This window comes from Anastrepha obliqua, chromosome 3 (assembly GCF_027943255.1).
Source record: "Anastrepha obliqua isolate idAnaObli1 chromosome 3, idAnaObli1_1.0, whole genome shotgun sequence".
Classification (NCBI taxonomy): Eukaryota; Metazoa; Arthropoda; class Insecta; order Diptera; family Tephritidae; genus Anastrepha; species Anastrepha obliqua.
In genome coordinates, this window is record NC_072894.1 from 87,411,084 (window position 1) to 87,462,625 (window position 51,542).

At 39.0% G+C, this 51,542-nt stretch overlaps 2 protein-coding genes across 2 annotated transcripts; one reads left to right on the forward strand and one right to left on the reverse strand.

Moving 5' to 3' along the window:
• Positions 1-6,347: 6,347 nt before the first annotated feature.
• On the reverse strand, positions 6,348-11,530 carry LOC129241586 (uncharacterized). The gene is made up of 4 exons (XM_054877999.1): positions 11,292-11,530; positions 8,762-8,926; positions 8,328-8,703; positions 6,348-8,271 (listed from the first exon to the last, which is right to left on the reverse strand). The coding sequence occupies exons 1-4, from the start codon at positions 11,421-11,423 to the stop codon at positions 6,959-6,961; spliced, it is 1,986 nt and encodes a 661-aa protein (XP_054733974.1). The 5' UTR covers positions 11,424-11,530; the 3' UTR covers positions 6,348-6,958.
• A 4,765-nt stretch (positions 11,531-16,295) lies between these two features.
• On the forward strand, positions 16,296-42,381 carry LOC129241359 (importin subunit alpha-7). Its single transcript, XM_054877625.1, has 7 exons — positions 16,296-16,556; positions 16,624-16,923; positions 17,024-17,244; positions 22,210-22,473; positions 22,526-22,865; positions 32,767-32,926; positions 41,925-42,381. Exons 1-7 carry the CDS (start codon positions 16,380-16,382, stop codon positions 42,107-42,109), a joined length of 1,647 nt encoding a protein of 548 aa, XP_054733600.1. The 5' UTR covers positions 16,296-16,379; the 3' UTR covers positions 42,110-42,381.
• Positions 42,382-51,542: the final 9,161 nt, after the last annotated feature.

A 51,542-nucleotide genomic window follows, 5' to 3' on the forward strand; every position in this document is an offset into this window, starting at 1 on the left:
CCGCTTCCGAAGTTTCGCGAACCGACTAGTAACAATATCGAACGAGAGGCCAAAACGAAAACATGAATTAGCCTTGATGACAGCAGATAGTGAGACAGAGCAGTCTTTCTGGGTCTATCGCTAGATGAGATAGTCGAACACAGTAAGCTGCTGCTACAACAGAACTCGACCGTTTTACACAGTGGTACCACAACGGACCTTCATGGTCTAAGGGAGTTGGCTACTCTAAGCCGACTGCCACAGAAACCTAGCCTAACCTACCATAACAGTATGCATAAGTAAAGTCAGTTGCAGTCTTTAGGGAGAGTTCTGTTATTAGGAGAACCCGCCGCAACCAGCTTGGCAGCGAGCCATCGACGAACCAACAGAGTGACAGCGTACACAAGCTCCCTCCTTGAGTTGATCTCTGGTACCCCACACGCTACAACGAAGGCAAGCAACAGGGGCAGCTGAACTTCCCACGGGTGATTGATAGCCATTAAAACAATCGGACCTTGCCGTCAAATAACAAATCGGAGCCAAAAGTTTGTTCCTTAACTGATTTCATTAGGCACCTGGGAAAGGAAATCTACGTCCTTATGGAATATGCCTATACACACCGCAATGTCCACGATTATAAGGAAAATAGTCAGCAAAATAAAATTTGCACCCACGGAGGTAACCATGCCGTTGAAGGAAGAAAAGCATATGCCTAAAGTGATTCGCAGCCCTTTGCAGATACCCAAAACAACAAGAGTAGCTGAAAAAAGCTTCTTCGGAGATCTGCAACCAGTAAAGAATCTATAGCACACGAAGGAGCAACATCGCCTAACCCAGGAAAATAAGGTCAATATCGCCACAGAAATCGACATCTTCTGCGACTACAGAAAAATGGCAGACGCTTCAAAGGAAAACGAAGCCAATAAAGACTATGAAAACCCAGGGATCGCTTCGATCTAGATCTGATGCGATTATACTCCAAAAAAAGAAGGAATGCATAGCTTACGTGTAAGCGTAAAATTGAAAGATCTCAGTGAGAGGGTCAAAACAATCTGCACAACCCAAAAAGATGGGCTCGTTATATATATGTATATAATTGGCGCGTATACCCTATTTGGGTGTTTTGCCCAGCTCCCCCTCCTATTTGTGGTGTGCGTCTTGAAGTTGTTACACATGGAGAGACCTATGGCAGATATTTTTTTATGAAGAGCTTTTTCATGGCAGAAATACACTCGGAGGTTTGCCGTTGCGTGCAGAGGGGCGACCGCTATTAGAAAAAACTTTTTCTTCATTTTGGTTTTTCACCGAGATTTCAACCTATGTTCTCTCTAAATTCCGAATGCTAGGCACGCACCAAGCCTCGGCTACGGTGGGTTCCTAATAGAGTTAAAAAAGGGAAAAAGCTGACTCTAACGATTACCTGTTACTCAAAGCTGGCAATCATCCGGACCAATCCTCAGCATACAGACCCCTGTGTATGCTGGACATGGTGGGTAAAGTGCTTAAGCGCATAATTTGTGACCGGCTACAAAGCTATTTGGAATGCCCAACCGGCCTATCTGACAAACAATTTGGCTTCAGACGGACTAGATCAACTGTGGACGCTATTAGAACGGTGACAAATATGGCGCGCGAGACCATTAGAGGAGGACACACACTTGAAGTTCTTTGCAATTATAATGCTAGACACAAAAAAGCGTTCAATTTGGCGAGGTGGTCAAACATATTGCTATCCCTAATAAATCTCCAAGTCCCTGGATATCTAATGCGCATAATACGAAGCTACATTAGGGATAGACTCTTGGAGTATGATACGGATGACAGTCTAAAGACATACAAAGTCACTGGTGGCGTCCCTCAGGGATCAGTCCTGGATCCTCAGTGAGGAATGCCTTGTACGACGGAGTACTTACCTTAAAATTGCCAGAGAAAGCAACACTGGTAGGCTATGCCGGTGACATTACCCTCGTGGGCACAGGCAAGGAGCTAAACCATGCAGGAGAAGTGTAGTGATGCAGCAGCTAGAGCTCAACTATGGCTCGCTGTAGCGGGGCCGAAGTTGGCAGTACAAAAAATAGAAGCAGTACTCGTAACTGCGCGAAGAAAAAAATAGTTCATGAAATTTTGGATAAGTGGCCATGAAATACTGTCGTAAGAGACTGTGCTTTAAGCAACACTTAGCAAATATGGGTTCCAAAGCAGCGGCAGTCAACGGTGCTCTTACAAGAGTTCTTCCAAATATAGGCGGACCGCAAAGCGCCAGACGGCACCTCTGGCAAGGGTGGTGGATTCAGTCATCTTATATGCTATTCCTATATGGGCAGGAGCTAAGCCATCGAATGTTAGACCCCTATCTCAGGTGTAGTGTTTGATGCACTAATAGTCGCGTGCGCATACAGGACCATATCCGACGACGCAATTTGCGTCATGGCTGGAAAGCTCCCAATAGATATACATACTTATGCAGGAAACGGGACAACTTTATGACAGACAAGGAGTAAAGCCGAGAACTGAAACGAAAGCTGCAGAACGTCTGCATTCGTTAGAAAAGTGGCAAAGCAGAGCGGACTCGTTTGTTAACGAACGTTAGACCTTTAGACCTATAACCGAAATCAGCCCATGGGTGACCAGAAGAGACGGAACGTGGACTACTATTTAACTATATTGATCGTCCGCGGATGTTTCTTGCAGTACCCCCATCGTTTTCACATGGAGAATACTCCGTTCTGCCCAAGCTTAATCAGTGCAATAGAAAGCGCGGAACACTTGTTCTTCTTCCGCTATCGTTTCAATGAAGAACGCCGAACGCTTGAGTTATTCTTGGGTGAACAACTGAGCCCAGACAGCTTAATCAACAACATGTGTGCATCAAATTAGTATTGTAATGCAATTAAAAGCTTTGCAAAACGCTCCTGGAACGCGCGGAGTGGCAGCGCAAAACGCAGAGAAAAAATCAACCATCGATGGGAGGTGGACTGTCTACGAACTGACGACAAATAACAGACGCTCGAGTCAAGTACTCACGACGGCATAAGTCGATAGAATATGCAGCAGATGCAGAAGAAACCTCGCGCATGTGAGAAGGACCTGGGAGCATGCAACACATCTAACTGAAGTATTCTATTGCTGCGTCTGCCATAAACGGCTCCATCCGAACTCGAACTCGGTTAAGTGCAACAGGTGGAGCCGCTTAAGACCTGTTCAGGCCTTAAGACTCATAGGTAGTGGTCCACACGGTATGTGGCCTCGAGTTGCTCCCGCCAGCAGGCGTCCGATGCCTCCACGGCTCCTACTCCCCCTGATAGGCCGGCACCACCAACCGCCACCAGAAGCCATACCTCCACGGTAAGGAGCCTATCGGAGCAACATAACTCCCCCGACTTAACCCATCCCCTTCCCTCGTGCTCCAACTCCAGTGCGGGGACAAACCAGCAGCTCTTGGTCCCCCGCACAGTCTGTTCCGTTTGTCAGACCGTAATACCTCGGTATCTGGCATCAGTCAAATGCAATTCTTGCAATGGCTGGTGCCATTTTCGAAGATGTTCCAGCCACCAGTGATTGGACAACTGACTATTGCCCCCTGCTGCAGAGCTCTGCATCCTCAACCGCCCCCCGTGGCGCGGCCGCCCACCATCATCAGGCCACAAAAACTACAGCGGATTGCACAGCAGGCCCAACGTAAGCAACCTCACGCGTCCCTCACCACCTGAGTTACAACGACCTTATCTACAAGCTTCAAGCTCCTACAATTCAACTGCAACGGACTCACGAGCAAGGTCGACGAGATAGTTGACTTTATGAGCCGACATAGTATCAAAATAGCAGCGGTCCAGGAAACCAAGCTGCACGCTAGGCCCCCTATGATCACCAGGGATGGCTATAATGTGCACAGACACGATCGCGAGCGAGACAATGGTGGTGGCCTAGCGTTTATTGCCCACCACGGAGTGCAGTATCGTCTCATTAATGAAGGGATCGACCGCAGGGACAGCACCTTAGAATGTCAAGGCATAGCTGTCCGGACAGGCGATTCCGAGCTCGAAATATTGATTCTTTATATACCCCCTGTCACCTGCTGCCCAGCAGGACATCACCCCGTTATAGGTGCGCTCATCGGAGGTGAAAACTGATTGGTTGTAGGTGACTTTAACGCGCATCACGATCTTTGCCATTCGAGCCAGCCAAACGATCGTAGGGGACAGCAATTGGCAGAGAAAATAGACGATTCGACATTCAGCACTGTGAACGACGTCGCCCCCACCAAGGTAGTGGGCAATTGCAGGAGCTCGCCTGATCTAACAATAGCTAACGCAGGTCTGATAAATAGCATGACGTGGCGACCTATGTTATCGCTTGTCTATTATCGTCTCGATTGAGAGACCTGCCGACTTTGTTTCCGCGAACCACCGGTCCTATTTTAACTTTAAAAAATCTAATTGGGCCGGGTTCACGGAATTCACCGAAGACACCTTCGCCGCTCTTCCCATCCCCACCGATGTGCGCGCAGGCGAACGCGCATTCCGCAAGCTGCTCACAGCTGCTGCTGCCCGCTTCCCAGCCGAAGCAGCCAGCTTGGCAAACGAGCGCGACCACCTACGCCAGATCGATCCCGGGGATCCCCGCATAAGGGATCTCCATTTGGAGATCCGGCAGCTGGTAGATCAACACAAGCGGACTAAATAGGTTGAGCACTTGAAGACCTGTAAGCTCACTTCTGGGGTAAGTAAGCTCTGGTCCACCGCTAGGTCCCTGTCGAACCCCACGAAGCACAACGACAAGATGGCTATCACCTTCAACGGTTGCACTTCGTCGGACCGGAAGAGATGCGCGAACTACTTTAGCCGACTTTTTATATTGCATCCTCCGGCCGACAGATCCAAGCGTCATGCTACCAAAAGCTTCACAAACTGACGAAAGACAGTGCGCCACTTACTTTCTCCGGTGATGAGGTTCATCATCGCCATCAACAAAACAAAAGCATCAGAAGCCATTGGCCCTGACGGACTAAACGCTCTGATGCTGAAGCACCTGGAACCATTGGGAGGAGAATTTCTCACAAGGGTATTCAATCTGTCCTTGGTCCCTGACAAGTAGAAAGCAGGGAGAGTGGTCCCACTACTACAACCTGGGAAACCCGCCAACCAAGGGGAATCTTATCGTCCGTGAGCATATCATCACCCCTGCACTCACCACCATAAACGCCCAGATAAACCGCGGACTTAACCAAAACCGTCCCTGCGAGAGGACACGCCAATTCCGACGGTAAACAACCCCAAAATTTTGGGTGTAACCTTCGACAGTTTGCTCTCCTTCTCAGCGCACACAACCGCAATTGCCACTAAAGTCCAAACCCGCAACAAGGTCCTCAAATCGCTTGCCGGCAGCACTTGGGGAAAAGAAAAATAACTGTTGTTATCGACATTTAAGGCAATTGGCCGGCCGGTTCTTAACTATGCTGCGCCTGTCTGGTCGCCTTGAACCAGTGACACGCAATGGATAAAGCTGCAGACATGCCAAAATACTGCCATTCGGACAGCGACGGGTTGCCTCCTGATCTCCCCTGTTCAACACCTTCACAACGAGGCACAAGTGCTCCCAGTAATGGAGCATAACAAACTGCTTAGCAAGCAGTTCCTGCTGGGATGTTACCGCAGGTTTCACCTCTGCAGACACCTGCTTGAGCCTGAACCACCTCCCAGGCACGTCAAGAGACATCTCTTAAACTACGCCGACGAAATCCAGGACAAAACTGACAGTAATCTACTGGACCCGACAGTGTTTAGACAGTCAATAAACGACATTCATCGGGAGACCGTCACCACCTTCTTAAGCTCCCGACCACCGGGCACTGAATGCCGTAATCGTAGTCTAACCACCACCTTTAGCAGATGAAGAGATCCAGCTTCCTCGTGAGATACGTGTAACACTGGCACAATTACGTTCCGGATATTGTAGCAGGTTAAACTCCTACTTATCCAGAATCGACCCCGACAATTGTTTGGAACAAGAAGGTGGAGGGCTTGGGGTGCAGAAATGTGGCTATAAACGGTGTGGACCACTACCTATACGTCTTAAAGCCTGAACAGCTCTGAACACAATTTCCATATTATGTATTATTACATTACTGCAGGGCGATGGATCATCACTACTCCATTGAAAATTCGAATATAAAAACACACGCATTGCCCCTAAATAGCACCATTCTAATTTCGCTTCAGCAGCGGTTTCAAACTGACTGACATTTCTCTCACAAATCTGCCACACAGCGATTTCCATCTACAGTGCTCCTCTGTTGTAAAAGTGGAAACCACGACTGGTTGCCATGCTCGATCCTTTAAGTATTTGTTCCAAAAAATCGAAGAACAAAATTATACCATCACCTGGTTTTTTTTTATTTTTTAACTGCAGATCAACTAAAACTAAAGATATGCGAACGCTCAAAATTGGCAAATAGAGCGAAAATTAAACCAAATGGGAGTTACCCATATTTTTGCTTCGCGCTAAGTTGAAAATGCTTTAAACATATCACATGTCATATAAAATCGTACATTTAGCTGTCAAAGCGAATCTGTAACCCTACACGAAACAAAAGTTTTATCTGCCACGGCCTTTAGACGTTATAAGCTAAACTTGTGCGGCGGTAATGAAAAGCTAACCCAAATTAGCAGTGCCGGCATTTAGCTACTAACTGTGTTTTCGTTATTTATTGTCAAAACTTCTTCGCAAACACCACCAAATTTCATTTCGACATTCTATTCGCTTGCTTTAGTTATGGTATCCAATGAATTAGTTCCCTCACAACGCCATCCCAGCTTTTTTGGTTACATGATTTGAAGTGTTTTTTTAACTTGTAATTCCAATTTTGAACTTTTATTTACAGCTATGTTAACGAATAAAACTATTTTCTTAAATAAAATATACTTGTTTAAATAAGTTTAATTATTTTGTTGTTGCCAAATCATTAGGGTTTTTCTTAGTCTCAAAAACTTAACTCTTCGATGCAATACCACATGGAGGTGTTTGAATTTCCTATAATATGCTCTTTTTGGACAAGATTATAAAGCATTATCAATAAATCTTCCAGTTTTTTTATTTGATTTCTATACGCTGAAACTAATTCGGTCCATTTCGAAAGCATGTTTAGTACTCTAATGTCTTTTGATAGCACCAAATGTTGAAAACACGCATTCAATATAAGATCGAACCAATAAATAATTTGCATTTCTAGTTTTATATAGCACGTATCAGAACAAGATGGTTCAGTAGATAAGGGTTCAGTTAATAGTTCATAAAAATAGTTCAAAATATGTAATAACCCAAATGAACTTAAATCATTTTGAAATTGCTCGATTAATGCCATTTTTCTAAATGGTTTAAAAATTGTTTTATGGCCACAAATTGTCAAATTATTTGATGCATAATCTTTGGGGTTTAACTTTTTGGAACAACTTTTTATAAGCATTGAAAAAAAGGCCTTGGCAAATATTGATTCAGGTGCAGTTGAAAAGCGACTTGTGATACTCATAATTTTTGATGAATAATTTATTTTTGACAAGAGAAAGTGTAATTTCTCGGAAATCTCTTGTTCAGTAGCTCCACAATTTTCGTATTGACGCACGTAGAACTCAAAAAGTGTTTTATTTATCAGCTGTGCTTCCAAAGGTGTTTCAACTATAGCAATACTATCATCCAAGAATGATTTTTCCTGATCAGCTTTTATGAAAACTTGATTCTGCTCTCCTAAGCAATTATATTTACGAAACTTTTTCTTAAATTTTGAATTATTATAAAAATCTTTGTTCGCTAAATGGTCTTGAAAATTTACATTTTCTTTTTGGAACTCAAAAGAAGTTTCTGGAAATGAACAAAGTGATTGAAGGTAGTCCTCTTCATTTATAAGATCTCCTTCAATTCCTATATGGTTTTCACTATCATAAGTTCCTAGTAGATCTACTAAAAGTTCCTGCGACATGCGGTATGTTACTACAGATAAGTTTTGCCCCATAGCTATTATAATGTTTTCATCGATGCTCCAAATTCGTGACCAATCAAAGTATACTTTGAAAAATTGTTGCGCTTTAACGACTTTAAATTGTGTGTTGTAAAGTAGTAGTGAGGCGCCTTCTTGATTACTGTTCGCTCCATAAATTGCCACGCAATTTTTAGCTATTCCTAGAATAGATAATGGTGTATCCACTTTAAGAGTGGACATAATAGACACAAAATTTCCAGGCGATTTTTCCGATTCCAAGTTTTCATCTAGGTTTAACAAAAACAGCCTTTGGTCTGACCCTGTAAAGTTATTATTAATTTAAACAGATATTTAAGTTGCGTTTTAAAGTACTTACATATCGTTAACAGCATAAAATTATTATCGCCTTCAACTATTGCATATCCAGATAAGTTTACGGTCATCTCTTTACGTCTAATTTTTACAATTTTTTGTTGGCTACCAACTTTTAATGGCAATAATACAAGATTCCTTTCTTTGCTATCTTCGGCTTTTGCAAAATATGTTAGAACTTGCGTGCCATTAACCTGACATTTTACATTAATGTCTTCAACATCAGCACACTTCAAATGAGTGGTGTCCATAAAATTAGCTACCAAAGATGACTCTCTTCGTGTAGAAATTGCTTCAGAAAGTTGATCCCAGGCGCCATCAGTATAAAGAATCAAAGCTCCATTTCCACTAGGGATAATTCCAAGTACGGATTTCTGTAACTGCATTCAAATGATGTGTTAACATTATTCGTTCACACAAAACTAGCGTTTTACCAACCTTTATTTTTTTTATAGTATTTATGTCAGTGACAGAGGCATCCCAACAGCGAATAAAACGATTACCGAAAACTCCTACATACTTATTACTTATATTGTCAAAAATGACATTAGTCGACAGTTTTTCTTGAGTTGACCAACTACAAATTTGCTGTTGTGAGGAAATCTAATAAAAGAAAAAACGTATTGTAAGTATAGCTGAATTTTATAATCTAAGACTAGCAACCCGAAGGGCTAAATTACTGAAAGACTTTTTTTTGGGAAACTCCATTGTTTTTTTTTAGGTACGAAACACCGAAGTGAATAGAAAAGTTTATCTAATAGCTATCGCTATAGCTCCTCAGCGACGGATACAGCATAAAACTGCAGGACCCTCCAATTGTTGATAAACATCAATACACACACCACAAATTGGAGGAAGATCTCGGCAAAATAGTTAATAAAAGGATGTAAGCGTCTTAAATATATACCTATTGTCAGAGAAGTAGCGCACTTATACTAATAAAATACAATATGGATAAGCTTGCTTATCTTGAATATCTATAAAATATGATGGAGCCACATTCATTCGTGGTCATGCCATTAAACAGGGTATTCATTCATGATAACGACTACAACGACAGAAAAATTGATTTTCCAAAGAAAAAATTGAGTACTTTATTGTCCAAGAATGACATTAAGATTAAGGTTATTAAAATTATTAAAATTTTTATTAAAATTTTGTTTAATGCCAAGGAGTACAGGAAGCGTTAAACTCTATTAATTTACTTGTATTTTTGAATTATGTCACTTTTCTTGAAAACCATCGATATGTAAAATATATATATATTTTTAATTAGTTCATTATTACTGTTGAATCCGTCGAAGCACAACGACAAGGAGGCTATCAGTTTCAACGGTTGCACTCCGTCAGACCCGAAGAGATGCGCGAGCTACTTTAGCCGGGGATTCATATTGCATCCTCACGGGCGACAGATCCAAGCGTCGTGCCACCCAACCTCTGCACAAACTACCGAACATCAGATCGCCACTTACTTCCCCCAATGATGAGGTTCAGGGGGCCATCAACAAAACATAACCATCAAAAGCCATTGGGCCTAATGGACTTAACATGTGAATGCTGAAAAACCAGGGTCCATTGGGAGTAGGATACCTCACCAGGGTTTTTAACCTGTCTATGGCTACTCTCATAATTCTTGACAAGTGGAACTCAGGGAGAGTGGTCCCACTAATGAAACGTGGTAAACCCGCCAACCAAGGGGAATCTTATCGGCCGATAACCCAGTAATGAGGACTCTTGAAACCCTCCTACTCCCACTCTACACGAAACATCTGAACTTAGCCACACATCAGCATGGCTTCCGTAGAGTACCAACACAGCACTCACCGAAATAAACTCCCATATAAACCGCGAGATTTATCAAAACCGCCCATGCGAGAGGATTGTCCTAGTAGCGTTGAACCCCAAGAAGACTTTCGACACAGTCAGCCACTCACGCTACTAGATGACATTATACAGTAGATACTCCCGCCAGGACTGAAGAGATGGTCCGACTACTCATCTGCCTTTCTCGTTTTTTCACTGTGAGGAATCTACAACCTTCCTCCCACGAAGTCCAGGAAGGTCCAAATTGAGGATACACAAATACCGATTGTTAACAACCCCAAAATTTTGGGAGTAACCTTTTACCTCCTTCTCTACGCACACAACCGCAGTTGCTACTAAAGTCCAAAATCGCAACAAGATCCTCAAATCGCTAGCCGGCAGTACTTGGGGCAAAGACAAAGAAATGTTGTTGACGACATTTAAAGCAATTGATAGGCTGGTTTTAAAATTTACACAGCGACGGAGATAACCAATTTCCTTGCGGAAGCCCGACCGACACACCCATCGTCTCTTTCCCCAGCTTAAGGACTCTCTGCGAGAGGAAATTCCGAATCCACTCCACATAACTTCTGCTTGCCAGCATATCACACAGATTGGCTACTCTCGAACAATTGTAAGCGTTTTCTACAACCAAAGTAAACAGTAAGATAGTGATTGCTACTTTTATAGCAAGCAATTTCATGTAGCATTTGGTTTACGCACTTAATACCAGATTTGTTGGTTTGGTAAGCACAGATGTTCTCAGGAAGAACTGCCAGCTCGACCAGCACTCCAGTAACTTATTTTTTTCAATCATCAAATTTATTAATTTTAGAGAGTTTCTTCTGGCACGATTCTGGAATTTGAGTAAACCCTAAAATCAGACTTAATGGGTATTTCCTTACCGGACAGGTATGTAGCAACTCCGCTGATCACCCACCGTTTCTATGTCAATGCGAGGAATGAAGGGTCTAATACTCATTTTTTTAGTTCTTTATTTTGAAGAAACTTGGTCGAAGCACGTGCATTGCAAAAGCTTACATTGAACAGCGATACCCCAATCGCATCAATAATACCAACACCAATAATATGAAGATGGCTGAGGTGTTGGTACAAGTTAGTCCAGTTAGTTCAACTACAATACACGCTAATCCAAATAAATTACCTTTACGACTATAACTATATTCCGGCTTAATGTGACAATTACACTTCCTTTCTCGCGATCTGGTGATGTGCCCAGGAAATCCTTGGAATCGTTGATCCTTGATAAATTGAAATATGATAAAAACTTCGCCATCTCCCAAAACTGAGCTAAAGCCGAACAATATGAAAAAAAAACCACGTTAAAAATTTACCACCGGTCTAACATATTAGGCATATGTCTAGAAACATTCAAAACAAATCACCAAAAACGATATCTTAATATCATCTCTACCACAAGTTATAATACGTTCACATATAAGTAGATGATCTACTTTTTCGCGCTTAACATAAAAACCGTGATTAAAAAGTGCGATTTCCCATACAAAATTTCTCTCCCAAAATTTGAGATTATTAAATAATCCTAGATAATAACGATACTTTTCGACATACAACCCTATGTTTTCTGTGTTATCGATAATTATTATTACGAATGTGAGGAGAAACATCAAAATAAAAACTAAATGAAATGGATGCCAGCAAAGAAAACACTAAACATAATTCTAATAAAATTTTTGTTAAATATTATTTATGGATTCATTTTAAAGAAAAAAGCGTGTGTCCATAAGCGTTTCGCCTTCTTATTACTTATTATAAAATGTTATATTAAATATCCCATGCGTATTGCTGCCATAATTGTTTGCAACTTCAATAAACGTCGCATACGGATTTCCTCCAACTGTTTATTATTAGCAGCCAATTAATTGCGCAATTAAATTAGCTATTCCTTCTCCGTGTCCTTTCTTCATATCGTTAATAATAATTAAAAGAACCAAATACACCGAAATATTTTACCAACATAATTTCTATGAAGAAAAACCTATCAAAGTAGTATTGACAGCTGATTGTAAATTTTGCAGGTAATCTGCCATATGTGAATGGATTAAAAGAAATTCAAAGACATAATTAATTATATAATTCTCTTTCCGACAGTAAATATAATATTAAGAGACAATATCACGAGGGGAGACAATGGTTGATATCATGCACCACGTTCTCAGAAACAAAATAATATTTTGGGTATGGGAATAAGTTCCCGGCCTCGTAGGAGGTGTCGCTGCCGATACTATTTTTGTGTAATATACTGGTGATTTGAAGGTGAATATGTGAGGTCTCGATCGCAGTAGTTGACATTCGTTTGAAGTCCCGAAAAAACAGCATTTGCCGGAAGTCATGCCTCATTATTACCTTTTAAAGTAAAGTGCAGCTGACACGTGTCGTATATTGATCATTATTTACGATAATTACGCACCATTAAATACAACTTCTAAAGAGTGGTTTCCGAAATGGCAACTTATACGTGAGTGGTAAAGAACACGAAGGGACACCGAAAAATTTCGAAGATACTCAACTACTACAATTATTGGATGACAACGCATGTCGAACCCTTGATGATATGTCTGAAGAGTTGGATGTTGACAGATCAACCCTCGGTAAACGTTTGCTCGCGATGGGAATGGTCTAGAAAGCAGGTAACTGGGTGCCACATCAATTGAAGGAGAGGGATACCGAGAGACGTTTGGTGTCATCTCACACGCTTCTTAAACAGCAGAAAAAAAAAGGTTTTCTGCATCGCATCGACACTGGCGATGAAAAATGGATCTATTACACGGTGCTACAGTGAATCAGAACTTTTGAAGTGACCTGATGAGCACTGTAGATCTAGCCGAAAACGACGCGGAACCGTGTTCAAAAAATTTTTAACACCCTCAAATTTTTTACTTATCGTCAAAACCCTGATTTTTGGTGTGTTCCGACACTTAAAAATTCGTAACTCGTCTGCATTTTATCCGATTTCCAATCTTGAAATAGTTTTGTTGAGGTAAATGTTAGTCCTTCTGACGTATGTCTTCTATTTTTCACGCTAAGCTAAAATAACCACTGAAAACAAAACTTAAATTGTAGTCAATTTTTGCGAGTTTAACGAGATGTTGTCGATAATATTGAAATGAAAGATTTATTAGAAGATTTATTAATAGAAAGTTTTATAGCTGTGTCTGTTCCGAATGTAAAAAGGCATTTAATTTTCAAAATTGACTAAAATTTGTTTTACAAAAAAATCAGTAAACTGAAAGTTTTCTTCACTACTTTCATATTTGCAAATTTAATGCGGTTCTCCGTTATTATTCGCGAAATACGTGTACGTACAATTTAGTATATTATTCATATCTGTGTCCATTCCGAATCTAGCAATATACAAGTTTGTGGTCAACATCGTCAGCTTTGAAAGGTTGTTCAAAGAATGTTATATCCTTGTCTCGTACAAATGTCGCTTTGAATCCATTTTCCACAAGATTCCACGGCTTTAATCTGGGCCCGAGAATTTCTGTTTGAATTGATGATAGTCCTAAGTCTCGTACAAGATCACGATAATCTTTATTTGATACTAAATGACGTTCTTTTAAAGTTGCTCCAATTGGAATATAAGGTCTATCTACTCTATCTGCATTTAAATTTACGTCACTGGATTCAGATGAATCTTCTGTCTTCTTTGTTGAAATTTGCTCGTCTTGAATTTTTCGTAAGACTTGTTTGGAGATAGTTATAATATTCGCATACGGTCACGAGTTTTGTAGTGATGACCTGTGATGTTAGTCTGACAAGAGTAGCAATATTTCTGCTTGTGGATTTTCTGACAATGCCAAACCAATTCAAACAAGGTAACGACGCATGAGCAAGGTAACGACGATTGAGCAAGATAACGACGAATGAGCAAGATAACGACGATTGAGTAAGATAACGACACATTTTTTCGTGCGTGCAGCCGGCTAAATCGAATTATAAGACGTTATCACGTCAAAAAAATCGTAACTTTAACAGTTTTTAATGTATGAAGATGAAAAATAGCTTATTTCGAGCACATTTTATTAGAGTTTAAAAATATGTATGTACTTGTGGGGCCTGTTGGAGAATAGTGGAAAAAATTGCATCACATTGAAAAAAAAACACGTGGAAAAATTGCACAAATCAGAGCTTGTTATTGAAAATTTCTTTTGAACGTGAATCGTTCAATCTTAGAGTTATATACAATCATAACGCACATACGCTCCCCTTCTCAAGACCATATTGAAATCAAAAATCGGTAGAAAAATGTGTTAGTTATGTATTCTTACTTCATCAAAAACACATAAATCGGGTTTTTAACAATAAATAAAAAATTTGAGGGTGTTTTGAATTTTCTAAACACAGTATTGTTTTGTACTGGTCTGGACCTAAAACGTGCACTATATCACTTGAAGAGTTCTTTTGATTTTTTTTATTTTGTAGCACCGTGTTATGATAACCCTAAGCGTCGAAAATGTTAGAGCCTGCCAGGTGAACCAGGTAAACCGACAGCGAAAAAAATATTATGCTTCAAAAGTTATGTTAGGCATCTGGTGGAATCAGAAGGGTGTAATCTATTATGAGCCCCTTAAACCATCTGAAACCATCACTGGCGTTGTTTCCGCCTGCACCTAATGGGTTTGAATCGGGCTCTCAAAGAAAAGCGGCTGGGATGGGACGGTAGGCATGACAAACTGATTTTGCTGCATGACAACGCCAGGCCACACGGTCCAGAAATATTTAATGGGAGTGAATTGGGAAATATTGCCCCACCCACCGTATTCCCATGTGTTCCAATCAAGTGTTCGTTATTTAAATTCTATGTTACAGTTTTTCCCCCCATTTCGCATATAAGTGTCTACAATTACAGTTCATCAAACACTCTCAATATTGCTGAAGTGAGTTTTCTAACACCGCCGTAATGGCTTATCTCCAGCAATTCCTTAACTTTCATCCTCTCTATCCCACTTACTTCTTGCAACAAAGTCCTTAAGAAACTGAAGGTTCTTAATTCTGCTTCCATATGATTGCTTCAGACTTTGGCGGAATCCGTGGATTGTGGTTTAGGGTTACCTTTTTGGACTTTACACCTGGCCCTTACCCGGCTTTCAGAGGTTTCTCCATATTCTGACACGACAGAACCCGTTTACCCAAATGCAACATAAATCCGTGCAGTAGCATGAAATCTATGCCAATTATTATTTCATCCCCGATTTCAGCCAATAACTACTTCGCAAACTAACTACAAACTACCGATATGTAAAGTAAATAGCCGGCCGGTTGGAACTAGGGATACGCAGTGGACAAAGCATGCCAAAATGCCAAAACACTGCTATTCGGACAGCGACGGGATGCCTGCTGATGTCCCCCCTACGACACCTACATAACGAGGCACAGATGCTCCCTGTGAAGGAGTTCAACAAACTGCTCAACAAACTGTTTTTTCTGGGGTGCTACCGCAAAGTTCACTCGTGTAGGCACCTCCTTGAACCTAACCAGAATTGGCCTCCGACATACTAAACATATGTCCAGCATGTGAAGGTACCCTGCACGATACTAACCACCTTTTCACATGCCCCACCAAACCCACTCATCTAGCACCCAACCTGACGAAACGGCAAGTTTTCTGGGCCTACCGTTAGATGAGGGTGGGCACCATTATATTCTGGAAGCGTGGCCGAAGGCCGTCTACGCAGAAAGGAGTTTCACGAATGATGAGCATTATTTTTTTGAAGTGCGATTAAATTGACCCGCTATAAAAAGAGTTCTATGTAAAAATTCAATAAGTTTACAAATACCCTTCTAATCAAAGTCTTTGTAAAATTCAGGAGTAATTATACTGAATACACGCCTCAAACTTTAAAAAACAAATAACGTTTATGAGAATATACTAATTCTTTACCATAATAAGAGGATTGGCCATCATAAATGCAAGGCAACCTAGTCTTTGTTCACCGGAAGATTTTCGGTAACAGGAAATAACGAAAATAAAAAATTTTGACAAGTTAAAAGAATTGGTTGTTAGAAGAAATTCACAACGAAATGGCTAACCCAAAGTTTTGGATAAAAAATCGAATCGCACACAGTTTACTTACGAACAGACCTACTATCGAGGAAATATTAGAATAATCGATAGTTTTATGAAATTCTATAAATCAGTGCCCTGCAGTTATTTAGATTGGGTTTGTCTAATATTTTACATAAACTTTTTTGAGGTGAGGCTGTTATTATGTCAACTACACATAGGCAACGGTATAAAAATGTGGCTTTGGACTCATCTGAAATGCGTCGAAGACGCGAAGAAGAAGGCGTCCAAATTCGTAAGCAAAAACGTGAACAACAATTAATAAAAAGGCGAAATGTTCTGTGTGAAATACCCCAAACTGGGTTGGATGATGGAGTTCAAGTAATTATATATAAAAATATTGAAAAAAGGGAGTGTTGGAATCTTTATATTTAAATTTTTTTTAAAGGAAATCGAAATGCGAAACGGCATTCGTGAGCATAGTTTACAAGGAGAAACCAATCAAAAGAATCTAGCAAATGCGAGGCCTCCATTTGAGCCGACACAACCTGTTGTGGACGCCATAATAAGAAAGGAAATGATGGATCTATTGTATAGCGAGAATGAAGCTGAACAGTTGGAAGCTACGCAAAACTTCCGTAAGCTTTTATCCCGTGATCCAAACCCACCGATAGAAGAAGTAATACAAAAGGGAATAGTGCCGCGTTTTGTATTCTTCCTCAAGAATAATTCTAACGCATCATTGCAAGTAATTGTTGTTTTTATCTAATCCAGTGTTAAACAATCAAAAGTTTTAGAATTTCATCGTTGTTTACATACAAGTATGTAACTAATTTTTTATGTTTTAGTTCGAGGCTGCTTGGACATTAACCAATATTGCCTCTGGAACATCGCAGCAAACTGAAATTGTGATTGAAGCGGGTGCTGTTCCTGTTTTCATTGAACTATTGTCGAATCAAAATGGCGATGTTCAGGAACAAGCTGTTTGGGCTTTAGGAAACATAGCTGGAGACTCGCCCAGCTGTCGTGACTACCTACTCAATTCAGGAATACTTCAACCATTACTACAGTAAGTTTAATAATTGTACAAATATTTTGAATCATACAGTTTTGGTTCAGTAAATTACAGAAAATTATAAACAATTGTGAAACACACGGTTTACGTTCGGTGCACTAAGTACACCTATGGCGAAATAATAATTTTTTTTAATTGCTTAAGTAGCGTTTCGTCAAATACGTCAATTTTTAAAGAGAAAACTTGTATAGAAAAAATTAAAACTATTATTTATAACTAGGTTGTTGTTAGTTTTAGAAAAAAAAACACCTCTGAAATTTGATTTGTCCTGCAATAACATGGCAGGATATAAGAAGTGAAGTGATAAGTAGCCGTTTTAACCGGATGCGTTGGTGTGTGACTGCTTAACCTGAAACACCAAAATGTTGGAAACAGTTTTTTTTTCTAATCGCGGTCGCCTCTTGCCAGGCAAACATCCGTGTGTATTTCTGGCACGCAAAAGTTCCTCATAAAAATAAAAGCCGTTTGGGAAAAAGAGGAGGAGTTCGGCTAAAGCCCCTAAAAGGGGGTAAGTGCCAATTATATTATATATATAGAGTGAACCAAAAATAAACTGGTACACTTGTTCTGATTTCATTCCTTAGTAACTTGAGAACGGTTCAATCAATATTTCAAAGGTAAAAACCAATATAAAGTATTCAATTTAGTATTTTATTATAAAAACCGAAAATAATATATTTAATTTATTTGGAAGTTGCCAGGAAACAAAATACTGTATTAATTTTACAGTTCAAATATAAAGTGGGACAGCAATGACACTACGAAAATTAAGGAAAATTTATGAATTAATGCAGTGCAGTATACCCTTGCACTGAAGACTGCTTGAAGAGGGCGTTGCATTGAGTCTACTATAGTTTGGGTGACATCTCTTTGAATATTTTCCTGTATCTCTGCAATGGCTGATTTTAGGGAATTTTTATCACTAATTTGCCTAACTTCTGGTCTCACCCCAATGAATGTTACTGAGGTTCATAAGTTTTTTCTCATTGATAGTTTCTTAAGCCTTAATCTAATATAAATTAATAAGTGCGTTAATAAATTTGATAGGATTCTTCATCTTATTTTTGAATTTTTTATAATATAAGTTCTAGCATTGCAGAACGTTTTTCTCCAATATCGTCTATTGATATGCATTACGTATCTTTCGTTCTTAATTTCGAATTTTATAACATTCTGTCTTATGCTTTGACAAAATTTCATTTAATTACAAAGCTTGTGACTTTTCATTGTTTAATAGCCATTTTTTAAGCTTCATTGAGAAGAGTTACTCTCCGCCACTGATGTTTCAGAGTGTTATTGTACCTTTAAAACAGTACCTACTGTTTGATATGCAAACTAAAAAGTTTAAAGAACCTAAAGAATAAATTTTTACAAAGCTTAAAAAATCAGGACGCCAAATTGTTTTTAAAAAATATAAAAAATATCTCAAGGATTTTAACTGTTGGATAAATTTCTTTACAATAACTACATGCTTGAGGTGGAGTCGAATATTTAAGGTAATCCACAGGCTCTTTGGAGTTTTATTAAACCAAAAAATCTAGCCCTAGTATATTGTCTGTATTGCTCGAGGAAAAGCTTGCGAGTAACCGAACAGATGTTGCTAATCGTTTTGCCGAATTTTTTAGCTAACATTTTTCCACTGAACGCTTGCCAATTTTGGCTCTCTGCCTTTGTCTTCCAATGATGTCTCATATAGGATCGCTAAGCTTAAACCGTCTTTAAAAATGGATGTAGGTGGGTTTTTTGCCTTTTTCATCAAAAATATTCCAGGTTTGGTTATACCAATATGTATGATTTTTAATAAATCACTTTCCTCGGACATTTTTGTTGATGATTGGAAAGTTATTATTATTATATTAGTTCTCTGTTTAAGAGCGGCAATAAAAATAATGTGCTGCCACCATTGACGGCACACCTACATCTTTCTTGGCTTCTTCTGGGGTTCCTCGGGGAAGTATTTTAGGCCTTTTACTCTTTGTCCAGTTTATTAACGATGTAGGTATTGGTTTTTCAAACGCAAATTTTTTGGTCTATGCAGATGATTTAAAATTTTTTTGTTTCATACAAGATCTGTATGACATGCCCAAACTTCAATCTCATATTAATAATTTGCATCTCTGGTGTATTAAAAATCACCTTTCTTTAAATATTAAGAAATCAAATTGTTTCAAAATCACTTTTGCAAAAATGCATAATGTTGTACAGTACATCTAATAGTTTGTTAGAGTCTGTTGATGAAACAAAAGATCTTGGCATTATTTTTTCATTGAATTGCACATTTAATATTCATATTGACCATATTGTTAGGAAATCTTAATCAACCCTAGGTTTTGTTAGGCGGAACTGTGTACAGTTCTCTGATCCATATAAGAGGTGTGTTCAAAAAATAAGGGGAATTTTTCTATTTATTTTATTTATTTATTAATAATGAAATATAATTATTAATAACTATATTACAAAAAATGAGGCACTAGCTACTAAGACTATGTTTATGCCTCTCACAAACTAAACATGCTATATTGCTAAAACCGTGAACATATCTTCGAGACGAGTGTACCAACATAAAAATAAGTAAAAATCGAATGCCGAATGTCAAATGTACGTAGCCCGTGAAATTTGAAACCTTCATCTTATTTTTTGAACACCGCTCGCATACTCAAGCTATATACGTCTTTTGTATCTTCCAGTTTGGAATATGCTACGTTCGTTTGCCGACAATAACAGTAATTCCATTAATCATATCGAGCGTGTTCAGAAGGTCTTTCTTAAATTTTCTTTGCGATCATTGAATTTTTCTGAGCCTACGTCTTCTTATAATTTTCGCTTGCTTCTAATAAGCCTTATGTCCTTAGAATCTCGAAACACTACTCTCACTGTCCTTTATGTTTAATGTTGTTAATGGCTCTTTAGATTGTACTTCTTTATTAGATCGTATCAATTTTAATATTCCGCAAAAAAGACTACGTGTATCCCTTTTTATGTTGCTAATTGGAGAGCTGAGTATGCATTACTCCAATTGCGCGTGCACTTAGTGAACTAAATAAGATCTAAAGTTCTATATCAATTGATTTTTCTGTAGCAAAATATAAGTTTCTCAAAACTTTCAACTCTTACTTTTGCTCTGTTTTTGCTAAGGCTTTGCAAATAATTTTTAGTGCTTTTAGTAATAAACTTTTTATTTGCTATAGTCTGTAAAAAACTTGTACTTTTTAGACTAAATTTATATGAATAAACTGAATTTTTTGTCCGGATGAGGGGGTTTAAAATGCGTATTGCATCATCAAAGCTGCCGTCGTAGCAGTGGCATGCCCGGAGACTAAAAAAATCCCTTATTTCGCGCGATGCAGGTTTGCTAACTCTTTCTTCCATTCCGTCTTTTTTAATGCTCCCAACTATCACATAACATAACAAGTCTATCGGTATTAACCGCTATTATTTATTACAGGGCTGCCGTTCGTTTTATGATGCTAAGAGCTTGTCCTAAGTTTGTTATCAGTTTACTGAGTAGGGATGCCATCTTAGCGGCTTTCTCTGCTGCGTATTTTATTTGGACCCAGGAGGTTAGTCTTGAGTCCAGTCTTGTGCGTAGGTACTTTAGAACCTTTTTTAAAGTTAGCGTATTTGAGCAAGTTTGCACGGAATGTGTTTCCTGGTTAGAAGTATTAGTTCCGTTTTCTCTGTCGCTAATTTGAGTCCACGTGAATCTAGCCACATTTGTGCCCGCATTATAACTTCGTAAATTTTTAACTGCAAGGTTTCGTGCTGTGATGACTGCAAGGATATCGTCTGCGTATCCGATTAGGAAGGTACCATCGGACATTTCTATAGTGAATATTTCGTCATAGCTAAAGTTCCACAAGTCGGGACCGGGACTTGATCCTTGTACCGCTCCGGATGTGACGTCTATACAACGAGAACCCTCTGGGGTTTGATAGACGAGTTTGCGGTCTCGTAAGTAATTCCTCATTATGCTCTGTAGGTATGCCGGAATTTTGAATCTTAGTTCTAAGGCCATTGAAAGCGTTCCTTACATCGAAGGTGGCAAGGAGGACTATACTTCTGGATTGTATACTGCCCTGATGCGCTGCTCCTACGCTGTTTGTGACAGTTTCGATTGCTCCTATTGTCGACTTTCCGCTTCTAAAGCGGTGCTGTCTTGCTGATAGTCCTCCGGCTTTATCTATGGCTGCGACTAGTCTAGGCTTGATCAGTCTTTCAAGGAACTGGCCTGCTGTTGTTTTTGAGCTTGCTTGCAGCTGACTGGAGTTCCTCAATGCCACGTTTACTCAATGCCTTCTCTGAATTTGTGACTAGGAAAGAGTTAGTTTACGATGTAGTCCATCGCGCACGAACTGAAGCTTCGATACCCAGGGTGTTCCCTTATGTTCTTCTCTGAACGAAATATATTGGTCTTCGAGGACCTTCCATGCATTTACTAGGCCAGAAATGCAATCAGATACGAGTGTGATATCTGGTGTTGTTTAAGATTTGTTTAATTTTAGTTTTTTTAAACTTATATAATCTTTAAAAATATATTTCTGTTTCTACCGCCCCGTATGCCCTGTAAGTAACCTGAAAAGTGCACGATAAGTATAATTAATGACAGAATAGCTCTTAAAGTGAAGTTGAATTCGGGTGAAAATTTTTTTGAAAGAATTAAGATAATAACTTTCTGATTTATATATTTTATATTAGCTGTACCCGGCGCGCGTTGCTACACCAACAACTAAAATAAATTTAAGAAAAAATTGCTACTCTGCAGCGCCACCTGGTGGCGAGGGGCATCAATGAGCATATTCTACAAACCTTCTCCGTGGAAAAATACATATACATATATACCAATTTTTATAATAATCGGTTCAGTAATTTTTGAGTTCATCGATGACATACAGACAAGCCTTCATTTTTATATATAAAGATTGTATAATACAAAAATATTTTTTTCTTGTTATTGAACAGTGTATTAAGTACCACAAATCGCCTGACTATGATAAGGAATGCTGTATGGACTCTTTCGAATTTGTGTCGCGGTAAAAATCCTCCGGCGGACTTTTCGAAAATTGTTAACGGTCTACCGATCCTAGCTCGACTTTTGAATCACACAGATCCCGATATACTAAGTGACGCTTGTTGGGCCATCAGTTACTTGTCGGATGGGCCAAATGATAAAGTTCAGGCTGTTATAGATGCGGGAGTGTGCCGACGCCTTGTGGAACTCTTAATGTAACTTTTTAATATATGCAAAATATTCTGGTAATGAACTTTATTTTACTAGGCATCCACAGAGCAATGTGGTTACAGCGGCACTTCGAGCTGTTGGCAATATCGTAACCGGAGATGATGTTCAAACTCAAGTGATTTTAAACTGTAATGCATTGTCATGCATAAATATTTTATTGAACTCTCAATATGAAACTATTAAAAAAGAGGCATGTTGGACTATTTCTAACGTTGCGGCGGGTAATAGGCAACAAATTCAGGCTGTGATTGATGCCAATGTTTTTCCTGTACTTATAACTATAATGCAAAATGCCGATTTTAAAACTAAAAAGGAAGCCGCTTGGGCAATAACAAATGCTACCAGCAGTGGAACAGCGGAACAAATAAGATATTTGGTAACTACAATACTTTTCTACACATAATTATATATATATCGAGACTTAGAAGCCCAGATTCTGCCCCTCACCACATACAAATTTCTTACAAGCAAAACTTAAATTTGTTAGAACAGCTAACGAAAAATTGTGTAGCGAACCAATCTGCAGAATTTCTCGACATTTGTAGTCCACTCAATGCTGAAACACAGAATTCGTGCTGAGCTAAAATAAGCATAGCGTTAGCAAACCGATTTCTATTGTAACGGGGATTTCTATTATAATTGGCGGTCGCCCAATCTCAATGTTCTGGTGCGTGGCTACCATTTAGAAGTGCGCATGTTTGAATCTCCGTGCTTGAAAGACCAAATGCTGGAAAAAGGTTTCTTCAAATAGCGGTCGCCCCTATGCAGGCAATGGCAAACTTGTGTATGGTGTATTTCTGTCATGAAAAAGCTCCTCATGAAAAAATCATCTGCAATTCGAAGTCGGTTTAAAACTGTAGGTCCCTCCATTTGTGGAAAAACATCAATACGCACGCCACAAATAGGAGGAGAAGCTTGACTAAACTACCAAAAAATGGTGTAAGTGCCAATTATATATCCATATTTACAACGGCTACCCGCGCAGACACATGATTTCTGCAGAAGCCGTCTAGATGAAGAAGTGGAAGAGATGACTTCGTACTTTCTGTGCTCTATCCCACTTTAGGTAGACAATTCTTTAATGAGTTCGAAGATCGCAGCACTGTGGAAATCAAGGATCTGTTTTTTTTTTTTAGGTGGTAACAACGAGAAAACGGCTGTCGTTTATTTATTTTTGGTAATGAAAGAAAGTTGTGCACGCGAATGCGAATTTAAAACATTTATTTTTTAAGTTTGTACGTTATCATAAAATATAAAGGTCATTACGTGTTTTTTGTTTATCCTTTTATGAAGAAGTTGATTTGGCATGCCGAAAGCAGCAAGCAAAATATTAATTGAACATTTGCTACCAAAAGACACGCTAATCACTTCCTTGCTCTTTTATATACGAGCAAATGTTGGTAGATAATTATTATATTAAAAGGAAACACATGTATCTGTGTTAGTCACAAAAAAGCTTGCTAGGCACTTGCCTTTTTCTTTCCCTCTTTATTCATTTTTTATACAGGTATGCATTTGCGTAGTGTTCAAGGGCATGCAAAGTTGGATTTTCAAAGCCGTGTTGTCAAGAACTAAAGTGTAAATAGAACAGCGTTGCTTTTGAGGCCACATTTAGTTGACTTTGTTGTAACGTATGATTTGTTAGGTGCGTGACTACCATTCGGAAGTGCACAGGTTCGAGCTAAAGTCATCATTTTTGAACAATTTTGTCTTTGAAATCAATAAAAACTAATTTCACATAAAAAAGTTATGGTGTTTTGAATAGGTAACACTTCATATCGATTACCCTGTATATATACAAAGTGAATTTTCAAATTTCGCGGGCTACGTACAATCGACGTATTGTAGAGGAGGCAATGATCCACAACGGACTGTAATGCCAAGATCATGATGCTGATGATGATGACGTACATTCGACTTTCGATTATTATTTTTTTATGTTGGTACACTCGTCTCGAAGATATGCTCACAATTTTTGCAATATATCATGTTTAGTTTGTTTGTGAGAGGTATAAATAAGACAAGTGTTTTGCGTGTTCGGAGATTTTCTGCTACACAACAGGGGGCAACGTAGTCATTCGTCCAGTATAGAGTGGTGCGCACGCCAAAGCACCTCCGAAAGTGGCACCAGCCATTGCAAGAATTGGATTTGACTTATGTCAGATTCCGAAGTACTCTAGTCTGACGTACGGAAATAAACTGCAGGGGACCAAGAGGTGCTGATTGGCGCCCGCACGCAACTTGAAGCAAGAAGTAGAAGGTCCTAATTTCGGACTTATAGATTCATAGCCCTACTTTATACAGTTCCCATTCCGAGAAAGGCTTGATTCTTTTAGCCCTAAGCTCAGATAGTTCAGTTGTCCATCAAGGCTGTTTTTCCTTCTTAGGGGCAGTTCTAAGTGGACAAGAGCTTTCAAGGGCATTGTTGCAAGCTCCCAGTCCGTTCTCCTCAGGTTCCAGTAGGAGGATCTTTTAGGATGAGTTTCAGTGATATAATATAATAATAACTGAATATACCTATGATCCGAGAAGAAGGTGAATCACCTCTTCTCTGACTGTGGTAATTAAAGGTCCTTAACCCTGTTACAAATAAAAAAGTCTTCGTTTAAAATAAAATCAAAAAGTGACTCACCTCTTGCATTGAAGTTTGAACTTCCCAGCAGGTGTGATGGGAATTCGGTCAGTGCCTATGATAACGTCGAGTTTTCTGCGTTTCGCTTCTCTTAGCAGCACCGGAGGTGGCTCCACCTCATCATGTGCATTATACACCGACATCAGCCATTGCTTTCCAGTAGGGTCTTCCAGCTCACCGTCACAATGTCTTCATTGCTGAAATTAGGCAAAATGAATGCATTAAGTTCCTTCCTGATGAGCATATAGGATCTTGGTTTACCTCTCCTGTTATGCGCCACCAGTTTGTAGCTTTTCGTCTTAAGCCCAGAAATACTCAGGACTATATCAGCTCCACCTTGGTCAAGGTGGATTAATAAATTGGTGGACGCCGCCTTAGAGTGCTGCATATTTTTCTGACGAATAATACTCGTCCATGATCCTCTCCAGCCCGCTAACGGCGATGTCCTCACTCTCCGAGGCTAAAAGGCTTTCCTCCTCCGCCCTGTCGAAGAATGGCCCGATGCTTATGACGGACCCCGGTAAAGAGTGGTCGTCACCAGCACTGTCACCCTCCGACGTAATGGATTCTACTTCCATATCCACAGGAGCTTCCTCTACTGTGGGTCTTTTTTCTCCCACCACCTCCGGGTGGCCATAGGTGATGACCCCTTTTGTTTCAGCGAGAGGACCAAGCAATTCTGCATTTGATAGGGCTTGCCGATAGGGTCTCAGTCTTCTCCACCTTAACCACCCTCTAGTTGTGAGTGGGAAATTTTGGAACACAGGATTTCCCCTGTTCCCTCACTACCTTCCAGTTGTGAATGGGAAGTTTTGGAATACAGGATTTTTCCCCTGTTCCCTCACTATCTTCATAAAAAGTGCAGAGACGGCGGACGCTACTCTCTTAGACTCCGAGTGCCCGTTACCACCTGAAGTTTGTGTAGTCTTTGTTTTCTTTGTCGTGTTGTTGTTTTCGTGTTTGCGTTGAAATTGGTTTTTATATTAAATGGGTCCCCACCCGAAGCCGCTATCCAAAGCTCGTTATGTATAGTCGTCCTTTAGAGATCTCATGGTGGTTTGTGCACTTGCAGGAAGTCCATGCGAGGGTTGACGCATATTCTTATGGGGCATGCGTTCAGAGCCAGACCGAATGCGAAGGCGGGATTTACACCGCCAACCCAATGACGACAGATTTGGAACGTACTCCGATGCCTGCCACGGTTTTAAAGGGATGGGGGCAGTCACGGCACTAGCCCACCAGCCATTTTTGTTGAGCTTCACCTCAACATACTCAGGTGGCAGAATGCCGCAACTACGAGTATATAGAACAAAAGTCAAAAATAACGTAAAATGAGAATCAGTCCAAAGGCGAATGCAGGGGGTCGTCTTCCAGAAGGCCGTTAAGGCCGCAGATCATTTAACTCTACCCAGGCTGCACTACACGGAGGCGATTTGCCGTACACCCCGAGTGCTAGTTGGTTGCGCCATCCCATTATGTGAGGTGGAAGCCGTAGGGGCTGAGGGCACTTTTTTAGTCAGGAGGTGTAAATCAAAATGTCTGAAACATCATCATAGGTGCCGTCACACCAATGGTATGCTCCCACTAACACTATAATATTCCTCCTCCTCGGCTGATTTCCACCCTGGAACCGCGTTAGCATTTCTTCAAGGGGAGCCGCATTTATGTCTACTGACACAACAGGTTCCTGTGCCCAGGTTCCGCTCCTGTGGGCGTATGGAGATTTTACGCCATCGCTGGTATTCACTCCTCCCACTGGCTTCGAAAGCGGCTGTGGGGGGAATTAAACATCGGAGAAAATGCAATAGTCCGATACTCACAAACTATTGTCTTGTCTTCAGTTCGGTACTGTTGTGAGTGTTTGGCTCAAGCGTCTGTATCCGTCGTCGGTTTGTCTAAAATACTTCATCTCCACTGTCCACCTGCTAGCAAAGGTCCCAAAAACTTTGTAATCAACGGATAGGCTTTATATTTATAAAGTTGTTTGGCTTGTATTCGAGTTGTATTCGAGCAACTCGGGCAAAAAGGGCTGTCGGCCAGCTGGAAACGGTGTAGATATTCAAGGAAGCAGCCGTGTCCGGTGAGTATCTGAGTTAGGTAGTAGTCAATATCGCCATGCTTCCTATTTATCCACCCTTCAAGGTTCGGTATGAGTTTCTAAGTCCACCGGCCTTTGGTTGACTCATCCCATCTTCTTTGCCATTCGACCATCGATCGCGTTCTTTCTACCGCCTTTTCTGCTATCGTCGCATGAATGTCCACTGGTATCCTTCTAGCAATAACGCATATTACGTCGTCTGATATCGTTCTATAAGCGCATGCAGTACGTAGGGCGCCGCGTCTGTGGGTGCGAACTACCTCGCGCATATGGCTATGTTTAGCCTCAGCCCATATCGGCGCCGCATATAATACGATAGAGTCCGTCACAGTCGATATGAGTCGCCATTGGCAGCCGCTGCTTTACAATTAACTACTGCCAGACGATGCTTGAAGCTTAGCCTCGTGTCGAGCATGACTCCGAAATATTTAATCGCCTCCTGTGAAAATATTTCGTGACCGCCAACCGTGATTCTCATAATTCTTTTTTGCTTCCACGCACTTATAATCACGGCCTCTGTTTTCTGGGCTGCCAGCTTAAATCCCGCATTACCGAGCCATCGCTGTACTCTCGCTGCATCGTTACATTTTGCTTCCAGCTGATCTAATCGTTTGGCTACCGCTACCAGCGCAATATCATCAACATATCCTACGATCTCCACCTTATCGGGAAGTTTCAGTTTTAAGACCCCGTCGTACATAACGTTTCGGAATGTTGGCCCCAGGACCGATCCCTGAGGGACCCCACCAGTAACTTCGTACTTTTTTGCCCCATTATCAGTATCGTACTGTAGAATACGGTTGCTGAAATTGCTTCTGATAATGCGCAAGAGATAACATGGCACTTTCAAAAGTTTTAGGGCTAGCAGTATGTTAGACCATTTTGCCGAATTGAAAGCATTCTTTACATCCAATGTGATGACTGCGCAATATTTCATGGAGGAGCTTCCCCCGCTGATAGCTTCCCGAACTATGTTTGTGATTATTCGGATAGCATTCCACGGTTGACCTTGCTCGTTGGAAGCCAAACTGTTTATCAGAGTCCGCTGGGGCTTTCTAAGCTCTCCTGCAGGCGATCACATATGATACGCTCAAAAATTTTCCCAATTGTGTCCAACATACAAAGAGGTCTGTATGCGGATGGTTGGCACCAATCGTTGCAATTTCCATCGCTTCGGGAAGGTTCCTTCGGCTAGGGAAGCACTGTATAGGCTTGCGAACATCTGGGGTTTAGTCCGTATCGCGGTTTTAAGTGTAATGTTAGGAACCCCATCTGGCCCAGGCGCCTTACAGTCTTTTACACGTTTTAGTGTGTTTAGCACTTCTTTCGGTGTTACCGGTTGCACGTTTGGAATTGCATTTATGCCATATTCCTTGTCGCTTGTTTCCCCCTGTGGAGGAAAGAGCGCCACTATTATTTGTTGCAGCAAGTGCTGCGGTGCTCTAGGGCCTTTCACCTTTTGCATCACCGTTTTATACGCCAGTCCCCAGGTTTCAGTATCTGCACCATCTCGCATTTGTTTGAAGCAACGATTTTTGCTTTCTCTAATTGCTTTTTTCAGTTCCTGCTTTCGTGCTCTATACTCTGCATGAAAGCCATTCAAGGTTGGTCGATAACGCGCTCTTGTTGCTCTTCTTCGCGCCTTGATGCAGGCTTTATCTACATCTGGGCATCGATACATCACAAGCGGCTTCTATCTGGGCGTCCATATGTTCCGCCAAACCGTCCGCACTCATGGGAAGGTAGGCATCATCCCTAAATGTCTCGGCATTGAAGGCCGTTTTTTTTCCACTTTTGTCGTGTCTTCCATCTTTATAGTTTCGCCTATCCTTCTGTATTTCTATTATTACGGCCAAATGGTCACTATGTGTGTGGATGGACTTTTCGATCCTCCACTTCGCTCGATTTGCCGTTACGCGGCCTGCATATGCCAGGTGAATTATGGACCGCCCTCTACAGCAATCGAAAGTGAAAATTCCGGGAGTATTAAGAAATACGAAGTCCATTGCCGCGAAGGTTTTCTCCACCAATCGTCCCCTTGGACTTGTGTGCATGCTACACCAGGTTCTCGATCAAGTGTTAAAGTTCCCAGTAACGAGGATTGGACGCTTCCCTCATGCGTGCGGAGGTTTCTAACGGCCATCTAGGCGGCGCATAGCAGCTTGCACAATAAACACCATCTAATTTCGCCCACGTATAGCCGGAGTCTGGTATCGGCTTCTTGCATTGGGGAAACTTGTCAGTCATCACCCATTTCAGAGTCCGACATCCAACTGTGGGAGTTGATGTTTTCGTAGGGCTCAGAAAGAAGAGCAACATCTACATTATTTTCAGCAAGCGTTTGCCATAGTAGGTCAGTGGTTGGTGTTGAGCTGCAAAATCTTCATGTTTTAAGTTTGCGCACCGCCACTTGATAGGGGCTGAGGGCACTAGATGGCAGTGAAGCCGTCTAGCTTAGGTGGAGCCGTCATTGGCGAACGCAGCAGAAATATACTTTGGGTCCAAGGATGGGCTCAATGCCAGCCCTGCGAAGAAGTTTTTGGAGCAGTCTTGCTACTTGGAGCTGATGATGAAAGTCGAGGGGTGAGGTAGGGTCCACTAGACAGGGCTAGTTTACTGGGGCGGCAGCCCATGGTCGTAACGTAGAACCTGTTGTCATGAGAATGCTTCCCTTTCCTATCTTTTTGTTTGGGTATTTTCCCCTATTTTATAAATTCTTTAACAAACGCATTTGCGCACCAGGCTGCAATCTATGCGCGTACCTAAACCCAGGACACCGGGGGGTGGTGCTTTGTCGTTCTAGTTTATACACTGTTTAAAAAATCGATTTGCTTGGCTTTCAAACACTTTATCCATAATACTAACAGTTTTATTCACAATGTTATACTAAATTTAAAAAAGTCATACTTTTTATGTGGAGACCTGGTAGGAGATTTTCAGAAAGTTCAAATCGAATTAAACCTTTGTATAAAATAGTTTTGCAATATGAAGTCCGGGGAAAGGCTAAACATAGTTTTTAAAGCCGTGAACTGTTCCGAAAAGATACATGGTATATAATTTATTAACTATTCTAGCCACTCTTCCCTAATAACTTGCGATGATGAAAGATAATTTTCGTCGACTTCGTTTTCAAGTTTTTCACTCTTTTTATAAGAAAACCTATAATAATACTTTATTTATGATAATAGGTCATATTCAATCACTGTAGTAAAGTCGAAAAGCAGACCGTTAATATTATATTTATTTTCCAGCAAATACTTTTTGAAACACTCACCCAGTGATTGGCGCTGTAGCAACTAAAATAATTTCAATTTACGCACGAATATGTTTACTATTAACTTGTAAACACTTTGTGTTTATATACACACATTTTGTAATTTTAGAATGTACATATGTACATTCTTATTAATTCAAATTAATTATATACGCTCCACGTTTTTTATTATAAACTAGCTGACCCGACGAACTTTGTTCCGCCCTAGAGGCAATAAAAAAGCAGATTTTTGATTTATTAATTTTATTATTATTATTAATTAAGTATTTCAATGAAGCTTTAATAGATTGCACTCTTCAGTTAAGCACCTTGTGATACACGACAGTTTTTGTTTTATTATCAGGTGCAAGAACAAACAACGCAGATGGTTTTCCGACCCGTGAACATGCGACATATGATTGACCATGTGAGAACCATTCATTTTCTAGATTCAGACCACGAACATTGGATTGGCCTTGTGATTTGTTAATGGTCATGGCGAATGCAAGACGGATCGGAAATTGAAGTCTTTGAAACTCAAACCGAAGATTGGTTGGGATCATCGGGATCCTCGGAATGAGAACTTCTTCACCTTCGAATTTCCCTTTGAGTATCGTCACGTAAATCACATTGTTCATCAATTTATTTACCACCAAACGCGTACCGTTGCAAAGTTTCGGTGGGCTTATGTTTCGAAGCATGATTACTACGGAGCCAACTTTTAGGCGTAAATTGTGCGGTGGTAAGCCAGGCACATCCAAGGAGTTTAAAAATTTAATTGTATAGTTGGTGGCTTCATCTTCATTTGTTACACAGTCAATGGATTTGAATGAATGCATGGTTCCAATGATATCATTTTGAATTATGTAGTTTAGGTCATCTACATCTTTATTCTTAGCCGCTAAAATTGCTCGGGAATGCTTTGGGAATACTTTATTGATAAGTTCGTCTTTCGATGAGACAAAGTTACAGAAATTCTGAGGAAATGAAATCAATCCGCTCGATTCGTCGATAGGTATTCGACCATTACCGATAGTCAGTAATTGCTCAGAGAAATCTTCAGTAGATGTATCTTAAGTAATGCAACTCTCATAATTGTTGTCAGCTGAAGTTTCTTCACATAGCGCCATAGATTCGATGATTTGAGGCAAGCGTTTATTTCGTCAGCACCCGTTGATCTTGGAATTACTGGCATTGTTTGGCGGAAGTCACTAGACAGTAAAATCATTGCGCCTCCAAAACATCTCGAGTCATTGCGTATATCTTTCAATGTTCGATTAAGTGCTTCTATTGCTGATAAAACTTTGGCCATTGATGAGTTTTTTGAAATATTACATGTTGGTTCTTCAATTTTTTGAAGATTTAACGGCAATTTTGATGCTGAATGAGCCGTGCGGCATCCTTCTAACAATGTGGCTGCTATTCTAGAAGAAGCAACTGCAAGCGCAATGTTGAATTTCGCACGAACAGTGGCTAAATTTACTGACATTAGGAATGTCTTACCAGTTCCACCAGGGGCATCAAGAAAATATAAACCACCATTTCCATCATCAATTGCCTTCATTAATGTATCATAAACTTCTTTTTGTTGGCGATTCAACAGTGGTACATTTATTTGAACTACTAAATCTACTTGCTGATCTCTGTTATTCGCTCCACGATTTCGCATTGCCAACCAAGCCGTTTCATGGGCCGCCTCGCTTTGCTCTTGTGATTGAGAATACAAATTCCTGTGATTATATATTTCTGAAAAAATTTATATTATCAAATTTTCTACTTAACCATAGACAAAATTATGTTTAGCTGTCATTTGCGTTTTGTTATACCACATTTTACAGTGACGTCACGGAAACGCGTTCGAATGGTCCTAAGCTACCGTTTCCTGCTCCTAAGCTACCTCTCCAGCAATTTTCAGCCAAATCGGTTCAGCCGTTCCCGAGTTATAAATAGTGTAACTAACATAACTTTCTTTTATATATATAGATTTCATAAATGGTTTATAATGAAAACCAAATTTATCAAGAATAATTCTACGAGTCTAAGAAAAATTATTTTCTACTGTTTAGTACATTTATAGAAACGTGGTATATTGCAATTATTGGCAATTATTGCAATTTGCGAAATTACCTTTGTTTGGTTTTATACAATATTAATATTACCCTTCTTCGAATTTTCCAAATCTTCCTGCTGGTTTTTCTAAACTCCGCTTGTAACATATTTACTTCTTAATTTTGATTTACAATTTGTATATTACTTCTATGACAATCACGCTCTTATCTATTTATTTTCTTTAGGTTCATATTGGCTGTATTCCACCGATGTGTGACTTTCTAACAGTCGTTGATTCAGACATCGTTCAAGTAGTTTTGAACGCACTGGAAAATATTTTAAAGGCCGGAGAAAAATTCGCTGCACGTCCAAATCCGTACGCAATGGCAATAGAAGAGTGTGGAGGTACATATGCTTATTATTTTATTTTATAAGAGCTTACATTATATCGTCCCCTTAGTATAACAATAGCCTATGTGCTCATAGGCTATTATTTCTTTATTGAATTTTTGGACTCTCCATCGTCGATTTTATATGTGGTCAAAATTTTGTCAAATTCTAGTTCCACAAAGTGGGTCAAAACGTCAGTCAAAAAATAATAAATATTTACAGACATAACGAGATTTGAGTGAGAGCTACTTTCGACAAAAAGTTTGAAATTCATTTTCTCAAAACATCAAACAATTTATAAGCTATTTTAATACTAAGTAAGGGGACGATATAAGCTTTAAAAAATATTACTATAAAATCATAACTAAGTGTGCTAAACAATTTAGTAGTATTAAGTAATAAGAATAAGTTTATGGCCCATATATGGTATTATGGAAATCTCCAAATTTTTTAAGTCCATTTCCGTCATTTTGAGCCAATTCCGTCATGGGAAAAATTTGAAGACCAAAATGGAAGACCATGTTGCAGAAGTTTGTTATGTTTAATTCAGAAGGACTGAAGTGGCAAAATTGCAATTAAATAAAACGGTATAGTTTTGCAAAAAAAATATATGGGAAATGAACGAGCTATTTGATAATAAATTATAGAAAGGTATGGTAATTAGCAAAACAAATTTCAAACTCAAGTTATATTTTGAATTTATTACATTTTTATGACTTTGGTTCATAAAAAATCTCCCGTATTTAAGGGGGAAGTCTACTGTGACAAGGGAAAAAACAGGCTTATTTTCCGGATTTTATTTCTAACAAAATATTGCTCGTACATAAAATCTATTTAAACTCTTATCTTTATTATATATTTAAGTTTTTGAAAAAAAAAATTTTAAGTCAAAATATTCAAAATGGCCGCTGTGGCACTTCTGCAAGCGCAGGTCTGCTTTTCTATACGGTGTACACGATATCTCGAGTTCTGATAAATGAATCAGCTTAAGAATTTAATTATATATTCTCTGTAATAGTGTCTCTCGTCTGACATAGAATTTTTTTGATATCGTTATTTGTTAAATTGTTATAAACAATAGTAACATCAATTTTAGGCAAAAAAAAAGAAAAAAATTTCAAGAATTTTTTTTCAACGCCAAAATTTTTTATCGACATAATCCTACGTCAGACGAGAGTCAATACTATGTATATGATAACAATATTTTGTTTTTTTGTTTTAGATCACCGAAACGTAAGATTTCATGTACACCGTTTAGGCACCTAAGAAAAGCGGACCTGCGCTTGCAGAAGTGCCACAGCGGCCATTTTGAATATTTTGACTTAAAATTTTTTTTTTTCAAAAACTTAAATATATAATAAAGATAAGAGTTTAAATAGATTTTATGTACGAGCAATATTTTGTTAGAAATAAAATCCGGAAAATAAGCCTGTTTTTTCCCTTGTCACAGTAGACTTCCCCCTTAAGATGAATTTCCGAATGCGCTGACTTCCCTGAAACAGTTTGTAACTTTTGTAGCGTTATAAATACACATTTCGAATAAAAGTCGTTTGGGACTATAAATAAGCTTTTGGCAATAACTTTATTCCAGAGCCGTCTACAAAAAAAGATATTTCGAAAATGAGCAAAACGAGCTATATAAACATAGCCCATAAAGTCTCCGTTCAACTTACAAATTTTTTTAAGTTGAATAAAAACACAATAAAAATGCATAGTTCAAAACATGTTTTATATATAATATTTATTTCCTCATTGCATAGTACATAAGTTAAAAAACGAAAGTTATGAAATTTTTTCACTTCGTTTTTTATATATTATAACAGTAAGCAATTGCAGCAACATGTAAATATAGCAACCAAAACAGAATGTCGACATTCAATTTTAAAACACGCAGAAAAAGCTTTATAAATAATATTTTGGAAAGCCACTTTACTTGTTACTACATTAAGTCGAATTATTTCTTTTAATACCCACCTGATCAAAAAGTTCCCGTAATATATTCAGAAAAAACAAAAAAAGTTTATTCCTCAAAAAGTATATTATGGCCCTCAAAGTACTCCCAATCAACTGCAACGCACTTGTGCCAGCGTTTGATCGATTTTTGCATTACCTTCTCTTGGCTGTTTTAACACATTCCCCGTAGTGGCTTTTTGACTCCATCAAACAGAAAAAAATGCAGGGAGCCATATCAGGTGAATTCGATGACTGTTGGATGGTTTTCGTTTCGTTCTTCGTAACAAATTCACGGATAATGATGGCGCTGTGCGACGGTGCGTTATCACGGTGAAAATTCTCGAGTTGTTCTCTCACAAGTCCTTTCTTTTTTGGCTAATTGCTTCACGTAAACATATCACGACGTCCGAATAATGGTCCTTATTAACGGTCTGACCCTCTGGCAATCGCTTTTTTTTTTGACTGAAAACGACGTTTTTTTGGTCTTGGTTCATTCTTGCCTGAAGTCTGCATTGCGTTTCGTACTCCGCAGCATTGAATCCATTTTTAACACAAAATTTAATGCAAACTTTTTGCAAATTCAAATTCATTTTTAAAACTGTAAAAAATCGAAAACATGTGCAAAGGTGAATTCATTCAAGACGGCGTAACTTTTATAAATGTCGAACAATGGCGATACAATTGTGGTATAATGTTTATCACAGATGTGCCAACATAACAAAACAAACAAGAACTCAAATCAGTTGACTTAGAGCGTCATCTGGCGGTTGTTCCGGGAACTTTTTTATCAAAGCGGTAGACCCCATAGATGCTCAATAGGATTGAGATCCGGCAATTGTGGCGCTGTCTTGAGCTCTCTTTGAAGCGTGGTACAAGCGCCAAAGCGTAACGACCTCGGCTGTGTGTTTTGGGTCATTATCTTGTTGGAACTAAAACGTTCTCGATAAGCCAAAATGTTTGGCACTCCATTTCAAATTTCTTTTTAAAATGTTCAAACACCCCCATTTATCCATCTTCGATTCAATAAATTCAAACTGACCCACATCATAACTCCACCACCACCATGTTTGAATGTACCAACAAAATTTTGTTTCTCAAGAGACGTACCTGATTTCCGCCAAACAATTTGATGATTTTTAATCCAAAAATATAAAATTTATTTTCGTTTGAAAAAATAACTTGTTTCCAAGGTTTTTTATGTAGATATTAGCAAATTATATTATTATTTCGTGGTCTAAGTGGCATCGTTGTTTCTATGTGCGATGCGGCTGCCAAACCTAACCTAAGCCTATTAACAAATTCAATGCGCTTTCGTCTGTTCAGAAGTAATATAAACGCATTTCTTTGAGCGACTCCACCATGATATCCAGCTTTATGTAAAACTATTCTAGCAATTGCCGTACAACCCCTTTTTTAATTTTTGGCTCACTTCCTCAACAATTTTTGATAAAGTAATTCGAGGGATAATCTTTGCCATATTTATTTTGCCGCACTCTTCTCGTAGTGATGGTATTCGTGGATGCCTAGCCCTGGGCTTAGATGTTAAAATCCCGGTTTGCTTGTAATTGTTTATTACGCGTTGAACAGAGAAAACGTTCTCCCAATAGCTTTGCCAGGATTCCGGAAACTATTTCCATATTTCCCCAATTTTATAATAATTTTTCTTTCCGATATACTAATTTCTTTTCCTGTGATTTCCATATTTTCAAATTGTTACCACTTTTAAATAAAATGTTCAACTGAGTCCGCTAGGTGGTCAAATATAATAAAAAAGCTAGTAAAAACGAGAAAAAATCGAATTAAATAACAATATTATTAAAAGAAACGTGAGCGCAAACTTTTCCCGGATTCCGTGTTTACATTTTGCTGGAAAATGTTGGAAATGAAGTGATTAATCCCGTTATTGTTTTAGCTTTTGTAACTTATGTACGTATCGAATGTAGAAATAAATTAGTAAAATATTTTTTAAACTATGCATTTATATTGTGTTTTTAATCAATTTAAAAATATTTGTAAGTTGAACGCAGACTTTATGGGCTGTGCTTTTGCATTAAATATGGTTATACGGGTTTTACTAATGTTTTCGTTTACCGCCAATTTGAGTCCAGTTTTGGTGAATAAAATTTACCAAAAAGCATTATTACCGTGGGTTGCGTATATGTTTGGAAGAACTAGTCAACATTCGATTTTACAAGAAGACAACAACATCCTAAGCTTCGAAGCCGAAGGTGTGTGTGGGATTAAAACGTTGGACTGGACTGTCACAGTGCCAGAGACGCCAACCCTATTGGAAATGTTTGGATAATAAAGGGTGGTTAAATTTCAAGGGCCGATGTTGAATGTGAACTACACGTAAACGTCAACGACACCGCTGGACTTCTTTCTTTGGGGTTATTTGAAAGAAAAGGTGTACGTCGATAAGCCAGCAACAATTCAAGAGCTAAAGGATGAGATAATTCGGCACATTAACGGCATAGAACCTCAATTATGCCTCAGCGTCATCGAAAATTTGGACCATCGAATGGAGGTGTGCCGTCGAGGCCATTTGAGCCATACCAATATTATCATAATAAAGAAAAAATGACAATAATTTCCTAAAAAAAATGTATTTTATTCAAAATCAACCCCAGAAACCATCTTTACCACCTTAACCACCCTTTAGATAAGCAAAAACTCAAAGGAAAACAAACATGGACGGTCAAACAATTATCAAAGCAAATTCTGCTTTAGACTCTATTACCTTCACGACAAAAGGATTTCTGTTATCTCTTAAACTTCACCATTTGATACGTTGTGTTTGACACGAATATTGCACTAATGTGAGTCATTATTTATTTATGTTTTCTGGTTTTAATTTGAAATAATTGCGGAAAACTTATAAAAGCCTAAATTGTTTACAATTAAACACACAATTTATTTCAACACATGAGCGGAACGAAGCAGTTGATTCGGATATCGGTTTTTAATCGATTTTGTATTTTCGACAGACGGCGTCTCCGACTCGTATTCCACGACATGCCCGATCATTTCTTTCACACAGTCCCGTGTTTAAATGTAGACTTTAATGAACTAGCAACAAGTCGATTGTTTAAAAATTTGTTAATTATGTTCGGCCACTAAGCTTTTTGGGCTATTAGTTAGTATTAGCTATTAGTTTTAAAATTAATTTAAACACTCTTATTTTCACACCTTATATATAATATATGCACATATATAGGGTTGTTCAATAGGTGCGCTTCAACTTTTTCCGATAGGGAGGGCGAACGACGCAATATTTTTTATTTTTCGCTTGTCATTTGTAAACTTCATTAGTATACATTTCATCATGGAACGCTACACACTTGAGCAACGATTGCAAATCGTGCAAATTTTGTATGAAAATAATCGTTCTGTTGCTGCTACTTTAAGAGCATTACGGCCATTTTACGGTCCATTTAACAAGCCGTCCCGTTTTGGGGTTATGTGAAGTCATTGGTCTAGAGTAACAAGCCGGCGACGATTTGTGAGCTCAGAGCCAATATTGAACGCGAAATTGCTGGAATTTCGGCCGATTTATGCAAAAGAGTGGTCGAAAATTGGGTTCAACGATTGGACTTCGTAAAACGTGCACGCGGTGGTCATGCAAAAGAAATCGAATTTCATACTTAAATGTATATGTTCAAACTCGATAATAAAAAAAAAAATTAGTTAAAAAAGTCAAACCGTTTGTGTTTTATTCAAAAAAGTTCAAAAGTTGAAGCGCTCTTACTGAAAACCCCTATAATTATATATAAGGTAATATAGTTCACAGATGGCTATGCAGCGCATTCGTCAGTATCAATGGTATTTATCGCGAATTTGTTTCCCGATAAAATGCAATTGGTTGAATGTATGTATATTGGCTTGATATTCCTCGTCGAATATGGCAGAAAGACGCTTAAATGCAAATGTTTGAAGTGCAAAATGGACAAGATTTTTCGAAATGACTAGAGAGTTAAACAGCGATTTTCTAGTATAAGGATTCTTGGATCAACAATTTATATGGTTAAAAAAGTAAAACCTTAGTCAAATATGTAGGAACTCTAGATGCAAGAGTTCTGCAGTATTGGAAAGTTGAAAGTACGATTTTGAGTTTTCTACAAGGTTAGACTATTTAAGTCATTTTGCCAAATATGCATCAAATGCCGTCGCCCATTGAGGAAATCGAAATTGATGAATTTTTCATAGTTCTCATATGGCAGGTATAGATGGAGCATTCTATTTATGAGGATGGCCCAACCAATTCTTTTCTTTAGGCAAATGGGAAATTTGTTTTTATTTAATATTTTATCCGTGCTGCCAACTATTTAAATATTACCATTGAATTCCCGTGGAAAGATGTGCTTTGTTCCGAATTTTGTATAAAATGTTTACAGATGGATATTATTTAATCTTTTAACAATTTTTATAGGGAACCTGAAAACCGCACCAAAATTAAGAAAAGTGTTGAAAATTAAAAATTAAATATTTATCTAGATTTTTTTTAGAAAGCATACTGGATAATTTTATGGACGTTAGTTAGGGGAAATTAAAAAAATACATAAACATCTGTATCCATTTTTCAGTCAATGCTAAAGCTGTTAGTGCTATACATAGGGGCTATTTATCCACTTCACTAAACACATTTTATCATATTTACGAATTTTTCGTAATACTCCTTTATTCAAGTTTTGCCCGTTCCTCGTTTTTGATCGAAGTTCCTTGGGCATTGCACTCTGTTAAGTTAAATAGCACTTGTCGCAAATACTCCTTTATCCAACAAAGAGATATAATAGCGGTCAATGAATACTTGACTACCTTCGCTGGAATGTGTTAGAAGTTTTTGTCTGACAGTACCACCAGTTTCTAAATGTTTATTTGGCTTACCATCGGTCCTTGTGTATATAAAATAATTCAGTAATAAACCATTATGTGTCACTAAAACAAAGCTTTTAATCCTATTGGATTTGGTTTACTTTTTAAATATTGTTTCAGACTCGATGTTCTTGAAAACGGAATAATTTGCTCGGCGATGCTCCCATCTCAACACCACAGACATATTTTGAACAAAATGCACGTTATTTTTCAACTTAAAAGTTTTTTTGTTTAGCCGAGGTGGCACAAAGCATTGAAAGCCGAAAAGTGTGAGACTTGCTTTTGGGCTCGCCCACTAAAAACGGGGGACAACCGTTAAGTATAACTTCACGGGAGGGGGCTATTGCCAATTCATGAAGATTTGCGCTGTTGTTAAACGCGAGGTCAACCGACAAGTATCACTTCACGGGAGGGAGAGCGGCCTATTTCCAATTCATGATGATTTGCTCTGTTGTTCAGCACGACGTCAACCGTCAAGTATCACTTCACGGAGAGGGGAGCTGCCTATTCCCGATTCTTGAAAATTTGCGCTGTTATTTAGTGCGACGTCAACCGTCAAGTATTACTTCACGGAAGGAAGAGCGGCCTATTGCCAATTCATGAAGATGTGCACAGCGCAGTTTTCTGATAATACTTCTTGCCAAAAGGTCTATATGTAGGGATTTGTGTGATAGCTGAGACTTTTATTTGAGGTCAATAACACATACGTATCCTTCGAAGTTTCATGCATCCGTCTCAAATAGGGGCCCCTACAAGTTCTTGATCTCCGAAGGAGCTGAATTCAAAATCTATGCCATTCCGCTCCTTTATATCGTCTTCATCATTCTGCTAATTTACCAGCCATTTTCACTAATATGTTACAAATGTGCTGCTGGTCCTGCGGAAAAATGTCAAAAATAAGGGTATTCGAATAAAATGGTTTATAAAATCTATAGTCTCTCTCTCTTAGCTTCACAGTCTGTGGTGGACCATAGCTTCATTAACAATCCTCCTCCAATTCAGTATCTCTCTTGCCTCATTTCTCCAATTACGAACGTTAATCGCTTTTAAGTTTGCTTCTACGTCATCAAGCCATCTCTTTTTTGGGTGGGCGTTTCTTTCTTCCTCCAATTGGACGCAAAGTAAACACCCTTTTTTGGATTATTTCGTTGGGAATTCTTATGATGTGGCCAATCCATCTCATCCGAAGCGCTTTAATAAAATGTATTACATTTTCACCACCAATAAGGTTTTCAATTTCGTTGTTGTAACGTAAAAATCTGTACATTACCTTGTTTATTGGAAAAGCGGTGAGTGCTGAATATTTACATGAGCTCCAAGTGCGTCACAAAGGGTAGACCACAATGCTAATAGGTAACTTGGTTTTGGTTCGAGGTGAGCGATCTTCTCCTACACATAGCACGCACTGCCCGCAGTTTTGACGTTGCTATTTTTATTTAAGGATCCACAAATCCTTCAGGTTTTAGTTTTGTAAGCTTTATATAAATTTTATTGAAAAATCAAAACCTAAATTTCTTTTCATTTCGAACAATAATAGAAGAAACTGCACTTATATTACATTTTACTTTCAGTCTTATTTATGCCCTAATTTTTTATCTCGGGAAATAAGTGTAAATAAATTAGTGATTCGCATTTTTTCTTTAATTTTACCTACTTTAATATACAAATTAATACAAAAGTGTACAGCGTGCTCCAAATTAAAGTTAAAAAATTCAGAAAAATAAATTAGTTTCAGTTGTCCGCATAACCCCACAAAAAACTTAACGATGCTAAGTCGCAACTTCACTGCTTTCAACGCTAATTCGACATATGTAAATGTAAATTTATTTAAATATGTAAATAAATTTAATATGGGATTACCGAGTTTACATGCCGAATTTTGCTTATTCACATAGCCAACAAGGTGAAAATAATGGAGTCTGAATCGATTGTTCTTTGTTTACTTGCGTACAGTAAATGCAGTGGGTTTTTCGTTCCGAAATAATTTTACAACATTTCCCAATGTACGTCAAGCCTAAAGGGACTTATTTCATTTCTTGTCAATCTGCTGGACTATACTTACTATGACTCGGAAATAAACTTGTATTTAGGGAATTCTGTACATATATAGTATCTATGCATTATAGGAATTAAAATTGTAATTTTGAATAGAACATTTTATAATACATATAAATCTATTTCTTTTTAGGTTTAGACAAAATTGAATATCTACAGTCCCATGAAAACCGCGACATTTATTACAAATCATTTTACATAATCGAACAATACTTTAGCAACGAAGAAGAAGACTCTCGTGTAGCACCTACAGAAGAAGAAACACAATACGCATTTAATCCAAATGTAGATACTCCGAAAGGTGGATTTTTATTTTAGCTATTGAGTTAGTGTGTCAACTACTCGTTGAGTTTAACTGAGAAAAGGATTTCTAATTACAAGTATATATATTTTATCAATTTCATAATCCTACGAAACATGATTAAAATATGAATTTTTGTTATTGTAATTTAACAAAGTAAGAATTGATCATTTTATTAATTTGTTTGCTATAATTTGAAAATAAGGAGATGTTTACATTTACACCTATATATAATATATGTATATTTTGGAAATTTTATTTGATTTTTATGTTTGGATTTTTGGACTGTAATTTAATATTAATGATTATTTTCGCATTGTTACACTCTTAATAAAAATTTACCAAGATATTCAATATTTAATTATATTTTGATGTATTTGGTATTATATAACAAAGTTGAAAGGAATTTTACTAGCTATTGAAATTAAATTGCTATGTATATGATTGATTATATGTCATCTCTATTCCAAAACTAGGTATTTTATTTGAACTTGGAAATTTTAAAATCAACGTGTTTGTGTGGACAACCTTTTGAATTTGGTTCAACATAAATATGATGAACCGCGGCAAAGATAGAAAGTACGTCTACAGAAGATTATATCGTTTGATGTAGAAGTTTTATCGACGAAAACAAATACATCGGAGCCAATAAAATTATCTAGTACGTTCAAAATGATTTTGTTTTTGTATCAGACAAAACAAGCGAGCAAAGTGAAAAACAAGAAAAAAACATGGTTTCCCTCTTACTGTTTATTGAAAAACTCAAGTGTTAACCTGCAACCATTTTGGCATTTATCAATAGTTTGTTATTCAATCTAAAGAACAACATCAAATTTCAAATTCTATGTTTACTATTTTAGGAGCTGCTTTGGAATACGAATATGGGTTTTCTACAATTCCAATGATTTTTATGACAGGAGAGCAGGAAACAGCATAAGGGCTGCTAATACCAACAATTCGGCTGTGCCCACTTACATTGCTTTTTTTTACTTATGCTGCTGCTGCTTACACCAACATGTGAACTGTGAAAGGCAATTTCAGCTCCATTACTTCGTAATCACGCGAAATCTCAAGCGCCGTGGACAACTATTCAAGGGCGAAAGCAAGGTGATTAATCTAAATTATAGCATTGAGCTAGATGAATTAGCTACGAATAAAGCGTTGCTTCTTACTCCTTTGTTACGGAGGACGATATTACTTCTTATGCTGCTAGAAATATGAACATTGATAAAAATCAAATTTTATGTTTTAAACTCTTAAAAAAGGATACTGATGTCCAAAGTTTAAAAAAAATTATTTTAAGTTAAGAGTTCCGCCATCGTTATTTGACCAAATTCTGAAACTATCGATTTGGCCTGCTGATGTCAAGTTTCGCCCTTTGAAATTTTTTCCAAAGGACGACCTTCCAGACAAGAAAATATAGCCATTTTGTGACATGGGACTGCTACATCACTAAAGCAGTTAAAAATTTATTTTTAAAATATGGTTGCCGTACTAAGTTGGAGACTACGCACTCGTAGAGCTCATTTGGATTTCGAAGTTATAATTCGAAAATTCTGGAACGTTAAAAGTACAGGTTGCTATTTCGGTTGTGTAGTTCTCATTGCAGTACACTGTAAATACATTGAATACGGACTCCATTCTTGATCAACTGAGTTTGTGTATGAGTAAAGGGACCATCTCGCCATTATTATTATTTATTGCTTTTACTTGAAAAGCTCGAAAAAGCGCCTCATAAAAACCATTTGCCGTCCTAGTCGGCTTAAAACTGTTGGTCCCTCCATTTGTGGAACAATAAGATGCACACCACAAATAGGCTTAATCCGTTTCATTACTTCTTCGTTGGAAATCTAATTATCCGCCCACCAGATTCGCAAGATTGCACGCAGGTTTGCAATTTGTTCGATGTTTGGACGCCAACCATTTTTCACAGCCGTAGAGCAGCACAGGTTTGATATTGAAGTTGAACAATTGTAATTTGGTATTTGTGCTCAATGGTTTCGAATACTAAATGCCAGTAAATGCATCCTTTCCTTTCATATTCTTGCCTCATATATACATATATATATAATTGGCGCGTACACCCTTTTTTTGGTGTTTGGCGGAGCGCCTCCTCCGCTGTTTTTTATGAGGAGCTTTTTCATGGCAGAAATACACTCGGAGGTTTGTCATTGCCCGTCGAGGTGCAACCCTTATTAAAAAAACTTCATTTTAGTCTTTCACCGAGATTCGAACCTACGTTCTCTCTGAATTCCGAATGGTAGTCACGTAGCAACCCATTCGGCTACGGCTATTAGTCTACCCAAATACGTGAACTCGTCCACCTCTTTAATTAGTTTGTGGTAAACCTTAAAAGATGCAGAGGAAGTGTTGGTGTCCATAGTTCTAGTTTTATCAAAATTTATTTTTCGGCCAACGCTTGATATACTAAAGGGTTCAGTTTTGATTGCATGTGGTTTTTTTGGCTGGAGAGAAGTACTATGTCGTCCGAAGAAGTGGGTCTTCCAGGCTCCTGTAGCTCGTTAACCTGTTCCGCTATTATCTACAGTGTGCCAATATGATCAACCCATGATCTTTTCTTTGGAACTTTTACTGAAATTGCTTGCATCCAGTCTTCTGGCATTTTCTACAATTCCCACATGCAGTTGAAAAACAGCCGCAGAAATGGACTAACACCTCAGGATCAGAAATATTGTCAACACCAATTGATTTTCCGGATTTCATAGGCTTAATCGCTCAAATTATTTTGTCTATCGTTGGCGGAGAGGAGCCAATATCGCTTATTCGTTTATTTTTCCGCTGCTGAACTCAAGTTGGCCGTGGTCACAGTCGGGGATATTGAAGATTTCCAGAAAGTGTTCTTACCACCGATTAAGCTGCTGTGTGGAATCAGTTACGATTTTCCCGTTCATATCTTCAATTGGCATTTTGGCTTGTGAAAGTAGAAAGTAGAAGGCCTATAGTCCCACCGTCTTTTGAATTTAGATTTTGAAATTGATTCTTCATCTCTGTCGCGAGGCATTCACTTTTAGATCCCTGCTAAGACTCTATGTAACACATACCCATTTCATCTTAAATTTTTTAACACGAATTATGGGCGTTATGATCCTATTGCCCGCGTTCTAAGAGAATTCAATGAGATCTTGAGTTCTTTTCCCCTTGAATTTTCAATGTTAAAGAATGAATTTTATGAATTTCTAAACTCTTTTTTTTATTTATTAGCTCTAAGTGGTCTCTAAAAAAGACTGCTCTTCTCACTGTTGAGGTCAAATACCAGCATGCCTTTGTCAAGGCATCTGTAGTCAAATCAAAGAGCGATAACACACCCAAAAACAAATTAAGTGCAGCTACTCACTCGTCGTCATCACATATCATCGACGCTGCTCTTTTTTCCATTTGTTGCCAATTCCCATTTTTCTAATACTAGAGTTCGGGCAATGTTGCTGCTTCTAGTGTTTTAAACTACACTAATAATCATGAGACCCTGCTGTGTTAAGAGAGGCCAAGATAGCAGTAGAGCTATTCAGAACATCATCCGTCACTGGTGATAGTGTAATGACGTCGACAACTGCACCTACTGCTTCTCTCAGTTATGCCACTGGTACTGCTGCTAATACCAACACGTCGACTGCGTCCACTCACAGGGCTTCATTTACTTATACTAATGCTGTTGCAGCTCTTACTAACGTGTCGAATGTGGGAGTTAATATAAACACGGTCCGTGTACCTCGCGATCAAGCGAGGTCTCAAGCTCCGTGGACAGCTATTCAAGGGCGAAAGCGTATAAATCATAAAAGATCCCGTCATGTTGGTATAAAATGGACCTACCCATTTTAACGTGACATGCCAAGTGATGCCAAACTGCAAAATCAATTGAAATTGGTGACACAGTTTTATACGCAACGCAAATGTTCCAATGGTATCATGGTATCATCGGAAAAGTCTACCCAGAAGCCGATGGAGTGGTCCAGAAAGCAAACATGCATACCTCGTTAAACGCACTGGATCCAAGCTAGCCGCCCTCAATTTAGAAAATAGTGAACGAGGGTGAAAGGAAGATCCTTTAGAAATAAACTACATCTTACCATATTTTACTTCGTCACACATATTAATCGCATAAATAGATCGAGCTTAATTCATGCTCTCTGGCAATGAGCTCTAAAGGGTTTGTATAACCAAATGAAATGAAATTTTGTCGATTTTGGCCTTGTGGGGGTGACAACGCTTATAACTGCTAGTTGGATTTAAATTGGAAGGGGAGCACTTAAAGCTAGTGAAAATGTTGCTTGGTTAATATTTTGCTAATATAGAATTTGAATAACATATTAATTGTACATATATATTTTTTCCACAGAAAAATTCGTCTTGGTGAGTAATAAAGGGCTGAAAGCCAGCATATTCCAAATCATGCAGCAGCATCGTTACGCTTCGAAGAGCCAATTTACAGCACCAAAAGCCAGAAAAGAGCATTCAGAAGTGTGGGTTGCGGTTGCTGGGAAGTTCAACACACCGCACACCGTATAGAAAAAGTGTCAAAAATCCTAACTTTTTACCTAGACTCCTGATTTCAAAATTGTTTTCGTTAGCCCTAAAAAAATGGAAAAAAACACAAAATAGATATTATAATATAGTTTATTTCATATCCTAGGTAGGTTAGATGGCAAGAGTACCCCACTACAAGTAGCACTTACGGAGGTCCACGCTCCCTAGGGATCGGACGACTAAGCTGGCCTCTAAACTACCGTGGGGGTCGGCAGGTTGCGGATAGCCGGACGGCCTGTAGTAGCGGGTCAATTGCGAATAAGTTGTGACAAATAAATAACCCCCGACAAAGAGCGGCAGAGACGGAGGACACGGTATAAAAGCCAGCTGTTCCGATGAGGTTTCTGTGTCAAAGGCGACTCGACACCGCCTTTCACAAATAAGTGTCCCCTTCACCATGTACGGCATGGTGATCGCAAAAAAAAAATCCAGGGGCGTCTGACTCATAGTGGGCGGCTACCTGGTCAGCGACTGTTCTCCACGTTAGGAGCAGCTGGTGATAATATAACAGTATGGCCTGCGGGCCATCAGGATTGATTCCAGTAAGATCCTGATTATGGCATACTGGATCGGAAGCAGATTGTGATCGGGCTGGAGCAGTAAACCTCTGTAATCTGAGTAGGCAGAGTGCAATCTAAATGAAATGACTCACGGAAGGGTTTATTGTTTCTCAGCTATTCTAAAACCACTATGGACATATGGCATACAACTTTAGGGCACCGCAGCTAACTCGAACATCGAAATATTCCAAGGACAATTAAAGCAAAAATTGAGGAATGGTTGCACCACTGGGTGGGTGCTTTCCATGCATATATCGTGCAGTATCTTTGATTTAAGTATAAATATTGTTAAATGGTATCAAACAGATCGCAATAAATAAATTAATAATATACAAAAAATGTATTTACTTAAGGCTACTATCATTTCAATGCGATATTTTCATTACAAACTTCATTCAAAATTGTTGGAATATAATTACTTTACTCTGTATTACAACTCACTAATATAACAGCAATTCATTAATTCATACATTGCACATTAACATGTTAAAAAAAAACAAGAAAATAAAAACTTCACGACCATGCACATTTCATTGTTAAACAAATAATGAAATTTGCGGCAAATCGCATTCACACATTTGCTCATCACTGAAAACTAAATTTAAAATTTGAATTTAAGGCCGAATGTTTTATCAGGTAAGTAACCAACACCTTAAAAAAATCGGCGTTGCTACTTACTAGTACTGGAGTTGTATCTTTCTTCAACCACTCGCTAACAGCACCACACAGCGTATCCAAACGTTCCTCGTTCCTTTTGCTTCTGCTTGTAGTTGCGCTGGAGGCTATTTCTTGTTCCGACGGGTGGCTGATGCTCATACCCTTCCTCAGGGTAAACCTCAACGATCAGCGGCGAATGTAACGCATCCTGTACTCGGGTGTTGCTATCGAAGCTTGTGGAGTAATAACTATGAGAGATACTTAAAGTTTACCTTCGTGGCGCCACATGTCGTCGTAAAAACGCCATCGATTCCATATATTGCCATCCTCCAAACTGCTTCGCCGCACTTCCCAAAGGTGCTTTTCTTTCAACTTTCTTTTACATATTGATCGCAAAGTGACCTCCAGCGACTTTGACACTGTTCAACTACAATTTGCAATAAAAGTTATAGAATAGATTCAATTAATTTAAATTTAATTTTCATTACTAAAATTATATTTTTGAAATATAGAAAAACACCACCGATAATAATTTGCGCGATACACATAAAATTGATCTATTTTAAATAGGTCTCATCTATTAGTTCTCTCTCGACGAACAAAACTAACACTCTACAAGACTCTCATAATGCCCGTCCTAACTTATGGCGCAGAAGCGTGGACGATGACAATTAAGCGACGCTTGAGATAAAGATTCTGGGTAAGATTTTTAGACCTTTGCACGTTAGCAACGGTGAATATCGCAGGCGATGGAACGATGAGCTGTATGAGCTTTACGACGACATAGACATAGCGCAGCGAATAAAGATACAGCGGCTACGTTGGCTGGGTCATGTCGCCAGAATGGATACAAACGCTCCGGCTCTAAAAGTATCCGATGCGGTACCAGCTGGTGGTAGTAGAAGAAGAGGAAAGCCTCCTCTGCGTTGGAAAGATCAGGTGGAGAAGGACTTGGCTTCACTTGGAGTGTCCAATTAGCGACGGTTAGCACGAGAAAGAAACGACTGGTGAGTTTTGTTAAACTCGGCCAAATTCGCGTAAGCGGTTATCGCGCCAATTAAGAAGAAGTACCATTTTGTTTGGCTCAACTTTATTGGCAGAGCTCAGGAAGCTCGTCAGAAGTCCTGCTGGCTTTGCTGTTGCCTTTTTCACAGCGTTAGCGACATGCGGTTTTTGTGCCCTGCGAATACCGCCATTAGGTTCGTTGTTCCGCCGGTTGCTATATTGCTTCGGTAGTCTTTAAGGGGAGATGAATTTATCACAATAGAGCTTCTCCTAACGATATTTGCCTGCTCATGTGGTGTTTGTTTTTGGTTTTGTGTTTTAGTGTTAGGTGTTTCGATAATTTTTTCCATGCTTTTGCATCCAAACTTAAGACCGCTGTCTCCGATAGTATAAGTAGTTTCCTAAAAGGATCCATGCCCCTATGGGGTCCAGAGTTCAGAGCCAAGCCCCAATCGTAATTAATGGGGAGTCATCTTAACCCAACCTACACAACCAGTGTTAGTGGTTACGATCATTGAACGTATCTTAAGACCTGCCAAGGTTTTAATAGGACGGAGGTGATGGTGTTCCTTTCTGCACGCCGTTTCCTCGGGGTTTCAAGCCGTTTATTAAGGTTGCAGAGGAACACATCAAGCCCAATTACCTCAGTTCCAAATCGTGTCCAGTATGCCGTAATCAGAATCTTACTAGTCTCAATCCTGGTGTCCTGTCTGCCAGGAAAACTGTTAGGTAGTCAGACGCTCCAATGCCGACAGTGTTCCCACCTTCATCAAGCCGGTTATGCATCCTTTTCGATCAGCCTATTACCATTGAGTTAATGCTCATGGCTAACAGGCTGAGGAGTGGATTCTAGTCGCCTCTTACGACAGGCATCCGTTACCGCGGGCAAATTCTAGCCAACGTAACCCGCAGGGGCTGGACTTTGTGCACTGGCTTGATGAATACAGCTGCTGTGCCCTGTGTCAGTGCGAAATACATTATTTCCGAAATCATCCTTTTCGGTATTGAGTATTCGGTATCCGGATACCGTATACCCCTTGTCAATGTTTGGCACTTCACCTTTCCTACGAAATTTGCACTTTCCTTTGCATACACGAAATGCACCAAACGCTCAATCTCTGTGGCATATTTCTGGAAGGTTTCATTTGATTTCTGGTAGCAATTCGTCGGTATCATCTGGAACATTTGTTGCCTCTGGTCACGACTCTTACATTGTTGCAATCAGACTCTCATAGTTACGCAGATCAGCTTATCTGTCTGCAGTACTTCGGTGGAGAAACCCTTCAACGCGACAACCAAAGCAGCAACTTTGTCTGCAGTACTCCAGTGATTTAAAGTTGTTGTTCTTTTGAACTGTAGCTTAAATATAGGGAATGGGACAGTGCCGTCCAGGGATGGAAGGCATGACGCATTTGACTTCGACGATAATTCGGCTGACATTTGTAACATCTACGGCGACATTTCCGATGATATTTAAAGTAAATATCTCAAATGAATTGGCGTAACTGGTCATTCGGCTATCTACTTAAACCTTGAATGGATCCAGTCACGTAAACTATTTATTTTCGATTCGCACTTCGACCACTCCACTCCGAATATGAAACTATGAAAGTAACGTTATGGTCTAATCGTTGCATTACCCCACATTAATATCTGCCAAATGGCTGTTTGAGTTGCCAAACTACAAAATGTTATATGTACATATATATATATAATTGACGCGTTTAGTGTCGCATGTCGCCATTACAGTTACTCTATTTTTCACGATTTTGAGAAGTTCGCAATGCAAAACCAACGAACAAAACAAAAAAAGTAGGAAAAATTACGTATTTGTGAAAACTCAGTGATTGGTTTGGTAGTTTTGTGATTTCTGAGATTTAAACTAATAAAAACGAAATGCCGTATGTTAAATTGTGAAGACACAAATTAATATAAAACCTCCAAATGCAGTTATTTACGTTTTTATGCGGAAGACGCTGCCAAGAAAGTGTGTGTGTATGTGCGTTTAATATCTTCTGTTTGGTTGTTCCCATTGCTTTCCCATGAATTTGAATTTGAAGAGGTCGAGCAAAGGAGCACCAGGAGATTTGGTGGCTCCTAAAACACTCAGGCTAAAAAGCCCATTGTATTTAAAGCTATGGAAAGGGGGTAGATAGTCAAGGAGGGAGGGAGAAAAGTATCAGAGAAAGAGATAGGAAAGAATAGAGACAGAGATAGAGATAGTTAGTAGTCCTGTGAGAATTTTCCAGATTCTTTGGCAAATCTGTAAATATCCTCCAGTTTTAGAGAACGAATATTACTCATTCCCATGACATCGGAACCCAATACTCGTAGTCGCGCTCTAGCAAAGGCAGGACACTCACAGAGAAAGTGCTCAGTGTTATCCGCCTCCTCCAAGCATGACAGGCATACAGGGTCCTCTATGATTCCAACGGTGGTCATATGCTGACCCCATGGGTTGTGTCCTGCAATGATACCGACCATCAACCGAATGTCTTTCCTTCTAAGTTTTAGTAGAAAGTTTGATAGTTTTCTGTTCGGACTTAACACAAAACACTTTGCAGTTCTGCAGCGTTCTAGGCCGGACCATCGCTCTTTATGTAGATTGCGTACATAATCGTTGATCCAATTCTTGATTCCTGCGGGACTGATTCCGATTATTGGCTCTGGCCCCTGTGGGGGCACC

Coding starts and splice junctions, on each gene's coding strand:
- LOC129241586 (XM_054877999.1), bottom strand. CDS start 11,423: ATGGCGAAGTTTTTATCATATTTCAATTTATCAAGGATCAACGATTCC. Junction 8,927..11,291: donor ATATAGTTATAGTCGTAAAG/GTAATTTATTTG, acceptor TTCTTTTATTAG/ATTTCCTCACAACAGCAAAT. Junction 8,704..8,761: donor ATACTATAAAAAAAATAAAG/GTTGGTAAAACG, acceptor ATTTGAATGCAG/TTACAGAAATCCGTACTTGG.
- LOC129241359 (XM_054877625.1), top strand. CDS start 16,380: ATGTCAACTACACATAGGCAACGGTATAAAAATGTGGCTTTGGACTCA. Junction 17,245..22,209: donor ATACTTCAACCATTACTACA/GTAAGTTTAATA, acceptor GTTATTGAACAG/TGTATTAAGTACCACAAATC. Junction 22,474..22,525: donor CGCCTTGTGGAACTCTTAAT/GTAACTTTTTAA, acceptor TTATTTTACTAG/GCATCCACAGAGCAATGTGG.